The sequence below is a fragment of the Gadus morhua genome, chromosome 20 (genome assembly GCF_902167405.1).
Source record: "Gadus morhua chromosome 20, gadMor3.0, whole genome shotgun sequence".
NCBI classification, from domain to species: domain Eukaryota; kingdom Metazoa; phylum Chordata; class Actinopteri; order Gadiformes; family Gadidae; genus Gadus; species Gadus morhua.
The window spans coordinates 11,234,230-11,304,233 of record NC_044067.1 but is presented as its reverse complement, the minus strand read 5'-3'; the positions used below and the strand labels follow the sequence as shown (position 1 = coordinate 11,304,233).

General features: G+C 46.5%; 5 protein-coding genes across 7 annotated transcripts; 3 read left to right on the top strand and 2 right to left on the bottom strand.

Annotated features, from left to right (window-relative positions):
• Positions 1-13,456: 13,456 nt before the first annotated feature.
• On the bottom strand, positions 13,457-34,848 carry fhip1b (FHF complex subunit HOOK interacting protein 1B). Of its 2 annotated transcripts, XM_030343575.1 has the most exons (13): positions 34,470-34,848; positions 31,845-31,984; positions 27,602-28,328; positions 26,300-26,710; positions 25,127-25,357; positions 21,792-22,037; positions 20,868-21,035; positions 20,422-20,501; positions 19,857-20,026; positions 17,749-19,326; positions 16,334-16,512; positions 15,186-15,348; positions 13,457-13,989 (listed from the first exon to the last, which is right to left on the bottom strand). In XM_030343575.1, exons 3-13 carry the CDS (start codon positions 27,728-27,730, stop codon positions 13,646-13,648), a joined length of 3,699 nt encoding a protein of 1,232 aa, XP_030199435.1. In that variant the 5' UTR covers positions 27,731-28,328; positions 31,845-31,984; positions 34,470-34,848; the 3' UTR covers positions 13,457-13,645. The 2 variants fall into 2 exon arrangements, with proteins under 2 accessions (XP_030199435.1, XP_030199436.1); XM_030343576.1 differs by lacking the exon at positions 31,845-31,984.
• Positions 34,849-37,860: 3,012 nt separating this feature from the next.
• Positions 37,861-42,008, top strand: cnga4 (cyclic nucleotide gated channel subunit alpha 4). The gene is made up of 7 exons (XM_030343730.1): positions 37,861-38,387; positions 38,625-38,726; positions 38,830-38,936; positions 39,444-40,027; positions 40,185-40,430; positions 40,756-40,921; positions 41,245-42,008. The coding sequence occupies exons 1-7, from the start codon at positions 38,245-38,247 to the stop codon at positions 41,979-41,981; spliced, it is 2,085 nt and encodes a 694-aa protein (XP_030199590.1). The 5' UTR covers positions 37,861-38,244; the 3' UTR covers positions 41,982-42,008.
• A 401-nt stretch (positions 42,009-42,409) lies between these two features.
• Positions 42,410-61,979, top strand: trappc10 (trafficking protein particle complex subunit 10). The gene is made up of 23 exons (XM_030343716.1): positions 42,410-42,587; positions 43,881-43,962; positions 44,201-44,336; positions 46,927-47,126; positions 47,764-47,959; positions 48,503-48,614; positions 49,108-49,355; positions 49,800-49,946; positions 50,608-50,722; positions 51,645-51,721; positions 51,923-52,014; positions 52,236-52,376; positions 53,025-53,134; positions 53,298-53,833; positions 54,008-54,149; positions 54,472-54,630; positions 55,389-55,618; positions 57,042-57,142; positions 57,424-57,547; positions 58,046-58,210; positions 58,741-58,921; positions 59,466-59,660; positions 60,406-61,979. The coding sequence occupies exons 1-23, from the start codon at positions 42,527-42,529 to the stop codon at positions 60,651-60,653; spliced, it is 3,798 nt and encodes a 1,265-aa protein (XP_030199576.1). The 5' UTR covers positions 42,410-42,526; the 3' UTR covers positions 60,654-61,979.
• LOC115533293 (leucine-rich repeat neuronal protein 4) lies at positions 61,464-64,882 on the bottom strand. 2 transcript variants are annotated; one of them, XM_030343717.1, is made up of 3 exons: positions 64,593-64,882; positions 64,181-64,330; positions 61,464-63,998 (listed from the first exon to the last, which is right to left on the bottom strand). In XM_030343717.1, the coding sequence occupies exons 1-3, from the start codon at positions 64,616-64,618 to the stop codon at positions 62,897-62,899; spliced, it is 1,278 nt and encodes a 425-aa protein (XP_030199577.1). In that variant the 5' UTR covers positions 64,619-64,882; the 3' UTR covers positions 61,464-62,896. The 2 variants fall into 2 exon arrangements, with proteins under 2 accessions (XP_030199577.1, XP_030199578.1); XM_030343718.1 differs by having other exon boundaries at positions 64,181-64,327.
• A 787-nt stretch (positions 64,883-65,669) lies between these two features.
• On the top strand, positions 65,670-67,504 carry gdf3 (growth differentiation factor 3). Its single transcript, XM_030342597.1, has 2 exons — positions 65,670-66,066; positions 66,520-67,504. Exons 1-2 carry the CDS (start codon positions 65,799-65,801, stop codon positions 67,377-67,379), a joined length of 1,128 nt encoding a protein of 375 aa, XP_030198457.1. The 5' UTR covers positions 65,670-65,798; the 3' UTR covers positions 67,380-67,504.
• Positions 67,505-70,004: the final 2,500 nt, after the last annotated feature.

Below are 70,004 nucleotides of genomic sequence, written 5' to 3'. Positions count from 1 at the left end.
GTATACCTACCATATAAAAAATGTTATAAATAAATCAAGAACAATAAAGAAGAGAAATCTCAGAAAGAAACCGCCATAAACCTCTTGATGTCTCTCATCTCTGTCAGTTTATTCCAGGCAAACACTCATAACCACTATGTTGCACCTAATCACAAACCAATTTTCTGAACCATACGCCTGATAAAGACACACGTCAAACACCTTGTAGCCAAAATGAAGACAGGCAGTGGATTTGGACAGCAGTACAGGGTAATTGCAGAACATTCCTGCAGCAGAACAGCACTATTCAAGTGTTTTATACAGAACACATTCAAAAAAGGATTGAGGGTTTATTTGTCAGCCAAGCCAGATCTGGCAACGACAGGGAGGCTTGTATGAGGAGAGTGTGTTGACTTTATTGTCCTTAACTAACAGTGTTGAGTGGTGTAGAACGTTCATTACAGAAGTTTAACACAAGAATGTTGTGTGGGCACCAAATAATGTTTACAGTAAACAGGGATGCCTACAGAGTAGATAACATGAGATGGCAATGAAAACAATCAATAAACACCTTATTTAGAGATCGAACTCGGTACACCCTTGTTGTGCTAATTATGACAGTTTAGTACATAGAATAAGTTTTGGTATTCATTAAACTAAGGAAGAACAATTAGTATTTTGGAATGGCTTGTTGGTAATCAGACTCAACTAAAGTGAAAAAAACTACATCATTTGATCTGCATGATATAATATCCAACATTCAAGTTCTATAACTCCCCTCCCCAAATGTAATGCACAATATTGGTTTTGAAAGTTGTGGATCTATTGATAGGTTGAAAACATCTCAGTGCAATTGTTCTTGTCATGCTTCATTGGTGCGAATACATTCGTACATGAGGGTGTGCTACCGGCAGAAACCGGTTTGTTTAGCTTAGTAAGAATTTCAAAAGTAATCTTACCCACATGTCTGCCTACATCAGCAGGCCTTTCCCTTCATTCTGGTCTTCATTTGTACTGGTAGATCTTGATGCAATGGTGCATGCTGTCGGACACCACCAGGTGGCCCTCTGGCAGCAGAGCTAGGCCCCGGGGGCTGCTTAGCCCCTGGCTGATTATAGGCCAGCCAACCCCCTGTGCTGGGTACAAGACCACTTTGTGCTGCTCGCCCCAATCTGCAACCAGCACATTCCCATCCCCATCTATGCAGAGGCCCCAGGGACAAGCCAGGACAGGGCCCATTCCAGAGCAAACCCCCAGCACCCTCACTGTGTTCCACCCTGGCTCCAGGACCTTGACACAGGGCTCTCGACCGGTCTCGCTGCCCCGTTCGGAAACAGCTACCATGCCCGTCGTCAGACACGCCGCCACCAAGTAGGGCCGGTGGAATCCTGTGACCACCGTTCGCTCCAGACAGGAACCGGTCTTGGGGTCCAGCTTGAGAGCCACAAGGGTGCCTTTGCGGATATCGGCGATCAGAAACTCATCCTGCCTTGTTACCGTGACGCCCCTGGGAGCCTCCAGTTCTTCTCTGCTGGAACCAAGACCCGAGCCCCCAAAGGTGTTGAAAAGGCGGCCGTGGCGGCTGAACACCAGCAAGGCCCTTTCTGCGGCACAGCTGAGAGCAATAAGGCCCTTGGCATTGACAGCTATGTCAAAGTAGTTTCGACATCGTCTCACGGAGCCTTCAGAAGTCGGGGAGGTGATGTGCTGGAGGATGTTGCCTCGTGGGTCTGTCACCTGATTGAGGAATAGTTTTGAATTGAGATTTGTATTGATCATTATTGTGTCATTATGTACAGTTGAAAAAAAAACAGCTACTGTAATTACATATTATATCTTATACTTGGATATACTATATAGTCAAACATACTTTATACTAAATTATGCATGCCCTTAGATATTAGTACATATGAGTACTTATTTTATTGTTATTATATTACCTGCACACGTGCGTTTCCACAGTCCACTATGAAGATTTGACCCTGTGGTGTTGAGTGCACCCCACTAGGGAGGGTGAGATCTGATCGTCCAGAACCCTGCTTCCCAAACTGTCCAATCTGGTGGCCACTTTCACCATGCAGCATTGCGAGTGATGAGTCCCAATCCTCCTCTATCTCTGCCAGGGCTGGCTCTCCTCCTCTCCGCTCCCTGCCTCTGCATTGTTCCTGTGGGGCGCCGTCTATGACTGACATGGAGAGTGACCGGGCTACTCTGCTCGCCCTGCCCTGCATAGGTCTTCCCTCCATCTGGTGGCCACCGTCCATCCCTCCATGTCCAGGCAGCACCTCCCCAACATTGGCGATCCTTGACCTTTTCTTCCGGAGAGATGGAGAGGCAAGGGCAAAGCCAGAGTAGTGGGGACTGCAGCTGCTGCGATTTACCTTCCAGCCGCTGTTGGGATTGCTTTTGTCGCCGCTTATCAGGGGCAGTGTCTTGCACGTCAGGTCTGCTGCAGACCTGGACAGACGAGAGCTGTGATTCAGAGACCCTCTGTACTCTGGACGTGGTGAGGTGACGATGAAGGTGTCGCAGGAGTCAAGGCTGTCCACTGGGGATGGAGCACGCCCAGAGTCCCCTGGGGTGCTGTGGTCATCCGAGTACTGGCTCAGGCGAGAGTTACACTTTGCCCTGTAGGTGAGGTCCAAACAGCTTTGACTGGCCACAGGCTCCTTGGGAGCCATCTTGGAGAATGTGTGGGGTGGAGAAGAGTACATCTTTGAGTTTGATTTCACTCTGCCTCTGTCTCCTTTATCCTGACCGTCTAAGCTCCAATACTGATTCAATTTGTTCGGCTTCGAATGGCTGCATTCCACAGAAGAATCTCTGAAACGCAGACTGCCTTGTTTCCTCTGGTTTCTTGGGATGTGGTGTCTGCCACGACTGGACTGCTCGTTACCTTCAGAATCACCTGTGTTGTAAGCTGCAGGGCCAGACAGCAAGACTTCCACCCCCTTTTTTACAGCGGTAGGAGAGTCCATATCATCCTCCTGGGATGACTCTAAGTCAGACTGTTCACGTTTTGGAGGCCAGCAGCGCGTCTGCACCGAGGGTACTTTCGCTTCCATGACTGAATCGTTGTCACTCTGAGCAGAGAGGCGTATTTTTCTCACGACCCTACTTGTTGATACGGTCAATGACTGCCCTGCTCCTGTGCCGCCGTCTGGAGTGGTCCTCTCTTCCCTGGCGCCTCTGTGGCTCGCCTCCCCACATCCTATCTCGCCAGAATGCAAAGCACAAAGCTGGCCCTGGGGTCCACACTGGCCAACAGGCAGGCTGAGGCTGTGATCTTGCACACGAATGTCCCCAAAGTCGACAGCGTTGGTCTGGGAGCTGGGCTTGAAGGACACTTTCTTGAGGGAGAGGGATATTTCCCATGGCTGGAGAAGCTCTGCCACTCCCTGCTGCAGTAGCAGGTTGTGGTCCGACCCAGATTGGTTCTGACCTGGATGCTGGCTTCCCCTCTGGATCTGGTTGCGCAGATGGGCCAGTCTGCGGAGTCTCTGGTCCAACAGCGACTGGCTGACCTGCACGGCTGCTGCGTTGTCCCGCTGCACCTGTTCCAGACGCTGCTGCGCGTCTCGGTGGTCTTGCTCCACCCTCTCCACAAGGCGGCACTCTTCCCTACGAGCTCCCAGAATGGCACGCTCCAACCCTCGCTTCACCGCCTCCGTCTCGGCTGCCTGGTACTCCTGCAGGCGACGCAACTCGGTCTCGGCCCGGGCCAGATCACATAGGGCCTGGGTAGCCCAGCACGGTAGCGGAGACAGGGGCAAAGGAGCGGAGCCAGGCTCACCTGGAAATTCCCCATCGGGCTGAAACTGAGGGCTGAGGCTGAGGTTCGGAATAGGGGAGGTAGGATTGCTGCTCAGTGGAGATCCCAAATACATGATAGCAAAGATGGATGAGTTGATATATGGATGCCTTGCAGTATTGATGATTGGCCGGATGACGTTGAGGTGGGCCTGCAGTCACCCAATCTTGCCTTCTCAGTTCCTCACTTCCTGGGGACAGAAAAAGAAAATGAACAAACAATTCATGCCATGAAAGCTGCCCTGTAACATCCTATCAACCTGTGAAAATAGGATGGTTTACCGTTGAACCAGTATTAAGTTATCACAACTTATTGGTTATGCTCATTGGAAACTTTATAAAAAGATGGAAACTTTTATAGCTGCATTGGTATTAACCAATGCTGCTTTTATAGCTGCATTGGTTAATGCCACCATGAGAAGTCAAGGATACCTCTTTTATCTTCATTTGGATTCTACAAGTCAGACAGAAGCTATGACTTGACACATCCAAAATATCGACACTTGTTTGATGGTTCCCCTTGAAGATGATGATTTTCTTTTCTATGACCTGTACGGCATCTCACGACCAGGTCACCCGAGATGACTACCTCTGAGGGAACAGCTCAAACTGCACCCCACATAATCATTGCAGACGACGGATAATAACCAGCGGCACCGGTTGCTAAGCTGCCAGAGCAGGGCCAGATTTAAGTATAACCACTGTAAAGAGATGGGACACAGTGTGGCGAAGGGAAGAGTGTATTAGCATTTCACATGCAGGCAGACCGGCAGCAGCAGCCCCTATTGGGAAACAAGCAAAAAAACACACCACCCAAAATAACGACAGCAACAACATGAGAGTACCTCTCATGGAGCCTAGGTGTGGCAGGAGCACTACCCACCACCTTCCCATCACACCGGCTGTAAATGTGCCAGCAAGGATTAGTGTGTGTGTGTGTGTGTGTGTGTGTGTGTGTGTGTTTTTGTGTGTGTGTGTGTGTGTGTATGTGTATGTGTACGTATACGTGTGTGTGTGTGTGTGTGTGTGTGTGTGTGTGTGTGTGTGTGTGTGTGTGTGTGTGTGTGTGCGTGTGCGTGTGTGACGTTGTGCCATCAGAGAGACCATCCAGGGCAGCCTGTGGTGTTTTATTCATGAGGTAGAACAAAAAGCAGCAGAGAATGGCCACTGAGAGGCATCTGTCTAGCCTATCAGGGTGAAGTATGGTGTGTGACAGGCTGTCTGCCCCCCTAGGAATAGCAACACAGTACCATGAAGAAGTCATGTTCTCGGCAGGAACAATACATCACATCTCAACTAGACCTTTTTTTTAAACCCTCAGGACCGGCAGATAGTGCCTTGGTATACATACAACACAACAACTCTGACATTTACAAAAGGGCAGGTTCTGCTTCAGACTTTTTATTTAAGAGATATAAATTCCATGGCTGCCATCCTCTCTCCATTGTAATGACCAAAATAAAACGCTGAATTGAAGTCCGGACACTAGTCAACGTTCAGCCAGCCAGCCTTGAATGCGTCTGGACTACAATGGAAAACAGTGTTGTTTATGCAGTGAAGAGAAAAACATGGAAATGCTGACCTTGTGGCGAGTTTTACTTCCACAACAGCAATGCCAGCCCTGTGGTTTAAAAAGTGTTCCTTCGCATATTAATCCTGCTCCACATTTGTCCTTCACCTGCTCTTGATAAAAGATATGTCCTTCCTTCTCCCCAGCACCTCTCTGTCTATCATACATTCCTGAACCAGTTAAAATATTGCCTTTTGATTGCGGATTATACAGGAGAGAAAAATATTAAGCACTAAGATGGACGCCCTTGTGTATTCTGGTAACAGACACAGATACAAAAGGATTTGTCAACGAATGATTGAACGAAAGAAAGATCAACTTAATGTATACTGGGCCCACACTTGTTTGGAACAGGTACTGTTTTTTGAATATTAATCTGATGCAGTTTTGTATTCCTTAGACATGAATCGAAAAAAAAACATAAAAACAAACTATTAAAATATCAAGGAACGATTGTGTTTTCTTTCAGTCGCAGTTGACAGGCAATCACAGCAGCAGTGGAACCGTTAACTATACTATTTATTGTACAACAATTACATCACAATTAAATTATTAAGGTATCATAAAAAAAGGGTTAACACAGATATAATTTACCAGAAAACTTTGTTGGGTCTTATGAAGAAACAGGTTTACTAGCCGCTTCGCTGTCACTGCACGGCTTCCACTCACATTACCAGACAACTACATTATTGATGAGGTGTGTGCTGGGGGAGATCCAATTGCTTATCCAGTGGGTAAGTGATAGTCACTGTTCTGACATCTCTAGACCAAAGTAGAAGGCAAAAATGCAGACAAAAGAACACTTCATCATCACAAAGTATCACAGAATAACAAAGTATTGCAGAAACCGCTGGGATTCACAATGCTGAACTCATGAAACAAATCCAAAACATTCCAGACGAAATATAACCAGGCCAGAGACTTCAGTATAGAACATTCTACAAATAGAGAAAGACAAAACCACTGAAGTTATATATTTACCTGTAGATCAGCGTCCTGTGAAAGTATAGTACTTCATAAAACTGATGTAACTTTTCCTGACCTGTAATACTCCTGCACAAACACACACACACCTGTCTGTCACAACGGGGCACCGGAGTCCTTCATGTTCACCCACTGCCCCTCTATCTCTCTCTGCATGGTCTTCCCAGTGTCCCGGCTGTTGTTTGTTTTCTTCTCTTCTTCGTTGTTGCTAAGCGACCACCTCGCTAACTTGAGTTTCCATAAGAACCAGCCATTGTCTGTCAACTGAGTGAGTAGGGATATACTAAAAATGCCAACAATTTTATCCCATTGTGTTGTGTGGTTAATGTATAAATTATAAGGTTGTCAGCATACATTGGTTAAAAGGAGATAAGGAAACCTGGAACAAAAATTGAGGGGCCTACAACAGATGATAGGTCTCTAGGGGAACAATTGTTGCGGGAAAATATAATTTTTTAACCCATCAGAGAATGTAAAAACTAGAAGTAATAAAATCGCATAACATTTATTTAGTTTACGGATTGTGATTAATTGCTTTTTGCATTTAAACAAACAAAACTGTTGGCTGCAGTACAGCAGAGGCAAACGAGCTGCCTAATGGGTTGCTGTGTGCAACTGGACATGGCTGACAGTCTGACAGGTAATCGAAAATAAGGCAGGAGTAGGAAAGCTAGGACAATACCGCAGTGTAGCAATTCAAAAGCATTTTTTTGGAAGGCATCCAGAGAGGCCAGAGATTAGCTAGGAAATGTTGATTTCGTAGGTCTGGAGTTGGCCATTTATTTATATTTCAGCACTTATTTAGGTATATAGTACAATATCATATCTTCCTAACCAAAACATTCATTGTACCATTAGACATTTATCAATACAATTAATCTGTGATATAAGGGGACCTTTACATTGTCTGAAGCCCAGATGACATACTTGACAACTATGAGGAACGTTCAATCTTTTTCATTATATAGTCATATGTATTTTATCCAAATGTTGAATTTTGTGAAATTTCTTCACATTTTCTTCAGGATTTCTTCACTTCCACACTTATACATTTTTGTTTGGCTGCTGAGCTATTGACCTTAATAGCTTCAGTGAAAAATCCTAGGTGTCAAAAACAACTATGACTCAAAAGTGAGTAGCTACTCTCTTCATACACCTCAAATGTTGCAGTGGGTTTTGGTTTGCGAATGTGGAAAGTTGGAACGCCTTCTCTTGTGTGGCTACGGTCGGGGCTCAGGTGCAGGTTGTTTGGCAGGGTTGTAAGGACACTGTGAGTCCTCTGGCCCAGACACACACACCCTGGCTTGTGTGTGTGAGCGGTGAGATTTGGATGAGCCAAGGATGTTATTATTCACAGAACAAATGAAACGAACTGATTCATTACATGCCATCGATCAAATATCTTATTTTTGTCCCTTTTTTCCCCATGGTGAATACAGGTGGCAGGATCAATACAAACGCACACATGTTGGATGAAAGATGGCCACTCTGCCCTGGCGTGTGTGAGGCTGCTCTACCTGAGAGGAGATATGAGGGCAGGAAGACTGATTATGGCAGTAGTGGCTCGGGGCGCCGTTGGTACCCCATGAGGTTTGAATGAGCCAAGGAGGTCATTAGTGACAGAGCAAATCAAACCAACTGATTCATTATTTGCCGGCCTTAATTTAATTTATTTTTGTCCTTATACCAGACTGAAGAAAAGACGACCACTTAAGATGTTTTTTTCTTTTTCGATTTTAAAGTTAGGAAAACAGAAGTAAAACCACATCAATGGTTTGATGGAATCGTTTCACGTGATGACCCTATCCGTTATCTTGTATGCGGGAGACGCGATCGTAAAGCCGATGTATCCCTCCCATCTGCTCTGAGTGAGGCCGCTCTGCGGATCCTGGAGGGTGGAATATTGGGTATAATAAAACAGATATAGAGGCAAAATCCGATGGCGAAGATAGATTGTGCATGGGAAGAAGCGGAGTGGGCAGATAGAGCAGAGGTGCGTTAAGGACAGAGGGATGGAGAAGGGATGAGTGGGCCGCTTTATGGAACGATGCAGAGTTGCGGTCGGGGGAGTAGGGGAGAGAGGGGGGGTCGTGGGTGGAAGGGCCGAGAGGATTAGGATGAAGAGGATGGAGGCGAGCGCTCCACCGAACAACAGGAGAACGAGGAAATAATCCATAGCACACCTGTAGTCGGTACCTGCTGGGTGAAAGAAAAATGGCTTTCCGGTATCGAACACAATCTATCATTCTTAAGATCCCCTGTATCTTTCAAACTAGTAAAGCCTCTGCACCGCAGCAGGGCCCTCAGAACAATGTGTATGTGTGTGTGTGTTACCGCCATCCTCCCAGTGAAGGTAAGAAAGACGATAAAGAAAATAATATACATAAAAATCTTCATAAATACAGTTTTTTGCTCCAAAACACAGCTTTTAAGAGGATTATTTATGTGTTGATTTTGTATGTTCTTCCTGTGTTCGGTGGGGGTGGGGGTTTCCTCCAACACTACAAGAAACATGACATTAACACTGCCCATAAGCAAGTTATGGGCAGTACACCTGGACTTGGTGCACGAGCACTGGGTTATATGCGCAGAATGATTTCCCGTCAAGCGATTAAAATATTTAATCGTGATTAATCGCATTAATGTCATAGTTAACTCTAATTAATCGCGATTAATCACAAATTATTTTTCTATGCTAAATATCCCTTGATTTTTTTGTCCCATATCTTCTCATTTTAATTCTCTTATCAACATGGTGAAGTGCATCGGCTTGCCTTGTGCAAATGATTTTTTATTGATAACAACATTGGCATATACACTAATCAAAACAGGACGATACAAAAAAAGAGCCTATAGTGCAATTAAACGACTGCTTTGAACAAATGTCATTTGAACATAGCAGTCAGGCTACTGCTTCTTTGTTTTGAGCCAAAGAAATTTTTTTTTTTTTTTTTTTTTTTTATAAAATAATTACGTTAATCGCGCGATAAAAAATTTAACGCCGTTAAATTTGGTTTGCGTTAACGGCGTTAATAACGCGTTTAACTGACAGCTCTAGTATTAATATAAATTATTACAAATTAAATATACATATATATATATACACACCTATAGTGCGATCAGTTAAGGAATATATTCCCTCATCACAAAACCAAACTTTAACGTCTGCAGGAAAAATCTGAATTTTTGAAGGGGAAATAATTTCTTCAAAATTTGGCAATCTTAGCTCCGCAAAGTGCTCAAGTCATCTTTTGTTCATCTCCTTGTTACACGCAAAAAGAAATTTGCATGCAAAGAATAGAGTTTTGGGTAAACAAGTTGAGTTATTCATGAAGTTATTATTAGAACTAAGTTTTGAGGCAGCGTCTCTTTGCAACAGGCACACCGCTTCAACTTCAGAACAGACATCAGACAATGAAGACTCAGGGACAGAAGCAGTATTGCTGGGTAAAACATTTATAAATTAATAAAAACATTCCCTTTTAGTGTCTCTTTTACAGCATTTCGCCCACATTTTTATCAATGTCCATTTTCTAAAATGATTTTTTAAAATTATAGAAAAATATCGGACAACATTCATCATTTTGCATGACTCATTCAGTCCCTCATTGGTTAATTCATAGACGTTCTCTTCCTATGCCGCCCACCCAACTTGAATTCTTCTTAAGACCCATCGGTTTATACATTATTTACAGTGATCAGCCAGTCCATCTCCTCTTTCAGCTTCTGCCAAAGACACCAGGGCATGTTTTGCATAGATTCCAGGGGAGAAATCTGTTGGGGAATGAGGTGGGTGCGTGGAAGAAAGGGCGGGGGTGTGCAGAGCTTATTTGTAAGCAGGCAACAGGGAAGTGTGTGTGTACGTGTGCTCTCCAAACATAGAATATGGCACAACATGACGTTCAGAATGGGTACAGACCCAAAACAATTCTCTGGAGTGAATGTCCATGAATTGGAAATGCCAATTCTTCAGCACTTAGATGTACATGTCTTGGGTGACAAAAAAAAAAGCATAAACATAACCTTTGACAAGCAAACCCAGACAGGTGAACAAAAACCGAAAACAATGGATGAGACAGGGCTGGAGCAAGGTGTTCCATACATTACACTGATGCCTCGGAGGCATCGCAGTGGCAAGGCTTGGTGGAGTGTCTGATGGACACTGGAGTGGCTCCTGGTGGGATGGGCGGAGGTTGCACCATGAGAGGAGGCCGTGCCAGCGAGCGCTTCGCCTCACGGGCACAGAAATCAATCCATACGATAACTCTAATCATCTTCACTCAACATTGGCTTATCCCTCGCTGTGTTGAACAGTATGGCTCTTGTGCAAGGACTTAGTCTTGTATCAAGATGAAATCCTGCAGAATCGCTATTCTAAGAACAAACGCTCCCCCCCCCCTCCCCAGCACAGGCATTTATATTACGAGGGTAAGCAATCACATGTCTATACATCAAGGTAAATCTTTGGGCCAATATAGTTTCTTTGTCCATGTGTGTTAGTATTGTATCTCTTATTAATGCCATTTGAACAATTATTTTGGCAATGTCAATCAATCAGAGGTGATAAGCACAAGAACATGATTCCCTTGACTTGGTAAGTCACATTAAAAAACGTTTTTTAAATCAATGGATACAAACCAGCGCTGCCAGATCATTGAGGCCTTGCATTAGTGTGTCAGACACTTTAACCAAATCGAAAGCAAGTTGAAAGTTAGCCTTTATCCAGGTTTAACCTTGAACATTGTCATACAGATAAAATTGGAATAGGGCATGATTAATACATGGTAAGAAAATCAAATCTACCGTGATGCCTTGCTTTATGAACCCTTTGATGAAGGGTTTGGACTGAGACTTGCAGGCAAAATCATTGTTATTTGTCAACCACTTTTACCCGTTTGTAACACGAGTACAGACGGGGAGTTGGGTACTTCTATACTCTTTCCATGTTGGGGCCGTTGTAGTAAATTTTCTGATTTCTTATGGTAATTTTGCAACATAGGTTTACAGCGTGGGATTTCTCTGAAGAAAATAACATTGGTTTCTAAAACAAATAGTCTCAAACATGTCTCCTTCAAAAGGTAACTTCTTTGGTGCGTTGGAACAAAAAATAAGGGCATAAAAGACAAGCCTAAAAATCTTGGAAACAATAATAAAATAATTTTTTGAAAAAAATCAAATTATCATCCAAACAACAACATTTATCAAACAATTGACCCCAAAAAAAAGAAACGAAAGAGAAGAGAGGTTGAAAGAGCGAGAGAAAGAAGGAGATATAGAGGTTGAAAGACTAGTATGGACAGATGGATGGACGGAGGGCATAACTTCCCCTCCTCTCGGCCCCTGTGTGAAGCCTTTCAACAGACAAAGCCCACGGAGCTGGGGCTCCTGTGGAGAACAGAACTCTGCCACCATATAAACGCCCTGGTATGATTTCTAGAATTGGTATTCCTTAGAAAACGTCTGGAAAGAAATACTGAATGACAAACTTTTTTTTGTTCCCGTTTTTAAATTGGTACTGGAACATACCTAAACCTTTTTTGACACGGTAGATGGTAGATGTCTAGAGATAACACATAAGAGATGGCACAGACAGATAAGTCAGTTAGTATTATGCGCAAATAAAAATATTTTCTTCGTTAGAAAATGCAGCGCTAATAAAAAAGAAGGACTTTGACTTAGACTGGTGTAGTCACAAATGACATGTTTAACTTAAAACTTTTTTTTTTTCTCATTATAACAAAATAAAGTGATTATAGTGTCTTGGCAACAAATCGAACAAAGGTGAACGAAAAAAAAGGTATAACTGTCTACTGCAACACATGAAGTCTACTCTTAAAATAACTTGGTATCAGAACAGAACCGAAAAGCCATGACACTGATTATACTTGGTTATAGTGTTAACTTACTAGCAGCATGTTCAAATCCCAACTCGACAGTCAGACTGTCTAGTTGGGCCCTTTTTTGCAACCAAAAAACAAAAACATTTAACCAACAATACGCTTAATACTCCCTTTTCAATCCGCCACTGTTTGGAGACTTAATAAAACCACGTTTGAAAATGCCTCAGGAGAACCAGCTTAAATGAAAAGCAAAATCATTCAAGTCGGTAGTGTGAAATAAAAAACAACAACAGGTGCACCGCGCAATCACGGCCTCAAGAGATGGAGAATGGCATTTTAAATTGAAACGTGTGGATCCAAACACACACTCATGAAAAAAATAATACAAAAGACACTGCTCTCCCATTTCACTGATATGTTAATAACCCTACCCCCTCCCCCCTTTGAAAAGTACAATGTCTCCTAAACAAGATGATGAAGGCAGGCATTGAGATGGCGTCAAACAATATAAAAACTAGGAAACTGAGACTTAAAATTTCCAGTTCCAACCACACTCAATGAACCAAATCTGCACTGAGATTACATGATGCGTGTTGAAATGCTGAAAAATACCAATCATAAAACCCAAAGACTCAAAGCAATTTTATGCTCCCAGGTCATTGGTGAATTCATTTCATTATTTTTTTTTTCTTGCATCTTTCTCCGCTAAGAGTCCTTATCCATACTCTAACAAAGTATGACTGGCGTCTGACACAATATCAATTAACTTCAGTGACTGCTTAAGCCGAGCTGAGATTTGTAAACCAATGGAAGTGAATTGAAAGTCACCATTGTCCATGTTTTTCTCTTCTAAATAAAGATGAACTATCGGTTGCGTGTCGATGGTTTCCCACAAAAGCACACCCTACAGTCTTGAAATTGAGTGCAGGCATGTACTGAGTAGTACGGCAGCGATCTCCTTTAACCGTGGCCCTCGTGTGGCCAAACACAACTATGGCATGTAGTGTATATACAAACTCCGAAATCTAGAGAATCTACAAATACTTTCTATATATAGTATACATACATAAATATTATATACATGATATGCACAGTAGCCGGAGTTGAACGGTGTCACACTCCACTTTACATAGATATCCTACGCCGTCGTCTAAGAAAAATGTCACATTTATTTTTACTAGATCTATTTGTCGACTAAGCCAGCCGCCCCCCCCCCCCCCCCCCCCCCCGCCCTCTTTTTGTTGTGTTTCTATTCCTATGGCAACGTAGGGGTAACCTCCGCGTTCCAGCCAGACCTCGTGTGGTAGGAGAATGGCAGTGCACCTATGGCGAGCGACGGGCCCTAAAGCTGTGACCTCTGTGACCCTCGCCGGCTGCGAGCCTGCGGCCTCGGGTCGTACCAAGTAGAAGGGTAAACGCAGGGGTGGTGGTGGTCGTGGTGCCTCCACCTCCCCCGCCCCCTTCACTCCTCGGCGGCCTGGCTCTGGCCGAAGGGCACGGCGACGGCGTGCTCCTGGGCCAGGGCGGCCAGCTCCTTGAGGAACTCGCAGAACACCACGGCGCAGTAGACGGCGTTCTTCACCCGCAGCGCCTCCGCCTGCCGCTCCAGGCTCGAGGCCCCGCCCCCGCCGCCGCCGCCGCCGATGCTGGGCCCGCCTCCGGAGCCGCCGCGGAACAGGGCGCTGTGCAGTGACTGGCCGCCGTCGCGCACGTGCGCCAGGGCCAGCTGGGCGGCGTGGCGCGCCCGCGTGGGGCTGTTGGTGTGGCGCAGGATCAGGTCGCCCAGCGACGGCTTGCGGCTCTTCACTGCAGCGGGACAGGAAGAGACAAACCCAGAAGGGGTCAGAACAAACGACACGGCGAGTTGTTGCCTTTGTGGAGATTTTAACGACATGCAATTCAACGTGACAATTATCTTAGGAGAGTGACTCATTTATGATTCCCTGGACGTTGGACGTCTGGACTTAAGTGGTCCACTCAAGGCAAGGCAATTTTATTTATATAGCCCTTTTCATACACGAGGTAGACTCATAAGTGCTTCCCATACAATCAAATGAAATAATAAAATAGATTAAGGTCAACAAAGGCAAGGTAAAAAATTGCATACAATCAAATTAATAAATAAAATAAAATAGCAAAGTTAAGAAATTCATTGTAGAAAGTTCAATGTATTTTAGATTTAGCAGAAAGCTACAGCAAACACAAAAGTCTTCAGTCTTGTTTTAAAGGGGTCAGAGTTAGGGTAAGTCTTAAATACTCAGGGAGTTTATTCCAGGTATTTGTTGCATAGTATTTAAATCAAAATCATAATCATCATCCACTCATGATAGGATGATTGGCCATGCCGCTGTTTTCCCTTGGAGGCGAATGCAGAATCCTTATTTAGCGCTGACCCTGATTTTCCACCTTGACGCTGCGCTCAGAGCTCCCCCAGTTACAACTGTGACCCGCTGAATGATGGCCTCTGGAATGAATCCCGTCCAGTCAGATTACAGCTTTGTTAGCCAAATGATTTTCTTCATTTCTATACTTAAATACATGTTTATATGATTCGCCAGCCGCTTGGCTCGATGTGTTGACCGCTTTGGTCCATGGAATGTGATGAAACCGGCCAATGGGCTGCCTTTGTTTGAGAACCAGGGAGTGGTTGGGAGAGCTTCCGTTAGGGTCCGATCCAGGCCTCGAGTCACAATGAGCTGACTTTGGCAGTGTCCTGCGGTTGCTCTCACACTCATTAGTGGGTGCAGTATGGGCCCAGATGGTCCAACAACACCCCCTCCCCAACTCACCTGCATAGTAATTTTTCTCTGCCACCATCAAAGGCTGACAAGCTTCAGGGCCAAGAAGGTTTATATTTACATGCTTGATTTATAATCTGTTTTTTAAACATCCGTGTGTGTGTGTGTGTGTGTGTGTGTGTGTGTGTGTGTGTGTGTGTGTGTGTGTGTGTGTGTGTGTGTGTGTGTGTGTGTGTGTGTGTGTGTGTGTGTGGTTGCTCTCACCCAGTGAATCTGAGCGTCGCAGGGTGGGCACTGCCGTGGGCGACTCGGTCCAGTCCACCTTCCCCCGGGCGGCCAGGTACCGCTGGGCCTTCCTCAGCATGGCGGGGAAGTCCTCGTGGGACGCCGCAAACGCCTCGATCCGGTTCTTGACCGAACCAAGGACCTGGAGGAGTTATTTTTTTTTATGGGTTTGAAAGCGAAGTCTGTTTTTTGCACCTCAACCCAAACTTTGAGGTGCAAATGTGTCCCTGTCTCGTCAATGGACTGCCTCGGGATGCAACGAGGTTGGAATATGGCAGAGATAAAGCTATTACCTGTCTGTTCTGGGCTCAAGAGGGCAGCCCAGAGAGAACAGTGCACCAAGGACAAGGTGTTCTTTAAGTGGGTCAGATTCCCAATAGCTTATAATACAACACTACTGAAAGAGGAGCAGCATGCACCTCTAAACCAATCACACTGATCTGCAAAGTGAAACAGAATATGAACTCGCAAGATCGAGATAGCTTCACAAAGCTACTGTGACATTCTTCTACTGTACATTCAACTCCGGACCATAGGTTTGGTGCAAGCAGCAGATCACAATTAGTATCAAGTAGAAGAATGTCACAGTAGCTTTGTGAAACTATCTCGATCACGCGAGTTCATATTCCGTTTCTCTTTGCAGATCAGTCTGGTCTTGATACCAGTCAAATGTATTCCAAAAATGTAATTTGGCTAGAAACAATAGGTGGTCGGGGAGTGAGTTTAACTCCTGACTAACAAGCAGTGCCACATTTTTCCAAACAAGAACACAAAACTACGAAGGCAACAAAGGAAAGTGCATCTATCTACGGAGCAATCAAACAGTTTATTTTTCTCTTCTAAAGATGAATGCTTTACTCATGAAGATACAGGAAGGTATGGGAGAAAGGGAGAGCGAATGACCACGGGCAGGAATCGAACCCGGGTTTCGGCCGTAAGGACCGGGCCTTAATGGCTCGCGCCCTACCCGGTGAGCCACACTGTACAAAAAATACCCTGAAATACACTGAATAAAGACGTTAAAAGATGAACTGAAATCTGCACGGAAGGCATTTCTCAGATTAAAAAACGCCTCTTTTTTCAACTTTTAGTTGAAAAGAGAGGCCGGGGGGGGGGGGGGGGGATACCTGGAGGAGGGACTTGACGCTGGGCTGGAAGACCATGTTGGTGTTGAGCAGGAAGGAGCGGAGCAGCGGCTGCGGGTAGCAGGCCAACTGGGCCACGATGCCCGTCAGCAGGATGTTGACATACAGGGAGTTCTGGACCATGTTCTCCAGCTTGGCAAACAGGACCACCATGAACGGGCCTGGCAGACGGAAGCACAGTGTGGGCGAGATGACAGATTACGTTACAACAACAGGTGTGTTGGCGGGTGTAAAACTAGCTTTTTTTTTTGTTAACGCTGATGAACAGAGCCAACGTTGTAGGGCTGCAACGATTTCGGTTATTATTCGTAGAGTCCATCCGACAGAGAAATGTATTCGATCTAATTGTGATAATTGATTCATTGTTTAGGTTATTTATCCAGTACAAATACCCAAACATTTTTGATTGATGCTTCTTTGATTCAAGTATTTGGTCAGGATCATCGTTTTTTTGCATACTTACATTATATTGCCAAGGAAGCCATGTGCCCCCATAAGACAGATAATTTGTAGTCTGGGAATTTTTTAAATGGTATTCGCACTATCCCGGACTTTTTGATCTTAAATGATGAATGGATTAACAGACTGAGAATAATTGTCTGTTGTAGCCATATCATATCATAGCTTGTTGTGTAGGTAGTTATCCTATACATTACAAATACTGGGACTGAAATACAGTCTAATTAAAAGATAAAAGCAACAACGCTGGTCTCCTTCTTACACTTTCTCCATCTTGCAATTGGCAAACAGACAAATGTATTTTTGGAACAATGGAAGTAGATGTCCATTGTTGTCCAATACTAAGTATCAGATCCCAGAGGAGTCCTTTTAGTTTGGCCAGCAGAAGACACTCATTTCGGAAATGTTTCGTAAGCAATTGTGTTTAAGCCATCATGGTATTTTCAAACAGTAATGACTAATGGTTGAATTGGTCTTGAGAATACTGTTCTTTAGGTGGGATACTGTAAGACTAGACAGACATTTAAACATCAAAGTTCAGGACAGATATTTAACTGTAGCAACAGTTTATTTAATTAGGTCTTCCCTTAAAGTGATGATCCTAGGATATTTCTATTTAGTTGTCATAGCGACACCTTTGGGCTAAGCGACATTGTTCCCAGGGATACAAACTCTGTCACCATGCACCAACCAGCAGATCTTAACATTCATAATGCTACAAACCCGAGTTCTTTCATCAGTGGACCATAGGTTTAGTCACCAGTCACATGCATCGATTAACATGAAAATCTTCCAGATGAACATTTTAATGGTAGATTAAAAATTGCACATTTTAGTTATAATGGATCTCCTACAAAACGACATTCCATCACTGCCCCGCCAAGTTGAAAACTTCATAAGACAACATATCAGTGTTCCCGAGTTCACCACATTCTCACCTGTGTAGGGCTGGCTGGCAGGCTGACCCAGAGGTCTGGCAGGGCTGCTCACCACAGAGCCAAGCACCCTGACCTCGCCTCCACTCCCCAGGGTAGTCTGATCCGTCTCCGGGGGTCCGGACAGCAGAGGGCCTCCCTCCTCCTCCTCGTCCTCGTCCTCCACCTCCTCCTCGTCCACTTCCTGCTGTTGCCTTGAGGCCGGAGGGCGTCTGTCGTCGTCCGGCGCCGCGTCTCGGCTGCGCGCCCTCACCCGGGCCTCCAGCTCGCTGAGCTCCAGGTTGAAGGCCTCGATGCTGATGCCCTGGCCGTTGGAGTCCCCGGGCAGCAGCTGGTCCGCCGGCGCCTGCTGCAGCAGCTCCTCCATCAGGCTCTCCACCGACTGCGGCCTGGGGTCCTGGGGGGGCGGCTCGGGGAGGCGCGACGCGGCACCGGTTGGGTCGGCGCCGTCGACGTCCGCCGCCGCCGATGATGGTGGGGTGCGGGAGCTCTGGGCCGGGCGGGGCTTGGCCCGTGGCGCCGCCGCCGCCGCTTCGTCCTCGCTCAGGTGGCCGTTGTCCTGACGGTGTCGGGGTGGGGGCGTGGCCGCCGGGCAGCGGGCGAGGAGGGAGGCGGAGCTGTTCTGGGTGGAGCCCTCGTCCGAATGCTGCTGCTGCTGCTGCTGTAGAGGAGGCTCCCCAAAGTCCCGCTTGACCTTCTTGACCTCCATCCCCCTGTCCCGGCTGTCTGACGAGAAGCACCCTTCCTCCGCCGGCGCCAGGGTGCCATTGGACAGCGCCGCGGGGTGGGACGACGACGAGGATGTCGACGACGGCGGCGGGCGGCGAGGGGCCGAAGAGGAGGAGGAGGAGGAGGAGGAGGCGGGGCGGGGGATGGCGGCCTGAGAGTCACGGGCCGCGGCGGGCGCCTCGGCGGGCAGGAAGAGCGGCGGCACGGCGCTGGCGAGCGGCTCCTCCCGCTGCAGGCTGCGCTTCTTGGAGCGCGGCGTGAGGCTGATGCAGTGGTTCTTGCCGATGGTCACGTCCCACTCGCCGCTGTCCCGCTCCGAGCTGCTCCACTCCGAGCGCGCCGCCGCCACGACCGCCGCCCTCTGCTGGCCGGGGGGTTCGCCGCCGCCGCCAGCTCCGCCCCCCTGCTGGAACGAGAAGTGCTCGTGGGAAACGGCCATGGAGGGGTTGCAAGCCGTCAGCGGCGGCAGCAGCGGTGGGGGCGGGGCGGCGCCGGGCGCCGGGTTCTCGCCGTCGTAGGGCGCCGACCAGTCGCGGCAGGCCCAGGAGCAGAGCTCGATGCCCCGCCGGGCGTCGCGCAGGTAGTCCAGGTAGCCCGACTCCCAGTCCAGGCAGTCCACCGACACCTGCTGCTGCTGCTGCTGCTGCTGGTGCATGGGGCTGTCCGGGCTGTCGGGCGGGCCACCGCCGCCGCCGCCCCGCGGAGACGAGGGCACCACCTCCGCGTTGGTCGGGGTCGGCAAGGCCCCTCCCGACACCCCCCCGCTGCTCTGCTGGCGGATGAAGAGCGCGAGGCGGGACGGGGTGCTGGGCCGCGGCTGGACGGGGGACCCCGCGCTGGGGCTGCTGAGCGCTGAGGAGAACACGGAGGAACGAACTACATCATCAGGAAACCATTATCACAATTATTTTGGTCAATATTGAAACCACGATTATTCAAATGATTTTCTTTTTGTTTTTAAACACAATGCATATATTCAGCATTTCTCTCAAAAAAACACTTTGTACCTGGGTACTTTGAAAATAGGAAAAAATAAACCCAACTTTCAAACCGAAAATAATGTACAGATATCTACTTGTTCTGCAATTTCTAGGAAACAATTAATGAATAAAATAAATATACTAAGTAAAAAATGTATTATGTTAGTTTGGAGATCGTTTGACCCAAAAATCTAAATTACATTAATTGCACAACCCGACTTCAATGTGATTCACGTGTTCTGGCCCCGAGTCCGTTGTTATAGTAACAGTAACAGAGGACAAGGAACCAAGAGGTATGAACTAGGGTATCTGATCTCAGGCAGCACTGAGAGCCACCCCCGGATGTCTCTGTGTGTGTTCATTTCCTGAAACAGCATTTTCGGGCCTCTTCCACTGGCTTACTTTTCCCCCAGAACGCAACGTCGTCCTCCCGTTCACCAGGGGGCGCTGCACTCAGCCGGCAGCATTCGGGGATGAGGGACAGGAACTTGTCCGCACACTTGCCGTACACGTCGGCCTCTCGGACAGCCCGGCGCTGACTCAGCATGACGTGGGTGCAGGGCAGTAGATACCTGGGGGGGGGAGGATACAACAATGGGACACCTGGTATAACCTTCAGTCGGACATTGGTCTCTTTGAGGATCTGCTTCCAGTAGAGCATCGTTTTTACATTTTCAATACCGAGGTGCTTCCTCTTTTGGTACTTTACGTTGAGTGTTACATCTTTATTTAAAGCCGTTGTCGGTAAGACTCGAGATTTGCAAAGAGAGAAGCAGTAAAAAAGCAGAAGAGAGCTCGGTTCTAAAAAACGAAACAACCAAATCAACTTCTTGCTTGTCGAGGCACCTGTCAATCACCTGTGATGGCAGTGACAAGGCAAGGGTCAGCAATTCCTCAGAGTGGGAGCCCAGCCCTGCCACTAGTTTGTCTGCGGGGGTAACAGAATGCCAGGTGGGTCGGGGATTACCTGAGAACCAGCTGCAGCATGAGGTCTTCACAGTTGAGGGAGAGGAGGGTCCTGAAGAGGCTCAGGGACACCATGCAGAGCTGTGGGACACAACCACGTTACTATTGTTACCTTGCATGCAAATCGCAACACATAACAAGTAATAAAATGCAAAAGTAGTTTGGGCAACCCAAAATAGGATGGGACGCGTCTCGAGTCTTCTCAAATGTGTCATGAAATGTTTTTATGAACCTTCTTGTACAAGGTCCTGGAACAAAATATAAAGAAAGCCTTCGTGTATCAAATCTAGCCACTTAATATAGTAGTTGCACTGTGTGTTTTGTATTTGCTCTGCTGGTAGAAATTTGTGTGAACTGTCCACAGCCATCGGGCAACAACGTTGACGCCCGAGAAGACAAAACACACCCACCCATCCACACACAGGCCCTCAACACACTCCCACTCACCCTCGAATTGCTGCTGATGCGCGTGAGCAGGGTGTCCAAGATGGTGTCGTTGTCGTGGCGATGCATCAGGATGAAGCGCAGGAAGGTCTTCAGCAGGGCCTTCTCTGTGATGCTGCGCAGGAACAGCTCAAGGTAGGCCGTGCTGGCGATCATCTCATCCACAGACGACTGGACGCCGGGGAGGAGAAACGGAACCAACAGGAACGGTCAACGAAGGGTAGAGATGGATGTGAATGAATGCCGTGTCTAAACCAATGCTATGTGCGTGGAAAGGAAACCAGTATAATCGGTTTAGTATGACGTGATTACATGGATGAAGGATGTGTGTCGGCCATCAGAATTTGATCTGCCATGGTGTGGGTCATTCGAGGACGCTTCGATTGTGTCATCGATGCTATTTGCAGTTGGAATGTACTAGTCACCTGGCAGACTTAATCTTAATAAGTAATCATTTTAAACAGGAAATTAGATGCAAATGACTTGTTGGCCTCAAGTTGGCCTTAAATGGCATCCTCGGTATGTTGCGTTTTGCAAGAATTAAATGACTCATGCTGCACATACTTTGGCATCATATGGGTGGCAGGCTCAGCCTTAACCGTCGACCACTTCCTGCCCCAGGGCTTTCTCGAAGCACCCTAATGTTTAATAGAAAGTCGCCGCGATGCACCTTTGTTAAGGGGCGTGGCCTTCGTAGTCTCTGCTTTGCCTTAATAGGGCATAAACAGCAGGTCACGCACTCTGCGTGAGGAGGAGGAGAAATATGTACAGTGCATGAGGTCAATGAATACGTCGTCGTGTTCATGCTCAGATGCGGTGACAACCAAACCAGGCTTAAGTGATGACCTGACCCCACCTCCCACTCGGAGGTTGGGACAACCTCCAGAACCGCTAGTCCAGACCACCGCCCCCCCAACCTCTCCTCACCTTGTGCAACGCGGGGCCCACCACAGGCACCAGGAAGCCGTTGTGCAGGTAGTCCAGCAGCTGGGAGCTGACCAGTGGGTGGGACACCTGCACCACCGCGTTGCAGAACTCCAGGGAGTTCATGAAGAGCACTAGGGACGACACGCCCATCCAGTCCTCGCGGCGCAGCGCATGCCAGTCGTCGCCGCGCACCTCGATCTTCCTGGGGAGGGAGGAGTAGAGGGCGCTGAGGCCCGTGGCCAGCACCTGGGGGACGGATGGAAAACAAGGCCGGTCAATCGGGGCTGGGGGGGAGGTTATCCGGTCAACGGTTGGGGAGACGTGACGGTTTAGTCCTCATGAGCTTTTTGGGGCCGGTCGTTGTTGGCGACTGCAGAGGGGCCGTAGTCTTGTACAACCATACCTGTATGTACATAGTATGTAGATACTAGCTACTTTCAGACATTTGTGAAAGTCCTGATATTCTCCTGATATTCTCCTGATGGGCCGAATGTCTGAACAATGTATCCTGACATTTGCATTGAAATTCTCCTGAAAAAATTCTAATAGACATTCAGGTACATGGTGTTTTGATCGGGAACAGATCAAAACAAGGCCTTTGGCTTTTCAGCCTAAGGGGAATACATCCCAGCATGCGTTAATGGTGGTAATGGTGGAAAAATTGTCTTTAACAGGCCGGGCATCATCAATGAGCTGAAGAGATGAGCTGAATAACACACCAAGGCACACCCCCCGAATACACTGACAGGAGTGCTCCGACCTGGGGGAACTGAAAGGGAGGAGGGCGTGATAGATCAAAGCATCCTCTTGATGAGAAGCAACACCTCACTCACTAGAACCCCCCCCCCCACCCCTACCAACCGCATCACCACTCGACTCAGTATCCATCCCGGCAACACATTATGTAGAAAGGAGACAGATACCGCACACAGACACACACATAATAGATGGGTAGAAGGATACATCACAACTAATATTTTTCAGTGGTAGTGAGAATGTGCTGTGGGCTGAGTGGACAGGACGGGACAGGACGGGGGGAGGGGGGGTATGGAGGGAGGAGTAAATAGAGCGAGAAGGATGTTGCTAGCGAGAAGAGGAGCGATGCTCTCGCAATAGGAGGCAGCTGTGGCCCTAGTGTTTGGTGCTTTGGCACCTCCACTGGTCCTTCTGCCCGTTAAGTAGGTCAGACCGACACTCATACATTATTCAGCGTACGTGAGGGTGTGTGTGTTTGTGTGCGAATGTGTTGCGAGGGCGCATTGGCAACGAGCGAACGAGGAGATATACAGTACAGGTAGAGGGGGCAGGGTGGGAAGAAAGAAATTTCAGGCAAAAATCATACGCGTGATACACAAAGCCATGGCAGGCGGCCAGTATCTTAGCTTTTTGTCAGTTTGATATATACTATTGTTTCCTTGGTTGAAGTCGTGCAGCAGTCCAAAGAAGCCAGAGTATGTATTTTGGAGTAGGGCTAGCCTAGCGTTCGACAAACTACAGCACACATTGGTTTTGGTTGGTCCTTTGCAATCTTTACCCATGAACCACAACCTCCTCAGAATATGCACATCACAGAGGACCTCACATGGTTCAGAAGGTCGGCCTATTCAGCCACCACTGCCTGCACACTAGAAAATTCAGTCAATGTTCTTTAACAGTTTTCTATTGTATATTTAATGTTTGATATGTATTTAACTAATTATACAATATATTTTATTTACTTTGTAGTGTGACTGCGGCTACTTTTCTTTTTTTTTACACTTTGTGTGCATCTTTTAAATGAACCACCCAGTTCATTTAAAAGATGAACAATCCAAAACAGTTACCCAGTTTTGGATTGTGCATTTAACCGACTAAACGTTGGTTTAAATACACAATCCAAGCCTGGGTCAAGATGACATTTAAGGTTGTTTTAAAGATAAAATGAGATAAGAGTTTTTGAAATGTTATTAGAAAATGTGAGCAAAATATCTGCAAACATAAAGTCGAACATTAAGTACATCTGAGAGGAGATTCGTATCTAGCTGGATGCACACACACACACACACACACACACACACACACACACACACACACACACACACACACACACACACACACACACACACACACACACACACACACACACACACTTCCCTTTTGTTCATTATCAGCTGCGATCAGTGCTGCATCAGCCTGTGTAAGCAACATAAACATACACCACACTCGCATAAGAAAAGTCTCACGAAACCTGTTGTTGAAACCATGGCCTGATTAGATTAGCACTGCAAGTCATTTCATTGCTGTTGGACATTTGCACAATTTGTCGTTTCGCTGAGTTCCAGTGATGAGACTAACTAATGAATCCCATCTGTAGTGGATTTCGATCCAAGTTGAACTTGGATGAAATTTAAATGTGATGCCAACTGTCGCCCAGGGCCAGATCAAAGTTCCTAATGATGCCAAGTTGTCAATGAGGTAAACAAAGCCTCCATCGCCTATTGGTATTGTTAAGGCAACTCATTTTCAGTTATTTTCAACACAAGAGCTTTACTTACAATGTCAACACTTTACAATTAACTTGTCTGCGGTTGTTGTCATTAAATCACATGAATATACCTATGTATCCAGAACTGCTAATGTTTATATTATTTTTGTCTGTATTTATTTTGTCTGTTCGTAAGTTAATACCCTCAAAGTGACAAATCAAGAACTTGAACTATACCTACGCCACTCAAGAAAACAACAACTAACATGGAGAGAGACAAAGACAAAAAATGGGCAGGAAATGAATAAGTGGAGGGATCAAGCCTGAACTCCCCAGTTCAGGATTTCCTGGCATCACACAGGGTTGTAACGAGTCGTCAACACCAAAGACCAAGGACACCATTTCCGCTATGCTCACGTCGGATCCGGCAGTCCTACTAGGGATTAAGCTTTCAGAAGGGGATTTTAATACATGGATTTCTACAGTGGCCAGTCCACAAAGCTGTTGACTTGAAAGCTTTAGAGCTATTTTCCAAGAATGTGGGTGTTCCGATATGATGTTTTATAATGTTGTTTACTAGTGCTGTCCGAGTCCGAGTTTGCCATTAGCGCTCACAGAAAACACGCAAACATGAAGCGAAAGAACTTAAACCGGTCACCCAGATTCGAGCTGGTCTTCGGATGATTACAAGCCGTTGTGATGTCAGAAGAGGCCGATTTTCGAAACGGCTTGTAATGGCTAATCACACTCATACCTGGTGGTACAATATGTCACCTTTAAGTCAGATATGCGAGCGTACCGCTGAGGCAACACATCCGAACCTGCCCCAAAACCACCTCCCTGCCCTCCCTGCCCTCCCCCATCCACTGACCGGGCAGAAGTAGGAGTTCTCGGCGATGTAGCGCGCCACGGCCTGGTGGCTGGCCGAGGCCGCCATGACCAGCAGCAGGGCGTCACGCGCCTGCTGGCCCATGGCGCCGTCGCGGTGGATGAAGGGCACCAGCAGGGAGAAGATCAGCAGGTTGGCCGGGCCCTGCTGGATGGGCGCCGCCCGGAAGAGCATCTCCAGCACCACGGGCTGCCGGGCCATGGTCACACACACCTGGTTGGGGGGGGGGGGGGGGGGGGGGGGAGGACTTGGTTAGGGAAACGGCAGAGTTTAAACTCGCTAGTGTGCTAACCACGTAGGTTAACAGATTCTGCGACCCAGTTTCAATTTCCACCTCTGGTCCTCCTATTCTACTTTGCATTCCCTCCCTTCTTCAGCCCAATTTCATGTCTCTCTTCATTGTCCTGTCTCCCTTCACTGTACTGTCTGTCTCTCTTCACTGTCCTGCCCTCTTCACTGTCCTGTCTGTCTCTCTTCACTGTCCTGTCTGTCTCTCTTCACTGTTCTGTCCCTCTTCACTGTTCTGTCTGTCTCTCTTCACTGCTCTGTCCCTCTTCACTGTCCTGCCTCTCTTTACTGTTCTGTCTCTCTTCACTGTCCTGTCTCTCTTCACTGTCCTGTCTCTCTTTACTGTTCTGTCTCTCTTCACTGTCCTGTCTCTCTTTACTGTTCTGTCTCTCTTCACTGTCCTGTCTCTCTTTACTGTTCTGTCTTTCTTCACTGTCCTGTCACTCTTCACTGTCCTGTCTCTCTTTACTGTTCTGTCTCTCTTCACTGTCCTGTCACTCTTTACTGTTCTGTCTCTCTTCACTGTCCTGTCTCTCTTTACTGTTCTGTCTTTCTTCACTGTTCTGTCTCTCTTCACTGTCCTGTCTCTCTTTACTGTTCTGTCTCTCTTCACTGTCCTGTCACTCTTCACTGTGTGGGTAGCGTAGAGATTGTAGAGGGTCCTGAAGCTCTGTGGCCCTGATGGTTACAGGAGGACTTGATGTTACTTTATAGGCAATGCATAAATAATAAAAATAAATATATTTCACAATGCATTTGCATTCACTTTCATTTACTTTAAAGATTGGTATATTTTTAATGACTGCAGGCTACTGTCTGTACTGTCTGTGTGCGTGTGTGTCCGTCCTGTCCATCAGGGTCCCCTACCTGATTGAGCAGGAGCACGAGGCTGTTCTCCAGGGCGGGGGGGCAGCCCAGCTGGGGGTCGGCGCAGGCCCCCAGCAGGCCCAGCAGCGGCTGCAGCACGGCCATGTGCTGCAGCAGCGGCTGCTGGGACTGGCCGATCAGCATCTCAAACAGCTTCAGCAGCGCCCCCTGGCTGTCGGGGTCCAGGCCGCGCCGCAGGTGCCACTGCACCAGCCGCTCCAGGATGCCCTCCGTGACCACCAGCTCCAGGATGGGGCCCGGGGCCGGGGGGCCCCCCGCCCCGCCACTGTCGGGGCCGTCCCGGGGCCGCTCCTCGGCCAGCAGGCACAGCATTTGGTCGGTGTGGTTCCTCACCGCCGCCAGGTCGTCGCTGGACGACGAGGGCTCGCGCTGCTCCACCACCCAGGACACCTGAGGAGGAGAGGGGGGGGGGGGGGCAGAGGAAGAGAGCGCCGTGAGAAACCGCCCGCATGCCTGGAGAAGCTAGGCGTTTCAGTTTAGTGAGTCATTCTTTTTTTGGCTTCACAGAGGTGGAAGAAGAAGGCAGATAATCTGTTCCACGGCCTGCAAGTTTACACAGGATTGGTTGTGCAACTTAATACCATAAGCTACGCGGGGGGGAAATAAAAGAAGACTTGGAAAACGTTGGCAGGTTGGGTCGGTTGATGGAATAATTCTTCTGTGTAGCGGTATGCGGTGCCTCATGTCAAATACTACTAAGGTGAGAGCACGGCCTACGACAGAGCCAGGCCGCCTTCGGTTGGATAGCCACGCGGTACGCAGACACACCTACTCGTAACATAATGCCATCTTCTAATGCACTCACAATCGAGTGGAAAGTGCATCCCCTCCCACCTCCGTGTCTCTCTCTGACACACAAGAGTAGAAGTAATCGATAACATGGCAAACCCTGAAAGCATGCATCAGAGTAGCCCGCCGCTTCGGTCCAGTCCGGAGACTCTGAGCATTGATTTTCGACAGGCCGATAGCAGGGAATGTAGCCAGATGCCATTAGGGCAGTTTGAATCAGCTACATGCTCTGCAGTTATGAGACCGGCCCGAAACAGCCCTTTAGGGGAAGCAGTATACTTTTCAATCATTACTGAACAAACCCTGCTTCATAAGTGAAGAATAATGACCTTCAAATTCCTTTTTAATAGATGATGTTGATCCGTCCATTTATTTGTGTTTTTTATTAATGATTTTGTCAAATCAAAGAATCGATGAATGCGAATCCGAATCAATTCATTGCTTCGTCATCATAGCGTGCGTGTGCATGTGTGTGCGCGTGTCCATCTTCACCTGTCTCCAGTGGTTCTCAAACACCATGAGGCAGGTCTCGGGGTCGGCTGTGCAGGGGCCGGCGGGGGCCGCGCTCCGACCCGACCGACCGGCGGGCCCCCGGGGGTTCAGGCGGCTCAGCCAGCTCATGCTGGACGGAGCCTGCAGGGCTGGGGGTGGGGGATGGGGTGGGTGGGGCGGGTTGGTGGAGGAGTAGGTCGGAAGGCCTGTGAAGGCGTGTTGAAGGCCAAGTCCAAAATAGGGCGCTCACGTGTATGGAAGGGGCCCCCAAAGATAGAGGAACAGAGGGGGGTGGAAGGGGGTCCAGAGAAGGATATAAGGGAGAAGGAGGAAGGAAAGGAGACAGGAGGAAAAGGGAGGGAGAGAGAGGTAGGGGAGGAAGGAAGGAGGGAGGGGGGGGGGGAGGAGGAGGGACAGTTATCTATCAACCAGGAGAAGGTAAATACAGAGACCGGTAGAGAGAGGAGTAGGGGGAGGGGGAGGGATGGGGTGAGAGGTTAAGGATGGACCGATTCTTCCTTGTTGTTGGGAGAGGCCGGTGAACGACTGGCAGCAGGGAGGTTTTGGCTTAGGAGGTCTAAAGGTCAGCTTGGGAGGTGGTTGTGGTCCACTCCCCAGCAGGGGGGGGGGGGGGGGGGAGGGGGGGTCAGCTCAACTCTGCAGATCCTGTCATCCAGTCTGAAGGCGACACCACTCCATAGAGGCGGCCGGACGGAGCCACTCTACTCTGTGGGAGGGAAAGAGCAAAAGAAGGGTAATCATTAACAACTTAACATGAGTACGTGTCGTGTCGTGTCACCTGCACTGAGGTGTCCTTGTCCACAACGCCAATGAACATGCAAAGAAACAGATTAGAGCAGGGTTTCGGCTAGCCCTTATTTGGCTGGCAAATGTGTCTGATGCGATTATATTATGATATGCGTCATGAAATTTGAATTCAAGCATTCAGAAAACCTTCCAAGGATGGACTAACAAACCCTTATCGGTCAAAACGTTTTCTTTTTTTTTCCCCTAACATTTCCACACCTTCTCTCTGGAGTCCAGAAATATGACAACAACAACAGCAGCATCAATCCTCCATGACCATGACTATGACCAATAGCTTCCAATTTGTTTACACTGGCATGGTTTGACCGGCAATGTGTTGTTCACCTCAGAGCTCAAAAACCTTGACCAGGAAACCTTGTCCTGAAGGAGAAACAATGTCATATTACATAACAGGCTGCTGGTACCGCTATGATAGCTTCCAAGATATGCACAGTTCGTATCTATACTGTATACGGATGTGAAGAATGGGCAAAACAAGGGACTAAATATCAAAGCCCTTTGGCCTGAGCTGGGCCGCATAAGGTAAGCAATGGGGGCGGTGGTAGCACAGGAGGTAGAGCGGGTTGGCTAGTAACTGCAAGGTGGCTAGTTCACTCCCCGGCTCCTCCTACACCTCACTGTTGAGGAGTGCAAGGCACCTAGCCCTAACTGCTCCCGACAACTGGCTCTCGCCTTGCATGACTGACGCCGCCGTCAGAGTGTGAATGTATGGGTGAATGTTAGGCAATATTGTAAAGCGTTTGGAGTGGAGTGGCCACTGGTGAAAAAGATGCGATTTACCAATGGAGAATGAAGGGTAGCACGAGCAAAGGGAGAAATGACCACTGTGACTGAAGAAAAATGTCAACCATCAATTCAATTAACATCAGATGCTGGATGCAAGATACCATCAGAAACTGACTTTAATTAATGTGTTGGTTTTGCATGGAAAGCTGGTGCAATATGCATTTCGAAATGTATGGGCATTAATGGAAATGTTTTCCTTCATAGCCATTGTGTATGGGGAATATTAACATAAGAAAACAATAACACCGACAGAAAATACAAAGTTGGCACATGATGCCACTATGGAAAAGTTGGTTCAATCTAAAGATATGAAATAAAATGGACAACCAATGAACATAATATAATTGTAGAAAATGGTACGCATAGGCGGTATTATAACTTAATATTCTCCCTTCTATCCCTCCTTTCTTCCTTCCCCAAACACACACATCATACGTATGCTGTGATAAACTGAGGAAACAATGCTCCACAAGAAAACAGCACACCACTCAGCAGGGCAGGGCAACATTTGGACTTGATCAAGAGCCACTGGGAATTGAGTGTGCGTTGTACTGTTTTTGGACAAATGCTGCATCTTTGGCACCCTGTGTGATTATTTCAACATAAAGGTACTGTGGCCAAAATAAACTAAAGATTGTTTTCAGAAGGATTTTTGATTTTTTTGAGGAAGACCGCTGAAGATAGTTTTTTTGGTCAAGGGCAGTTGTCGGTGCCACATACCAGCAAGCCTAGTGCCAGGACTGAGGCTGAAGCAACCATGAGCAATGTTTTCTAACCATAGCCCTGAAAGAGCCCTGGTACAGGACACTAGAGGAAGATGACAGAGAAGCACTCTAATTCCCCAGTACGCCCCACCCTGAACTTCCAGGAAACAACTAGCTAGGAGAAAGAGGGAGGGACGGTTGGTCGGTTATTTTCCAGGAGTCATGTGGGGATCGCTTGGCCTCTCTGACATCAGTTCTGTGTCAATGGGCTGGGGCATTCTTTAAGAAAGCAAACAGCCGTCGGCCAAAACTGAGAACAGAAAATCATAATTGGAAAAATAAATTTAGAAATTAGCTTCACTTTACCCTTTTTTTGCCTCATTACGGAAAGAGAAAACAACAAACTCACTGCACTATGTCCTTGCTATTGTCCAGCTAACTTTCTAAGCTGACTGGAGTCAGGGCTTGAGGAAGAGGCAAACTAGCTCCGCCTTTCAAAGAGCACACTGTTTAACTGGAAAAGGTGCAAAGTCCACCTTCGTAAGACGCACAGAAGTTTTTCTCCCTGGGGCTACACCCATACCGACCGTAATGTAAATGTGTACCAACTATAGTAACGTCAGTCCCGCCAGAGCCAAATTAAACACACATTTCAGTTAAAACACATTTCAACATTTTATGTAGGCTAAATAAAATATATTTATTTACCTTTTTGAATAATTAAAATGCATGAAAGTATCAGCGTTTTCCCTTAAATATGCTGTGATCCTTTTGTCTTGCTCTATATATCCGACATCCGACATTGATCGACTGTTATTGAGTTTCTTTTGATGGCTTAAGTGGACGTAACAAGATGAGATCGGCGCTACTGCAGATATGGTCAACCTGATTAAAGCTGCTTTTTAAATGACTCCCAGTCCCATTCATTGTGTCCATTCTTCTAATATCCAAAATGACAGTCGAGCAACACAATATCGTCCCTTGTAGTCTTGTTTATTTCTATCAATTAGAGTTCGCCTGGTGCTAGCCAGACAGCTTCTTGCGCAAGGCCTAACATTCGATGGCACGGTAACTGTAATCATTCTGCATGGCCACGCACAGACCTGTGCCTAACCCATTCCAGGGGAGTGAGGGCACACTGTGCTAGTCACCTGTTGGGACACAAGGCTGAGTGGTTCACAGTTAAGGCCAGCTACGAAACCTGTGGTGTGGATGCAGGTTAAGTTAGGTCACATATTTGTTTGTTTGTGATAGGCTAGGCTAGGATAGTCGAGTTGAGCCGAGAGTGGAATAAGAACTGCACAATTATTTGCACAAGATAATTTGATAAGATATTAGAATATGTATGCGTCTGGTTTATCACAACTCATATATTTGCCAGTGATCAGTGATCAAATTCTAACGATTTAATGTTCGTTATCTTTGTCAGACAAGCTATGTAAAATCAAAGTGGATTAGTGTACACGAGGTCCGTACTTACTTGACCCGCCACACATAATTGCCATCAGAGCGCAGATCCCAGCTAACGAATGGACTGGAAATGACAAGCAGCGTTCGGAATGTTTGAGTCACGCAAACCAAAATGAAAAAGTCACGGTGGGTCGACTATTATAGGCATGTAGCAGGTCAGTTGCAGACCACCTTGTGCCGAGATAACCGCGGCGGCATATACACCACGTTTGTTTTGTACCACAAAATGGGAGGACAAATCAGAAAATAGGGGCCCGATTAAGTGATGGAGCACAGGATTCTGAAAACTCCCCACAATATGCAGTGTACCGATACTCCTGGCTATACTTAGCCCAGCAACGGATCGGGAGTCAAGAAAGTAGGTTACCCTCATAGGATGCCTTCACAATTTACATGGAAACCGTGGCTTGTAGAGGGAAAAGAAACGGGGCTATGAATTAAACAAGCGACCGTACCTGAACTATAGCTGGTCAGCAGCAGGGTGGACTATTTCTTCATGTTGGCCCTGATGGAGGGAAAGGGAGAGGCATGGCCTCAGTGGATCTTGGGATTTGAGGTAGCCTGGGACCGTTCAAACTAGGATCTGGACATGTACCTGCATGCAACAGATGTGGAAATTGACGCTGTGTAGAAGGGACGTGGTAACACAACATCTTTTACAGAGTTCATTCCAATGATCAGTTTATCTACTTTCTTATCCTTCCCCAAGTGGAGGATTGGTGCATATTAGTGGGGATTAAGGAGCATGTTCATTATTTCACTGCACAATTCTGAGTGGGGAGATTAGAAATACCAGCTCAAAGTGTTAGTAATGGGTTCTCCTGGCAGTGGGAGGACAATGATGGCCAGTTGCCTGGCTGATTTCATCCACACATTTGTTTGATTGCCTTTCGAAAAGAAAAAACCTGTGCACACAACTTTATTTTATAACCCTTGCATGTTTAGCAGTTTAAGTACTTGTGCCTTTGCCTGAGGAGGAATCTGTTTCGGGAGTGTAGTTAATTATTACCTTTAATAGACAACGTTCTTGCAAAGACAATGCAAGGGCTCTTATTTTATCTCTAATGCATTCTTCGGTCTCTAAAACCTATGTGAAGCAGGGTGCATCAATGGATCTCAAATGAGTGGGTATAGCTAGTAAATGCTACAGATATGTGTTGTTTTCACTCAGGCAAAGTTATTTTAGCAGTAATAAACCAAGAAAGCATGTGTAAATGACTGCAGACTGGAGTTTAACAGAGCATCCCTTGTACTGTGATCAGCTTTCAGTTAGCCATGTAAAACCAAACAAACAAAAGCTCTGAAGGAGTGGGAAGCATTGTGCCTTGATTCGGATCTTGAGATGCACTTCTACTCTCTTTAGTCAAACATGTCCTCCACTCTAATGTATGAGGCTCTGGCAAATTGTTCAAGTAAGGCCAAGGTAGCAAGTTAATTGAAGCTAGTATAATCTGCATCCTTGACGCAATCCAAGTGGTTTCCGCTAGGCTTTCTTGTGTGTTCAGCACTACATTTTAAACTCCATTAGTTCCTATAGTTTGTAGGTTGCAGGAATGGTTTCGAGATGCACTGAGCAAATCCAAAGTGAGTGTGATGATTTGGCTTCAAAGCTCAATCTGGTTGAACTTTAGTGGTTGTTGGTCAGGGAAGGTTGAGGTTACAGAAGAGCTTCACATCCCAAGACCAAAACCCCTGGCGCTTACCCAGCCTGTGTACTTCATTAAGAGAACACTACAGAAGAACAGAAGCAGCCAGAAATCCAATAACTGCCCATATGTTTTAATGGAGGGGCAAATTCCTATGATTATGCTTAGATTTAAACCCAGACTCCCCTTATAGATTGAAATGCTTCATTTAATGTAGAGAGAAAGTAGAGTTTCATCTCATTGGATGCTGTTGTAAAAAGTCACAAAACAGGATTGTTATGTATCTGACATAACCTTTGCTCCATAATGTGCCTTCGGAAAAAAAATAAAACTGGTAAATGATTTCCACCCTAGGGGAAAACTTCAGAACCATAAAATGCAGAACAGGTTCCAAGTTCACTTGCAGGTTCCAGCGCCGGCAGCTAACCTGCTTAACCAGGGTATCGTTATGTTTGCAAATAAGTTGGATGAGTGAACTGCAAGTTACATGTCCACACATGTCAATCATCAGATCTAGCATAACTCCATTAGGGGCCATCTGAGAAGCATATGCCCTTTCAATATAAACGGGTCCTTGTTATGACAAAACATTGGCATGCTCTAGTTTGGCACAGCTCTACTTTCTTTCAGCTACGGGAGAAGACCGTTATTCCATTCTCCAGTAAATAAAAGGAAAGCAGAGTGAAAGGACTACAAGCTAATGGAAATTCTCTTTGTAAGGCTTTGATAGTATGCCCTCAGAAAAACAAAGACAATATTGTGTATTTACAGAAGTAGAACCAAGCCCGTATAATGCATTTTCGAAAGTGATGCTATAGTGTATGCATGTACGTACAATATGTATGTAGGCATACATATTGTTGCATGGATGTATGCATATATGGTGTGTATGTACGTATGCTGTGTATGTGTGTTTGTATGTATGTTCTCAGTAATTTAGAATGAGTTGGTGTGAGTACACACATTTGTTACATTAAAAAAGATGATAGAAATTACAAATAATCAGCGGATTTCATTTAGAAAAACCACAACATATTAATGTGTAATACCCAACAATCGTTTACGTGTCACATGATGATGAAAGTCATCAATCCCCGCACTGCATGTACAGTTCAGATGCAACATTCAGATGCATGGCAGCACACATTGCCCCTTACACAGAGCTGTTACAGTAACCATCCAATCCACGATACAGATTTGATGGACGATTTGTTTTGTGATATTGCTTCCAAATACTTCAACTGAAAGCCTTAACGTTATGTCAACTAAGCAAAAACCCGTAGATGTCAACAGTGTGCCCGTTATTCAAACCAGCTCGGCGCTGCTAAAGCCCAAGCTACCAGAGGACTCCCTCACAGGTACAGCTGACCTGGGAACAGCTGCAGTACTTTTCTGCTGTAACGTTGACACAGATCACATGCAGGAGTGTCTTACCTTGAATGCCCACGGGTTCTCAAGTGTCGGGGGTCCTGTCCTGAAGAGGGGTGGAGGGTGTAAATTCCCAAAACCACGGCTTCTAGTTAGCTTCACGCTAATGCGGCTAGTAGCTGGCTGCTTGATAAATCCACCACATCAGCCCAGCGGTCGGACGTTTAACGCGGAGATAAACGGTCGTAGGCAGGCTCGCTATCCGCAGCCGATGCGCTGACAGCAACGACGTAAACAACCACTTCTTCATGAGACATGCCACGCAGTCTTGCGCAAGAGATACACATCTCCTTCAGTGGTTTCCCAGTCACTCTCCCTTTTCCGCAGCCATCTTACTTGGATTCCGCTGTCACACAAACACCCACACGTAGGGGACGCTATGACGCGCTATGTGCACGGATGTGCGAGCCACGGTCGGGCTGCTATGGTGAGTCCGTTGCATAGAGGTGAGGTCCGTAGGAAGAGGCCAATTTGATCATAAGTGAAGGGAAGATGCGTCAATGTGTCATTCATACACAATGAAAGTGTAATCCGAACCATTGAAATCACATCAATAGGTCCACAGAGGAATTACTCTAATCTAGTGAATGATTCCACGTTTGGGACTGGGACAGTAGCTATCAGGCCAGAGTTTAGGCCTAACGTAAAGATACATTTCATCTTCTGGCCGTTTTCCATTTAATCAAATGTTTGAACATTAAAATGTTGAATTGTATGTATTTTATTATGATTTGCCAGTAACAGTTTGAAATAAAAAGGCAAGGCATTAACATCAGAATGAGAATCAGAATTTACTTTATTTACAGAACGTTTAACACATACAAGGACTTGCCTCTGTGTTTGGTGCATAGTATATCACACAGTGTTGTAGGTTACTTATTGCAACTTCAATGTATCGTAACATTGTGCTGTGACCTTGAAGTAGGATGCTTCATAGTTTGTACATCCTCGGCAATGGCCTGCACAAAACAAACACAAAAATACACTCGCCTTTGGTTCTAAAAAAACTCAAAGTGCCCTCACGGTGCCTCTAGAGAAAAGGACCCTTTGTCATTGTCCTCTGGAAGGCCCTATAGAGAGAACATTATGTGTTCCAGTGTGCTCCAGAGAGCCCCTATGTCAGAGAAAATATTGAAAGGTTCCCTCTGGCTTTCCCTCTGACAGATAGATGCCCTATATAGGAAGCCTCTGGTAGAGAATGAATGAAGTTCCCCCTAGACTGGGGTGCCCTAAGGTTTTAGGTGTTCAAGACATTTCTCCCGCTCCAAGTGGTCTCCTCCCCCTGTAGAACAAGTGAGCTGTAGCATTATAGGATGTGTTTTAATAATAAGTATGTATATATGAATACTAGAATGCAATAAGTATATTACAGGGTAATAGTATCGCAAATAAACAAAATCCCATTATATCCAAAATTCAATTATGTGCAGACCGGACGCTCGGGTATCGCCTGCTAGATGGCAGCAGAGCGAGAAGTTTATGTGCTGGCGGGTGAGAGTCCTTAATAATCCTGAGAGCTTTCCTGGGGCAGCATGCGTGGTAGTTTTCCTGTAGGGCAGTGAGCTTCCTGCCAATGATGTGTACTATCCTGACAACACTGTGTAAGACCTTACCGTACCACACTGTGATGCAGCCAGTCAAAATACTCGATAATGCACCTGTAAGAAAATGTTTTGACAACTGGATCCATACCAAACTTTTCAGTCTGAGGTAGCGGAGAAGTTTCAATGCTGATTTGACAACCTTGCCTGTGTTAGCAAATCAGGTAAGGTCATCGTTGTTGCTGCACCCAAAGGAGCAGCACCCTTTCCAACACAGTTCCATTGATGTGTATGAGTGCACGTTCCCCCTCCCGTAGCCTCCTCTGGTCCACAATCATCTCATTTGCCTTGCTGACGTTGAGAGAGAGGCTGTTGTCTTGGCTTGTCTTGACACCATGCTACCAGGGTTCCGCAGGCCCGCGATGGTTGTTTTGCAATCAATGTGTTTCATGTGTGAACAGGGAGAACAGGGGGGGACTGAGCACACATCCCTTGGGGATGCGTGTGTTGATGATGACCAGGGAGCAGGGTTCGGTCACTGTTTCTCCCCACCCAGGGAGACTCCCTGTCAGGAAGTTGTAGATCCATCTACATAGGGAGGGGTTAAGTCCCTGGTTGTTTCCCCTAGAAGACCACTCTGGAGGGGATGATGGTATCGAAAGCCGTCTTTTTATACATGTTCTCTTTGTACTGGTGTGCTGCAGGGCTATGGCGTTGTCCATGCATTGGTTGACCCGAAAATTCAAACTGCATAGTTTAAGGTGGTAGGCAGCCACTCATAATGACTGAGGTCAACACTAGAGGACAGTAGTCATTCATGCAGGTTAAATTAGTGCTTAGAATACATGGGCAAAGTGACAATGGTGTAACTTTGAAAGCAGGTGTTGAGAACAGACTAAGGCAGGGGTTAAAGATGTCCCTAATGACCTCTTCTAGCTGACCAGCCCCTGAGGGCCCTACCTGGAATGCTATCTTCGCCTGGCGACTTGAGAAGTTAACCTCACCTTGGAGGTGAGCTTAGCACTCCATGAAGGCAATTCATTGGGGGGGGGTGTCTCTGTCCCTCTCGAAGCGAGTGTAGAAGGTGTTCAGCTCACAAAAAGCAAGGAAGCTGGAAGGAGCTCTCATCAGTGCTGCCATGTTGCTGGCACGACAGAATCAGGGTACTAGTTTAGTTCCAACTAAGACATATGTCTAATTTAGCATCACAATGATGTGTTTGGTCTTTTATTACAATCTCACAAATCTCTCAAGCATAAAGTTGGTCAGGTTATAAACCAACATATGATTAATTACAGAAAAATAAATTACAGTTACACAGACACATAGTTGCAAAAATAACATCCATTTTCCGGCAAGTAACCAATGATGATGACACACACTGGGTTTCTAGTTTGCCCCGTATTTTGTACCTCATCACAAACCAAAAATGCAATTTAAAAGTTATTCTTCTTTCATGGCACCATTCCTGGTAGTATGATATGTGACAGGTGATAGAATATGGGAATCTATTTCCGCTTACCCGACTGCTGTCAAATCGGCTCTCAAGAGCCATTCACACAGGAGTCATCATAATAGCCTTAGAACGCTGAGTAAGGCAACAGCAAACGATAGTAATTATGATTATTAGCAAACGATAATCATAATTTCCAGGCTAACTTTCTTTTGGTATTTTTACCCTTTGATCAATTCAAGATAAACTAGATTATGGATTTTACAGCAAGACAAGGGAGACATCTACAGGACGAAACCAAAAATACACACAGTAAATTTATATTAACGCCATTCATTTAAGAAGAAAAATATGAGATTATTACATTCTGAGTAATATATGAATTATGAATTAATCCAAATTCTACTTGGTGATCGGTCTGTATGTTTTTAGGTGGGCTTCTCCTACAAACTCTTCAATGTAAAAAGCATAAATCCAAGAATGAGAGACTACAGTAGTTTTTGTAGAATCTTCAGAAATTACACAATATGAACAAACTAACTAACTAACCATTTGACAGAGACTTAAAGATTTAAGACTGAAGACAAACTCCCCAGAGACCCCATGGCCTCTGTTGTGGCTCCACTCCCATGGAGACCAGCATCATCTCCAGGTGACACTTAGGTACTCTCAGTGCCGTTGCTATGTGTTATACTCATAGTCACGTCAACACACAAGGAGCAAAGGTCATTTCGGACACGAGAGAGAACATGTATTAATGTGAACGACCAGTGTACCGTGAGTGAGGATGGAGAAGGAAGGGGACACGAAGATCACAAGGAACCACTGGCAGAGGCTAATCGGATGGCGGCAGACACAGAAGGTGACCGGGGAGGGAGAGGACAAGAAGGAAGTGGGGAAGAAAGACATATTTCTGAAGTTTAAAAAGAAGTGAGTATCCTCATACCCAATATAACCAGCCACCATTTCTTATATGTTATTTATAACAATTGAACATTATTGTTGCTGCTTTAATAGTTTTAGATACCTGCACATTAAGAATGTATTACAAACATTTGAAATGTTCAAATGTAATCAAAGCTTGTACACAAGTTTACATATGTTATTCTTGATTGAGCACTTCAATCATTATTGTAATCTGTTTTTATATTTTGTTACAATGGAAAGTTTGACAGAGGGGATCATTGATCCATCGGAGGAATTCTATTATGTATGGCTACAAGTTATGACCATCCCCATCTTCTACAATGCCGTGATCATTATCTGCAGGTAGGTGAACTGCATAGTCCTGCATGATTCCAGCAATCTCCTTTGGTTCTTCTTCAATTCAACAGTTTACTACTTTGTTCTGTTTTTGACTTTGCATTCATAGGACATGCTTTGAACAAATTCAGATGAACTTTCTTGGTGTTTGGCTAACATTGGACTACCTCGCTGACCTGATGTTTGCAGCTGACATGGTCATAAAATTTCGCACTGGTAATTACATATGGATCTATTTATTGTTGAAACTCCAAATTTCTGATATAGGCCTATGTTTTTGCTTGATGTGATGACACATCAACATTATATTGTTTTTTAACATTGCATTGCATTGTTAGCTTGTGTGTTAGAGAGCAGGATTGTCTTTCAAGTTCAAATACACCCTACATTCCCCTCACACCTTTACCTTTGCTATTAAATATTTCAATTCCAGTCCATAAAATGTCAAAAGAAAATGTCCCCAAAAATCAGATGAGAGTCCAATCAGGGAAGGTCTGTAATCTGAGAGTCAAAGACATGTGCTATTCATTTCACATCATCCATTCATTTAATTAAAACTGAGAATATTTGCAGCTTAAGGAGTGATGAGACACTGACAGTGTATTTATAGTTTCAAGCATTCGGATTTAGGTTTGTCTGGATAGTTTTCCTGAAATCTTAACAAGTATCTCCATCCCGTTCCTAATGGGTACCATTCACTTTGACTTGTGCTGCTCTCTACAGGATACCTGGAGCAGGGCATCCTGATCCAGGACAAAGCTCAGCTCAAGAAGCGCTACCTGCGCTCTTTTATTTTTAAATTGGACCTGTGTTCCCTGCTGCCCACGGACCTCCTCTACCTCTGCTTTGACATCAACACGCCGCTGGTCAGGGTCAACCGCTTTCTGCATATGACCCGCCTGGGTGAGGCCCTGGACCGCATGGAGACACGCACCTCTTACCCAAACACCTTCCGCATCTCCAAGCTCATGCTCTACATCTTTGTCCTGATCCACTGGAATGCCTGCCTGTACTTTGCACTATCCAAATACATTGGCCTGGGGGCCGACCGCTGGGTGTACCCCAACGCCAGCCGGCCCGTGTTCAACTCCATGAGGCGGCAGTACTTCTACTGCTTCTGGTTCTCCGCTCAGATCTTCACCACGGTGGGAGACACGCCCCTGCCAGACAGAGAAGAGGAGTACCTGTTCATGATTGCCGACCTGCTCATCGCCGTGCTGGTGTTTGCGTCGATCGTGGGGAACGTGGGGAACGTTATCACAAATTTAAGGGATCGTGATAATGTCTTTTTCCCAAACCACGAGCTGGTGAGCTAGATCTTGAATGGTAAAATTAATGAAGTAACATGAGCAAAGTCTAAAACTTTGCCCTGTGCCTGTTTATTTAAATTACTGAAATTGTATAGGCCTTTTCTTAAACTAATCAACGTGATTCTTCTTCTCATTCTTCTCTTTGCTGTTCTAGGTGAAGGTTTACCTGCGCAGCCGGCACATCAGTAAGGACCTGCGTAAGAGAGTCAGCGACTGGTACCAGCACCTCTACATCAACAAGAAGATCACGCGGGAGAACGAGATCCTCAAGCAGCTGCCTGTTCAGCTGCAGACGGAGATCGCGGTCAGCGTTCACCTGCCCACCCTCTCCAAGGTCACCATCTTCCAGAACTGTGAGAAGAGCCTGCTAGAGGAGCTCGTGCTGAAACTCACACCCCAGGTCAGAGGTCAAACGATGAGTGAAGTATCCATCCATGCTAGTTGTGGTCTAGCCTGGCGTATAAAACCAGGTGATTGTATTATCTAATAAATTCAATCAGATGACCAGTAAACTGCGACGGTTACTCATGGTCGTATGTGTTGTTCTGTCTACTCTATTATATTATAATAAATATATATATTATATTATAATAAGTATACTATTACTATAATAAATAGGGGATGTGTTGTTTTCACCATACAGTATCAGATGGATGGGTAACATTATTAATGATAAAGGCTTAATCAATACTCTTTATCTCCATCTCCATGACTGTGTCCTGCAGGTGTACAGTCCCGGGGAGTATGTTTGCAAGAAAGGAGATGTGGGCCACGAAATGTATATCATTAAAGAGGGCAAACTGGCAGTGGTGGCAGACGATGGAGTCACACAGTATGCTGTGCTCAGTGATGGGAACTTTTTTGGGGAAATTAGCATTCTTAACATTAAAGGTAAGAATTCTAATGAAAATCGTACTTAGAATACATATTTGGGTTAAGGTAATGAAGTGACGAACTTGGATGGACAAATGCACGTGCACACACACACACACACGTGCACACAAACACACAAACACAAACACACAGATACACGCACACACACACACACACACACACACACACACACACACACACACACACACACACACACACACACACACACACACACACACACACACACACACACACTACAACACACGACCATCCAACCAACCCACAAACATCATGAGTGGCATATCGCTCAGGAGTCTCCATTTGTCTGTCTGCTATAACAGGAAACAAATCAGGCAATCGCCGCACGGCCAACATCCGCAGCATCGGCCACTCTGACCTGTTCAGTCTGTCCAAGGAGGACCTGAGTGTGGTGCTCTCCGAGTTCCCGGTCGCCAAGCAACACCTCGAGGAGAAGGGCCGGCAGATCCTCACCAAGATGGGCATCCTGGACGAGTCGGCGGAGGGCCAGCAGACGGAGACGGAGAAGGTGGAGATCAAGCTGGACCGGCTGGAGAGCAACCTGGACACTCTGCAGACCAAGCTGGCACGGCTCATGTCAGAGCTGGAGTCCAGCAACCGCAAGATGCAGGGCAGGGTGGAGTTGCTGGAGCTGGAGGTGGATGAGATGGACCAACTACCCCTGGTGGAGCTGGGGGGAGAAGGGGAAGGAGATGGGGAGCTGGATGGGAACGCAGGAGAGGAAAGGAGAGGGGAGGGGGTGGGAAGGGAGGGGGACCGGGAGCGAGAAGAGGCAGAGGGAGAGGAGGAGGTAGGCGAGGGGAGCGCGAAGGGGCAGGGGAATGGTGACAATGAGGGCAAAGAGGGAAATGGAGTGTGTAGGGAAAGCACAAAGGAAGAGACAGAGAAGCAAGGTTTTGAGAGAATTGTAGATGACATGGATAAAGGGGAAAAATATGAAAAGGGCAGCCGGGAGAAAAGAGAAGAAAATACAAATGATGATGAAGCCGCTAAAGCAGACGGAGATCCTGGTGGTCACAGCGAGACAGAACCAACATGAGAAGAAGTTGAACCACAATAATGATGATAAAGGTGAAAACAAAAAATAAAAGTATATTAATCAAATTCATGATCGTTGTGTTTTGATATGCATCTCATTTAATAAAAAAAATACTGAGAATGGTCAGCTGGAATTTTATAACGGCATTATAGGCCTATTGGTGTTATATCGTCTTCTGTGAATTGTTAGCCAACAGGATACTGAGAGGCTGTTTGTGATACATCCTTTCAATCTTTGCAAAAAAGGATAGACGAATAGACTGCCCTGCCCGCTATGTATTTTAAGTAATCATCACTCAAGTCTACCACGTGTATGAGACGATTACTTGCTGCACCAAAACCCAACACAAACACTTGTGGTCCTTTCAATGCATGGTCCTGTCCCTTTAATGACGCAGGGCTGACGTGCTCTGTGTTTGAGGTGTTCCAGGAAGTGCAAGGTGGACACGGGCCCCACCGATTCAACACAACTGCATACATAAGCACTTATTAACAACAAGGCTGCTGTTTGGGTGTCATGTTCATGGGGGGCTATCGCTAAGACACATGGAGCCCCAAGAAGAAAAGCCGATCATTTATACAATGGAAAACAAGCCGATCGTGACATGTGAGTGTTTCTTCGCGAGGATCTGTTGAACTCTTCTGCTGCGAGCCCTGACAGCTAACCCGGGCTAGGCTAGCGGAGGATAGCAAGCCTGCACACATTAGGTTGGACTAGGGTGGCGTTTTGACTGCATTTGAGCTAACGTTCGGCTGCCTACAACAGTTTGTTTCGTGGCATACGCCAAAGCCGAGTGTACACATTTCATGAAATGTGTAATTTCAGTTAAGAGCTTTCCGAAGTGACCATTAGGCCTAGCCGTCCCTGGTACGTCACTAGCCGCTGCTGCAGTCTCGGTTACCTGCTGTCACCGAGCAGGAATCCACCTTGCAGCTCCCAGTCAACGACCCACTGACAGCTGGAGCCCAGTGGTCTCGCCAGTACATATGGTCGCATTATATCAGAATACAATCCTAAATCCCTTGTTGGCGGTACTTGCAAGCGACTATGGTTATTTTAAGAATTGACCCCACTAGAGGGGCCATGGGCGACTTTACATTACAGGCTGGTCCATTTTAAGGATTCAGACGTTCGGGTTGTGAGCGGCCCTTTATGTGTGTATGTATGTCAACGTTCCCAAAAGCTAAATGTTGATAGAAAATAATTTTACTTAAGCATGTGACTTGTATGACGAATAAACAGAAGCAAAAGCCCTAGGCAGAGGAGCCGTTGTCAATTTAGTCCTGCTGTCATTAAAAGGACGCGATTTTGGCGTTCTTTACGGCAGTGGTGCAACGCTGGTTCTGACGCCTATCAGAACATTTTTGATCTTCCACCTCCAGCGATATTTCATTAAGACATTTTGGAAGTCCTTTTTTATTTTATGAGATAGACCTAGATCAACTAGGTTAAAGTCACCTTACTGCTGGTAATCGATACCATCACCGTCAGAGTGATTTATGAGTCTGGTTAGAACGCTGAGACGAATGCATCTTCCAGTAACTATGGTTGGCGTGCCAATATGGAGTCTAATCGGATGTTTACTTTGGCTGTAGTTTAATTTGGAAGTTGGCTAACATGTCTGTGACTTAAACATAATAATAAGATGGCTGTAAATTATAATTAGCTGCATGTGATGATATGTCGCCAGACCGTTGCCATTTGAGTTTTACAGAACATAGTGTGCAGCTGAGCCTAATGTGGTTGTCATGATGTGTGGTTGCACAACGTTTGCTATTTTAAAACTAATGTGCAGTTGACTGTTGATGATTTGATATTTATTGGATATCAGCCGTTCGTGCACTGCTTATGGAAAGTGACTTTCTACCGGTGCCTCTTCTTCGGGGTCAATCCTTACAGGTGGTGGAGACCAGGCCTTGTTTACATCCCTCTACACCCCATTGGCCCAACAGCTTCCTCGGGAGCCAATGGAATGGAGGAGGTGAGTTGCCCTGCTGTTTAATTTATGGCGTTGGTGAGGGATACATGGATAAATAGATAGATAAAAAGATAACTGATAATGGGAAGTTTCAAGTATATATCATGGACCTATTAATAGTCTATCAAATTATTACCAGTGGAAACAGTTAAGGATAAAGGTTCTATAATTTAATAGGTAATAGGTACTATTGTGTTGGGGATAGAGGCTAAACACCCTACTTGTTTCATTTTGTGTCCAGGACCTATGGCCGAGCACCCAAGATGATCCATCTGGAGGCTAACTTTGTGCAATTTAAAGAGGAGCTCCTTCCCAAGGAAGGCAACAAAGCTCTCCTCACCTTCCCCTTTCTCCATATCTACTGGACAGACTGCTGTGTGAGTAGCCTTAGAGATTTATACAGTATGTACGTGCCTGCCTACAGTATATAAACCCCCAGAAACCGCTTTTTCATATTTATTAAAATGCCTGTATGTATGCCTGTAAATGTTAGATATGTAGGCTATGCTTAAATTGTACCAATGGTTTGTTGAAAGGTGCTTCTGTCTTGACCTCATATCATGTAAACCTAAGATGATTTGCTTGAGAATGTGAACATCCAGGGACTACAAAAAAAACAAATAACCAGTTGGATTGACCAGTTTATCACGTATCTTTGGGATATCAGAGGGCAACAAAGAGTGGGTTCTTTTTTGAATTGTCTGCAGGCATTGTCTGCGGTCAATGGGTAATGCCACCGAGGCAAACATAAGGGGCATGCTTGTTTTATTCCACTCAATTTGCCTAAGGTGAACAATGTCATATTTTTATGCAAATCCTTGCTGTATTGGAATTTGCTTGTCTAGATAGGCCTATTCATCCAGATCCTGGTCTTTTCATTGGCAATCGGGCTAACCATTCACAGATTTGTTTGATCTGCTTGATCAGCTATCCAGAAATTTGGTTGTGAAGCAATGTTTTTTCAGGAAGCGGTGTCATCGAAACCCAGGAAACACACATAATGCACACTCGCATTACATTACCCACTACTGGAATAGTTTTGGTTGGCATTTCTTCTGGGTGTGCGAGAAGTAGAGACCTATACCCCTGCCACAATCAATCGCGTTTCATTTGGACTTTCCATTAGCTTGTTATTCTGGCAAGCAAATCAAGGGAGTGTTTAAAATGAAGAAGGACCTGCGTAATGTACATTTTCTGAGGGGCAATCATAGACTGTAATAAATATGGATGGTAAACTATTTTGAGGGTGTAGATTGGCCTTCTTAGGACTTTGCCCTTCTATGCAATCACCATCGGATACCATCCATATTTGGCACATTGCATTGCACTCAATGGCTAAAACTCATGAATATTAAATCCTTCATAACTTTGGAATGAAGTATAAAATGTCAAACAGCGAATCACTGAACACATAATATGGAGATGAATTACCACTGAGATCCTTACTGAACAAAGTGTATTGACTTTACATTACGTGAATGAAATCCATTTTCTATACATTCACTTAGAATGGTGGCATGTCACTGCATCCACCTACCGTGAACCACCCAAAGGCTGTTGGAGGAACTAGATGTTAGTCTCTTGCATGAGGCTTGAGAAACAGGTGGTCAGGACTGAGGCTTGAGAAACAGGTGGTCAGGACTGCCGCGTGTGAGCAATCGATCATAGTATCAGCTGCAGGCCATGTCTGTTTCTTATCAAGCAAACGTTTTGAAGAACTTCTCATGCATCAGCTTGTTTACTGCAATAAATAATCTTTTTGAGCGGTAGGTTTGTTTATACTCCAGAGAGATTGTGTAACCCAAGGTCAACCGTTCTGCTGATGTTTACAATATGTTGTGTTCATCGTTTATGTATTGTTGATCTTCAAGCAACCAACATTGTAGAATTAAAACCACTTCAAATATCAAGGGACACTGTAAGAGCTCCCTTGTTCTACTCGAGTTGAATGCTATGAATTTATAGTAATGGACAATGATCAATTCATGTCACTGCAAAGCTGTTGGTTAAGTACTATGGAAGTTTCTGATTCCAATCAGAGGATGATAATAATGGCCAATGTTGTCTCTTTAAATGTTCAACCTGGGAACTTTGCCAGGGTGCCTCTCCCCACACCAGAGGCAATTGTGTAAGATTGAAGCACTTTCCCTCTGTTATAATTCATCTCATCTCAAAGCACTTAACAGGCCTAGACAAATCATGACTGCCAAAGCCCTCATATTAGGGATTATAGCTGATAGAGTTCCACAAACAAAAGTAGATGGGGAAACAAAGAAACTAGATAGGCAAACCGCTTATTCTATATTGACCTAGTAGGTGAAATAAAGGTGTTGTTGTAGTACACAAGTGCTGATATTCTGCTCTTTTATCATACATCTTACCTGCTTTGTATGGGCTCAATGCTGCCCCACATTTTCTGAACTAGGCTTTATTCCTTTATAGTGAATGACAATGATATAACCTGGCTCATTCTAGCATTTGTTCTGAAGCACTTCTGAGTCAAGTACACAAATGAGATGTGTACTTTGATCGACTGTGGATGTAGCCATTTAAACATGTGTCTGAATAACTATGGACTCTTATCATTGTCTATCACAAACGATTCTTTGAGCAATGCACATAGAGGCATTCTGTCAATATTTGGTTTAAGCCTGTTTGATTTGATGCATTAGCCTTGAATATGTATTAACCCTTGTGACAATATAAGGGCCTATACTCCTATTTCAAAGTTTGGCCTGTGCATGTTTTCTACCCTTACTACTGACACCAAGCTAATGAGATCACCTTAAACCAAAAGTCCAGTCGAACAGATTTCTCCCCAGCAACAGTGTTGTTAGTGTGTGAATAACGAATAGTCCTTTTTTCCTCCAACCTTTCATAACTAGGCCGGGAATCGTACGGGCCTGCGATTGTACGCACGTGCTATGAATAACTGACATTTTATTTCTATCTTCTCTTCTTTTCTAGGACACGGAGGCATACAAGGGGTCGGTGAAGGAGGACATGACACGCTGGCAGAACAGCCTCCGCGGCCACGGCTCGGTCGACTGGGTCATCGTCGTCGTGGAAACCAACGATGCCAAGAAGAAGAACAAGACCAACATCCTGCCTCGCTCCTCCATCGTGGACAAGATCCGCAATGATTTCTGCAACAAGCAGAGCGACAGGTAATGGGGGGGGTGGACTTGATCCTACCCGGACAGCAGGATCAAGTCCAATCAGTGATTTCAAAATTCACGTTTCTCTTGAAAACTTTTTATAAATACACACTATTATACCTCCAGGTGTGAGTGTGATTAGCCGTTACAAGCCGTTTTCGAAAAAAAAACATGAATCAGTCTACCAGCCTACCCAGTGGACTATTATAAATGGTTCTCATCTATCTGTCATACATCTAGGTGGACACGCCCACTTGTGATGTCAGAAGAGGCAGATTTTCATGACGGCTTTTAGCAGCTAATCGCACTCACACCTAGTGGTATAATATGTCACCTTTAAATACCCATGTCCAAGGGGCAGCTTTTCGCAAATGCATTAGGTTTTATTCAATTAAATTAAATGTTATCGGTATAGCCCTTATTCACAGACACAGTCACAACGGGCTTAACAGGCCATATATTTATTGATGTCATTCACTCATAAACGATAAGCACTTGAGATAATGCCAGGCTGATGTGACGCGATGCAGCATTTTCAGTGGAGCCCCCGGGGGAGAGGGGGAGGGGGGGTAGGCCTTACAAATGGCTTCGCTCAGAGGCACGGTAAACATCCAAGCCCTAACCCGTCCTTCCTCCCGTCCTCCAGGTGCGTGGTGCTGTCGGACCCCCTGAAGGACTCGTCCCGGTCCCAGGAGTCGTGGAGCTCCTTCCTGCTGAAGCTGCGCACCCTGCTGCTCATGTCCTTCACCAAGAACCTGGGCCGCTTTGAGGACGACATGCGCACGCTGCGGGAGAAGCGCACGCAGCCCGGCTGGAGCTTCTGCGAGTACTTCATGGTGCAGGTGTGTGGGATGCAGCTGGCGCATTTGACCCCAGCATTTATTTTGTTTCCCTTTTTGAAATCGGGATGACTCAAAGCCTCAGTCAAAAAAGAGTTAACGGCTGTGTTTCACTCTGTGTCTGCAAAAGATCTGCATCTAATTCATCTAATTCATCAAATTAATATTTTCAAAGTAGATTAATCAGACCATTATTTTGACTTGAAAATATTGGCCTTCCATGTAAAAAGAAAGGCATTTCCAATAGTTTGATGAAATTGGCCTTGGAATTATCAAAGTACCTCTAAAAGATATAACACGTGGGCAAATAAAAAACCCTTGTTTTAAAAAAATATAAAAAAGGTACAATTCCTACCCTGGCTTATACACGAATGTGATGACTTGATGTGCTGGCTGTTAAGTTAACGTTGCTATAAGCTGTAAGTAAACCATGAAGGCAATCCAAAGGATGGGCAATGCGGGGAGCGTGTCTATCTGAATGATGAAACAAGACCGCTTTCATGGTTCTACCCAAATGGTAATGACCATATGTTTTGTGTTATGTAGGAGGAGCTGGCCTTTGTGTTTGAGATGCTGCAGCAGTTCGAGGATGCCTTGGTTCAATACGATGAACTGGATGCCCTTTTCACCCAGTACGTCCTCAACTTTGGAGCGGGAGGTACAGTAAACAATTCCTGATAATTAACACATTTGTTTGCTGGATGTGTTCCGATCTCAATATCTTAGTGTTGTCATATCAGTGAGAATACGAAAGTCTTTTGGGCTTACATTCTACAAAGTCGGCACAACTGCATTGTACATAATTTAGAATGTAGTGTGTACATTGTCGTAACTAAGTAGTACTGATACAAACAGAGAATAACTGCCATTGTAATCTATCAGTTTTTTTACTTTGATTTGGTAAAACCCGCTAGCCAGATGTGTGTTGTGGGCTTCATTTCAAGAAGAAAAACATGGTTCAAATGTAATGCCTGCCAGCATGGACAAGTTGTCCTCAGACACCAAAAAGCATTCAGCTGTAGAGGATGTTTTTAAGTTTAGTTCTCTAAAATCGATCTAAACCTTTTTGTCTTACTTACTTTGTTGAGCAAAAAAAAAAAAATGAGCCATTTGCATCTCCTTCCTTTCGTCCCTGTCCCCGGCCCAAACAGACGGCGCCAACTGGCTGGGCTCGTTCTGCGCGCCGGTCCAGAACTGGAGCGGGCTGATGCTGCGGCGGCCCATCGACATGGAGAAGCGGGACAGCATCCAGCGGGGCGAGGCCAGCCTGCTGGACCTCAGGAGCTACCTGTTCTCCCGCCAGTGCACCCTGCTCATCTTCCTGCAGAGGCCCTGGGAGGTCACGCAGCGGGCCCTGGAGCTGCTGCACAACTGTGTGCAGGAGCTCCACCTGCTGGAGGTGTGTTTTTAAGCATAGCCTCAGCCTCTTTCCGTTCCTGTGCACCGCGTCACTGACCCATGGGACAAACTCAAATGTATACAAATGGTCAGGGTATAGTCTCGATTTTCTGTCGCGATTAAATGGATTAAGAGAGAACTCCGTACGGTTTCCCGCTGTTTCTGTTAACGAGTAGAGTTGGCTGACTTGCGTGATTCTATTCAAGTAGCATAAGTGCCTAAGTCATATTTTGGCCAAATTGTGATATCTAACCTAACTGCTCTCCTAACGCTGCTGATTCACGTTGCCTCATTGGCTATATCCTAAGCCAATCAGAGTGCTTTTTACTTTCAATGATCACTATCTGCCTAAGACATCAAGTCCACTTGTTTTTGACAATTTTCATATGAGGCTAACGATATGCTTTATTGGGATGTTGATGATGCTGATGACGATGTTGTTTAGGTGTCAGTCCTGGAGGGCGCTCTGGACTGCTGGGTGTTCCTCAGCTGCCTGGAGGTTCTGCACCGGATCGAGGGCTGCTGTGACCCAGCCCAGCTGGCCGCCAACTGCTCGCACACGGTAGGCCTCTGGGCCTACGCTACAGACAAGGTACCGGAGGGGCTGCACACGCCATGCTGCTAACGTTTCACCCAAGAGTGTTAATCACACCGCACTCCGTCAGAAGTCACCTTTTCATGGATTTGTTTTAGTGTTTGTTAACTTTCCCTACCTCAGAGCTCCTATTTTTTTTTTTTATTGAAGATGGTTTGCTTCAACTAGCCCATACAATATGTTTGTATATTATTTTAAGCTTTCTGTAGCCATTTGCTAGGAATCTGTGAAATCTAAAAATTGTTGTTTCATACCTGTAAGATATCTAGATGTTGCGCTGTGTCTCCACACGTGTAAGCATTGATTTTCATGTAAAGTTCTGATTCAGAAGTTGGTGATTTCGATTCAAGTTCAACAAGGGATATTTCAGTTACAATACCCATTGCTTTAAATGATTAACTTGACAGGGATCCCTATCATTTGGTGTAGACCATTGCTAAAAGGTTAATGTTTAACATGTATGCCAAAAATAACTTTATTCAATGACACATAAACAAATGCTCTTGAGTGTTTGTTCTTCGAATGAGTAAACTTAAAGCTCATAAAAATGTATGAACGTTTAAAAAATAATGTAAGCCTTTTTAAGAATATATATCAAATCGTTCAATTGAATTTTTTTATACTTTTCTAACTCAGCCCTCATTGTGTCCCTCTAAAGCTCAAGTGCCTGGGCGAGCTGTGCGGCCTGGTGTCAGAGAAGGGTCCGACCTCGGAAGATCTGAACCGGACTGTGGACCTGCTGGCAGGCCTGGGCGATGAGAGACCCGAGACCAGTAAGAGGCTGCTCCCTTCATGTGCACGTCACACTTTGACCCTGTCAACGAGACTGTACCACTTAACCCTTGCAGCTCATCCTTACAACTCAACCAGAAGATCAACAAAATAATTAAATTGTTGTCTTATCGCCCTTTTCCAGCGATAGTACCACCTCGACTTGACTCGACTTGGCCCGCCTTTTCTTGCGTTTCGATCACCAAAATGAGGTACCTGGTACCTGGTACTTTTTTAGTCTCACCTCCGTCGAGGTTCCAAGAGGGCTGATCTGATTCTTTGGTGTAACGTAAACAGGCTGCTGGCCACTGATTGGTCAGAGAGTGACGCCACTGGACGAATAATGATGAGCGAGACGTCCGAGACACCCGACACCCGACATCTTTAAATACTAGCATCAGCGTTCAGTCAACAATAGTGATTGATTATTGAACATGGCGGGATCAGCGCGCAAGAACACGCCGTGGGCCATGAAAGTGGTGGAGACGCTCCTGTGTGTAGCCCTGTCTATACTGTATATGTGTCACGTGGATAATGTAATTGCAGTTTCGCGCACGCGTGCTATGACGACCTGCCCAGGATGAAGAGGTAATTCATTCTATATGGAAACACGACGTGCCTGGAACCAAACCAAGTCGTGCCACGCTTAGTCATGGCAAGTTTTGCTGGTACTGTCGGTGGAAAAGAGGAATTTTTATTTATATGGATTTTATAGTTGTTCTTTTAAACACTGTAGCTGCTTCCCTAGCTGTTGGTCTCCGTCCAATATCCCTATTCAACAAAAACCTTTAAAAAGTTTGTGAGTGTGTGTGAGGAACTAATATTAAGAACACGCTTTGTGTAACTTGGTTTACATTATATTATATATATTATCGTCCGCTACAATAAATGGTTAAACAATATCTTGTTTTTCCCTCGCCACAGTCAACAGCTTGCTGAGCCCTTACAAGAAGCTCAAAGAGGCCTTATCGTCCGTGGTGGCCTTCGAGAGGCACTACCTCGTGAGTGGTATTATGGTTTGCTTCAGCAAAAAACGATTTCAAATATGTTTACACAAAGTCACAAGACACGCTGCCACACATGAACATTTGTCCTTGAAGTCATTTTCCTATCTAAAAAAATGTCCTCCTTCCCTTTTTACCACACAATTTCTTCCCCTTTTCCTTTCCTTCTGCTTTTCCTTTTCCTTCTCTATCTTCCAGGAGCTCTCTCACGCTGCCATGGAGATGTACAAGGAAATCAACAGGCTGAGGTCAGCCAGGCTGGTGGGGAAAAGCCTCGCTGAGTTCTACATGTAAGGAAGAGAGACATTCCCGTTGTGTGTTGCAGCAACATCAACATCCCTGTCCACTTCCTATTTATTCAGCCGTCGTGTGTGTGTGTGTGTGTGTGTGTGTGTGTGTGTGTGTGTGTGTGTGTGTGTGTGTGTGTGTGTGTGTGTGTGTGTGTGTGTGTGTGTGTGTGTGTGTGTGTGTGTGTGTGTGTGTGTGTGTGTGTGTGTGTGTGTGTGATCAGGAGGAAAGGGGAACCCGAACGGGCTGAGGTCTTCCTCCAGGAAGCCCTGAAGTCCTACGTGTCGGAGGGATGGAGCTTGCCTGTCACGCACACCAGGAAAAACATTGCAGCGTGCCAGAAGCTGCTGGGGAGGACTGAGGAGTATCCTTTTCAAAGCCTCGGCCGTCACATTAAATACGTGTGGAGGATTCCAGGATCGCAGAGTAAATGTCCTCCCAGGTGTACACGACAACCTGCGCTCAATTTACTCATCAGCTCAGGAGGCAGAGCAGTTGTCTTGTAACCGCTAGTTCGATCCCCAGCTCCTCCTAGCTGAGTGTTGATGTGTCCCTGAGCAAGACACTCAACCCTGACTGCTCCTGACGAGCTGGCTGTCGCCTTGCATGGTTGACTCTGCCGTCGGTGTGTCAATGTGTGTATTAACTGATTTAAGTCGCTTTGGATAAAAGGGCCTGCTAAATGCTCTAATAGTAATTGTAATGTCAAAGTCCCTCCCAGTTTTCCAAGACCCATCTTTTCTCTACTGCCTTCTCTTAGCCCCCCCCATCCACACGTGTTTCAGTGCTGTATTTCTGTTGTTTGATATACCACTTTCCCTCAGTGTAAAGCAACTTTGAGTCCTAGAAAGACACTATATCAATCCAATTTATTATTATTATTATTATAAGGAAAGAGGAAATGTTTGTATAACAACACAAATTTAATGAGAAACAATTGCTTTCCCACCGGTTCACTTTGAGCATTGAATCAAGATAGCGTCTGAACAGTTTTCCTTGACAAACTATGTAGCTATCTGCAGACGTGCGCCTTGTTGGCGGGTGATGCAAATCTAACCGACGAGGAGAGGAAAAACTTCTGTCAGGAAATCCTGTCCTTTGCAAGCAAATCAACAGACAAGTGTAAGTGTGCACGTCTGCTACAAAGCAGACGTGCCTTTGCAGCACGCTCATGAGCTCACATATTGTTCATGAGCTCACATATTGTTCATGAGCTCACACATGCTCGTGAGCTCACACATTGCATCGAAGTGAATCATCGTCTTTTGTTCCCTTCCTCCATCAGCCGCTCAGAAAGTCACCCTCAGCATGACCGCCTTCGCCCAGCTCACGCGGCTGGAGTTCCGTCCGTCCACGGCCTCCGTGCACTCGGGCGCCGTCCTTCAGGTGGAGCTGAGCCTGCGCTGCCTGATGCCCGTGGCCGTGCGCATCCAGCAGCTCTCGGCCAGCATCCACTTCAGCCTGGAGCAGGCGGGCACCCACGGCCGGTCCAAGGGCCCGCCGAGGCAGACCAACCCGGGCACGGTGCACTTCGCCCAGCCCCACTCCTCGGGGAACGCCGTGCCGGCCTCGGCCACCACGCCCTCGCTGGAGCTGGACGAGATCCAGGACCGCAGCCCCTCGGACAACTCGCTCAACTCCACGGGCATCGTGTGCAAGAACACCCACCTGGTCATGCGGCGCCACGACAGCGGCCTGTCGCCCGACACGGCCAACAGCGTTAGCCCGCCCTCCGTCGCCGTGGACGACGGGGCGCAAATGCTGAAGGTGCAGGACGTGACGCTGGAGCCCGGGAACAACGCCGTCGTGTTCACGGCGCCGGTAAGAGCAGTGTCTGTGTGGCTCCCACGGCGAACTGAACGCTGTTGATGTCCTCCACGTTGCTCTGTTTCCCTTTGGCTCCGTCCTCCTTCTGATTTTATTATTCAGCTCTTCCCTTTATTCCCTTACAATGCGTTCTCATAAATATGCCATTCTCTTGCGTGTGTGTTTCAGAGCGGTGACCCGGGCACGTACACCCTGAGGCAGCTGTGTGCCACGGTGGGCCAGGTCCAGTTTGTGCTGCCCCACATCTACCCACTGATCCAGTACGAGGTGTACTCCCAGGAGCCCCAGCTCACCGTGGAGCCTCTCTCTGGTCAGTGTCCCCGGCTTCAGCCTTTTGATCGGTTTAGATCCAAAGCCTTAAGTGCCAGACCTCCAAATGCAAAATAGACACTGAAACAAAGATGCTGAAGATGCACTCGCACGACATAAGAGATAGATCAAGAAGCACTGCATGACATTTGCTCTGACAGGATGACAAAAGGTGATTACCGTTCATTGTGTTGAACCTTTGCCACACCCTCTGACTCATTCATGTCTCCGAAACCAATGACAAAGTCAGTGTAGGAATGCATGCGGTTCCTTTCTTAACTGCGATTCCTGAACAACGCTGCCTGACTGTTGTGTCCGTGCAGAGCCGCTGCTGGCCGGCCTGCCTCAGAGCGTGAGGTTCACCCTGCTCACGGGCCACTACGCCGTGAAGAAGGGCGACGCGCTGCAGCTCAGCAACAGCGACGCCATGCCCCTGCTGCCCTCCGCCGCCTGCAAGGCCTCCATCCTCAGCCCCACCAACGGTGAGGCACCCCCGCACGCACACATGGATACAGTCAGTAAGGAACCACGTAGACAGACAGACACATGGATACAGACAGCAAGGAACCACATAGACAGACAGACCCACGGATACAGTCAGTAAGGAACCACGTAGACAGACTGACCCACGGATACAGTCAGTAAGGAACCGCGTAGACAGACAGACAGACCCGCCAACCTATACAGACAGACAGACAGAACCACCCATGTATACAGACAGACATACAGACCCACCGACGTATACAGACAGACCCACCCATGTATACAGACAGACAGACAGACTGACCCGCCCACGGATACAGACAGACAGACAGAACCACCCATGTATACAGACAGACATACAGACAGACAGACAGACAGACAGAACCACCCATGTATACAGACAGACAGACAGACCCACAGGAAAGGAAATATCTTTGCAAAAACAATTTATACAAAGGCCTATTTAATTCACTAGTAACGTAAAGGAAGGTTATATAATTTGATATTATGATCAGGGTTGATTTTCCCAAGAACCTGAGCACTGAGATAGACGATTTAAGGGACAACACTTTTGAATGATTAATTAGATTTTCAACCCTACTTGGATTGAAACCTTCTTCTTTTACTTATTTAATCTGTGTGTGTGTGTGTGTGTGTGTGTGTGTGTGTGTGTGTGTGTGTGTGTGTGTGTGTGTGTGTGTGTGTGTGTGTGTGTGTGTGTGTGTGTGTGTGTGTGTGTGTGTGTGTGTGTGTGTAGAATGTGTGGGCGAGAGCTCCCTGTCCATCCAGTCCTCGGAGAAGGTGACCAGCATCAGCCTGCCCCCCACCCCTCCCTACCACACGCTGGAGTTCCACCTGGAGGTGCTCTGCGTCATCCCCCCGGGGCCCGACCGCCCCCCAAACGAGAGGCTCACCAACGGGGAGGTGCGCCACCGGCCCCGCAGCTACAGCCATCCCGACACCCCGATGACGGCCATCGACCAGCGGGTGAGTTCCACACTCCCACCCCGTCTTTTCGCTCCCACAGAGCTTCTATGCACAGTGCAATATACATAATCGCAGGGTTTCCCACAGCAACGTACAGCTGAGGGCCTAAGCGACACACGCCTACCGTCAGAACTATGATGTCCCCAAAAAATAATTAAAATAAGGGTTAGACTAACCCTAATATTACACACAGTGTCAAATAATCAAAACTTCATTCACTCTCTATGTACATATCAGGCTGCAGGGCAACAGTCTGACGGCCTGCATGAAGCATAAATGTAAAAGTCTGCACCTGCTGATAGAGAAAGAGAACAAAATATGAGCAACTCAAGATGCAATTTATAAACCAAGTCAACATAGTCTTGGTAGCCAACACCCACACTTGCAATTGTCTGGTCTGTTAATTAGCTGGGAATGGACAGGGTTTTATGACTAAAGTGTGTCCTCTCCTCATAGGTCTGCTAATGTTATGCAGTTTAAGCAGAACTGCAATAAGTTAGGCTTTAACTGTTTAAGTTTGTGTTTATTATCAATCAAATACTTTGTATACTCTGCTTCTGGTGGAAACTGGAAACTGTTTGTGTGTTTGAACAATGGCTGGTTTAAGGCAAGGCAATTTTATTTGTATAGCGCATTTCTTACATCAAGCAGTTCAATGTGCTTTACAGAGAAAAAAAACACAGTATCATTTATAGTGAAGAAGTACATGCAAACAATATAATGAAAGTCCTTCAATGAAATGACACATGTACTATAAAAAATAAAGGGAGGAAAAGATGAAAGGGAATAAGGAATAAAAGAAAGGGATGGCTGGTTTAAGAAGCCTCACCTGGTCCAAGTCGGACTCTGGGGCTGGGTGACGCGGCGCACCTGTATGCGCAATCCGAAGACTGGATGGACAGGGAGCTCTCGCCCACACATTCTACACACACACACACACACACACACACACACACACACACACACACACACACACACACACACACACACACACACACACACACACACACACACACACACACACACACACACACACACACACACACACACACACACACACACACACGACCATGAATCACCTATACAGTCTCAAAGAGGTCTACGGCATGCAGCATGCTACACCTGCTGTGTCATTACACTCAACCTTGGCAATAAACCGGTTCCAACATCTTTGTTATGGAGGAGCCCAGTTAAAGTCGCCTAGGTGGAATGTGTAGCATCACAATTGCTACACTGGTATTTGATTAAAAGCCTCAAATTGACATGCACTTGCATAACTTGAGCTCATTTCCCATTCCTCAAAACCAGTCCTGGCAGTTTCCTTTCCCAGAATCCTCCACAAAACATTAAAGCCTCATTGAAAAATGATTGAGTGTAGTGCCCGCGGACATCGACCAATCACAGTGTCTCTTGTCATCCCTAGATGTCTATAGACTGCCCCTGGTCCATCTACTCCACGCTGCTACCCCTCACCTTCTACATCCCCTTCAAGACCAAACACTCCCTCCTCTCCGCCGGAAACAGGTGAGCAGCCCATTGCTTAGAGAATACATATTAAAATGTTACCATTGTATGCTTGTGCCGCCAATATTGGAAAAGCCCCCATAAACCTCTTGAGGCAATAGTGGGGATTGGCACTTGCAGTAAAACTGAAGTGCTGCCCTGTATAAACAATGACTTTTCTTTTTTATGACTTTTATCGATCTCTCGTGTGATTTCCCGCACCTTTTGCGCCCTATTTGAATGCACATAATTTGCTCTGCTGAAACCCTCCATCTTGATGCATCACCTTTTGACCCTCTCAGGAAGTACATCCAGGTGTGCGTGCAGAACGTGTCGGACGCCAGCTTCCAGCTGGCTGAGCTGAGTCTGTCAGAGAAGCAGGAGGCGTCGCTGGAGCTGCAGTCCCTCAACACTAAAGCCCAGCAGGTGGCCATCACAAACTCACTCCTCCGGTCTTACTTAGTTTGTGGCTATTTCATTTCTTATTTATGTCTCCTTTACTTTGAAAATGACTCTGCCGAAATAGTTTGTAATAACATCATCCGTTTCATCCTTTGACCGTTAGTTCAAAGGCCATTGTAAGGACACTGTAGACTAGAGGTCATGTGGATAAAGGTATTTGTATTTAAAAAAAAGCTTTCTTGACTGGGTCACTCAAATTGCTACACCCCTTTTAAAGGTGTATTTATAAAAAATCAAGTCATTTCTGTGCCCCTTTTTGTCTTGACCTTTTTAAAATATGACGACAAAAATGATGTTGATCTCGCATAACAAAAGCATCACTGTTTGGTCCTCGTTAACTGTGTGTGTGTGTGTGTGTGTGTGTGTGTGTGTGTGTGTGTGTGTGTGTGTGTGTGTGTGTGTGTGTGTGTGTGTGTGTGTGTGTGTGTGTGTGTGTGTGTGTGTGTGTGTGTGTGGGTCCAGCTGGTGTGCAGTAAGCAGAGCGTGTTCTGCCTGTGGGAGGTGCGGTGGAAGACGGACCTTCCCTCGTGTCTCCAGTGCGTGTTCTCCGCCAGCTTCTCCCCGCTGGGCCAGCCCGCCTCCTCCTTCAAGCCCTTCCTCTACCAGTTCCAGCTGGAGAGAGTCACCGTAAGCACCGGCCACCTTCCACGCTCCCTCTTTTAATTAGGGGTGCACACAGACACATACCCGGTGGTGATGTAATCAGATCAGGGTACGCTTCCCCGTGAGAATAATGCAAAGAAGCAATCCTAGTCGGACAAACCGGCCTTGATTTTTGGTTTAGTTATGCCACAGGGAGACACGTTAGATGGTTAAATGAATTTAACACTTGACATTCTATTGACCCAAATCTGATGGTCCAATTTAGTCTCACAAATCGGACTTTGGCTTCATATCTAAAGTATTATGTACACGTGTGGTTGAACTGGGCGGTTCACTTTCCTTCGCTTCATATTTGTTTGGATCAATCATGTTCCTAGAGCTTGGGATCTGCAAGCATGTGATTGGCCAACACAAACTTGGCCACAAGAATGATTTTTTCCCCCCTTCCCTCAACGAAACGGTTCAGGCTCTGTGCCATCTCAGTACAACTGTACCGTTATGGAAATGGAAATTAAGTCGGAGTTTCCATTAAGGCGTTGTTTGTCCCTCACCAGACCCTGTACAGCGTGCGGGCTGAGATCCTCCCTGCGACCGGGGAGCAGCAGTGTCGCTCTGGCACCCTCTGTGGGCTGGAGGTGTGCATCACGAGGCTGACGGAGCCCGCCGAGGGAGAGCTGGCAGAGGAGGGCAAGACCGACTCAGACGGCCTCCGGACCACAAAGCTCATGTATGAAGGTAAGGAAGCCTACATCTAATGTTTTATAACGGTGAGGATTGTATCCCCGCCCCACGTTGTATTTGTTGCAGTATCACGACCACAAGCCTAATAATATATCTTTTAAATCCATCAAATATTTTTTGTTGGCATATATTATGTGAAATTGTTCATTTCTTCAATAATTAGCTGTTTAATAAGTGGGGGAATGTACAGCGAACTGTAATTAATAAACAGAACTTCAATTTTGGGGCTTATGTAGCGATATTGTCTCCCTGTAGATCATCCATTTCATTATGACCCATGGGCTGGTATTGTATGGTATTTTAATGACCGAGGTGTTGGAGGATGACCTGCTGGTTTCAACTGATTTTAAAAGCTGTGGCCCAGCTACAAGCTAATTTAAGTCATCCCCCTTTCAGCTCTGTGTTCTTGTGACAATTCAGACAGTAAATGGCAAAGCAATCAATCAACAATAACAATACATAAAACAAAAGTGGCTCCGCGTTTGCGAACAGAGGGATGTGTAGCTAAAGTGACGAATCGCATCGTTACATCATACAGTGGCCGACAGCAGTAGCAACTGGGCGGTGTGTGGCAAGAGCTCCGGCATGGTGTCCATGCCCGTGGCGGCCAACGCCACGCACAGGGCGCACATCGAGGTCATGCCCCTGTTCGCCGGCCACCTGCCCTTCCCAAAGATCAAGGTGTTCAAGTACCTGCCGCACACGGCCACGCAGGCCATCCAGCCGGACCCTGGTGAGTCCCCCCCCCCCCCCACCACTGATGTGTGTACTAACATGTCTACTACGTGACATTACATGTGTTGAGCTGAAGCTTTCGTCCAAAGCGACCCGCAGTAAGTGCATTGAGCCATGGCGATGCGTTGGCTAAAAAGTGTGAGAATCATTCATGGGAATAAAATTCATTATATAAGCAATGTCAATTGCTTTGAGTGCTACGATATCGCAATATAACATCATTTTCTATATGCAATTTATTTTGGGCTGAAACCTTTATCACAATACAAATAATTTACTATCTCAATAACATATCATAATTGTTGAATGTTCTTGTGAATATCCTTAAATTATTGTTATTTATATGATATACAAGGCTTTGGTCTGTGTTCGGCCACAAAAGCAGTCCTGCTACATTGCCCAGCACTACCTTGACCACGATGACACTGTAGCCAGTTTGATTGGGTCGGATCGGACGAGACCATTAGAGGTCTTGCGTTTAGACTTGGCTTGACAAATGTCATGTACTGTACGAGGGTAGGCAAACCGTCCTCATTCTCACCCTCAGGGTGGTTACGGGGGATATTAATGAGGCACGTTAGCGCTTCTTTTTGCATTTCTTCCCCTTTTCTTTTTTACATTACGTCTAGTATGTTCCTTTTGAAGTAAAATACTTAATAGCAGCACTGATGACCCATTCTTACCCGTGTTTGAACCCTGTTGACCGCCTGTCCTGTTGCCTCCCCCCCCCCCCCCCCCCACAGACAGCTGCGTGGAGAACGACACCCTCTCCCTCCTGGACAAGAACCTGGACGACCCCCAGGGCGACACGGCCAGCCTCCGCAGCCGCGGCAGCGTGCACTCGCTGGGCAGCGGCGAGCAGCAGCGGGGCCTGCCCATGCCCCGCCTGGAGCCCTTCGGCCCGGGGCAGGTGTTCAACCACAGCCACGCCCAGCAGGTGCTGGTGCTGCCCGCCACCGACGACCACATCATGGAGGTCAACGCCACGTGACAGCCCCCCTCGCCGGCCCCCACCCACCCGGTGGCTGGACTTATTATTACTACTACTACTACTACTACTACTACTACCACCCCGACCCCCCTCCTACCAGCTCCGTCCTGATGTCCTCACCGCCCGACGCCACCTCACCTCACCTCGCGTCCCCGTCCCCCCCCCGCCCTCCTCCCACCTTTACACGGCACTGAGCTGGCCTTGAGCACTTGGCGGGGGGGGGAGGGGTTGGAAGTCTGGTTCGCTGGACCCCCTCCACCCCACCCGCTCCAGCCCCCTTTTGAAGCCCCCAACCCCTGCAAGAAGGACACTTTATCGTCAACGGAGACGTCCCCCAAGAACACTCAGCGACGGACGAAGGACATCTGCTGCTACTGCTGACCCCCCCCCCCCCCGTCACCCCACCCTCATCCCTCCATCACTCCCCCCCCCCCCCCACCCACGCACTTCCCCACCTAGCACATTAAAACAATCTAGAGATCTATATATTTGGCCGCTCATCTCATACGCGACAAACAAAGTCCCACCCCTTCCCGCTCTGTGGAACTATGAATGTTCGCTGTCCCATGATGCTTTGCGGCCACCTGTTGCCAAACCCTGTGCCAGACATTTGTGGCCAGGGCTAATGCAGGAACAGTGTCCGCCTCCCTTGAAGAAAATGCTAGAATTCAGATGCACCAAAGCCCCACATAGCCTGTCTGTAACGCAAGACTACTGGGAGTTGCTCGACTACTGAAGTACTGTATTTTGAGTGTGAGTGTGTGTGTGTGTGTGTGTGTGTGTGTGTGTGTGTGTGTGTGTGTGTGTGTGTGTGTGTGTGTGTGTGTGTGTGTGTGTGTGTGTGTGTGTGTGTGTGTGTGTGTGTGTGTGTGTGTGTTTGTGTGTGGGTGTGTCTCTATGTCCTCATAGGAGTATGTGTGATCTAGTGAGTGATTCTTAAAACTAAGGATGAGCCAGTGGACAATATCTATCTATATTGTCTTTGTCCATTTTATAGTTTGTGTATATCTAGTGCGTGTGTCTCAAGGGGTGCGTAAGCGTTGCTGAATCTGTGTCTGAGCTATGCACACGTATTGTAGGACCTGGTAGAAATGAATGAAAGGATTACTCATGGAACAGAGTGTCACCTCGAAGCTGACCGTAAAAGCCCTTCCTCACCACATTGTAATTATACTCCATTTCTCTGGGCACTGTACATACTGGTCTGTAAATAAATGTGATTTCAATCTTCAACAAAATCTATGATTTCCAAGTATATATTAAAAAAAAGCATTGGAGTTGACTTTGTGCAGTGGGGTTTTGTAAATAAAAAATAAAATAAAAATATAACTTTATAACTTACCTTTTTTTACTCTTTCAAAATGACAAGCAAGTTGTCAAACTTGTGCAAATATATTTTAATTGGAATATAAAGAAATCAGAAAGTGAGGTACTCAATATCTCATCATAGTAAGTATGTAGAATTCCTGAAAACTGTTGTTTAACTTATTCACTTATTATTCAGTAAGATGTATCACCATCCTGACCTTTACCAAGACCTAGCATAACATCAATTTTTCACGCTATATGAAACAATAAACATCTGTAGTCAATTTCCATAGCCCAACTTCTACACCTGGCCTAACCTTACAGCAGTGAGGTCTAAACAGTAAGAGTACATGTATTCAACCCGACACAAACAATATCCCTAAACTTTCCAAACCAAGAACTTGTTAGTTAACCTTTAGCTTTGGTTCGCTGCCCTCCCGAAGCTGTTTTTGGGATGGTGATATTTTTGGGCGAAAACGGGCAGTTCAGATATAATTTTACTTCATTCATTTATCATATTTTAATAAAAGAAATGCTATTGTTAGTATTTGACTCAAAGGTAGTTCTGTATGGTAGTTTTTACCTGCAAAATATGCAGATAATATATCAACTACTGACTCAAATAAGAAAAAATAATTGTGAAAAACAAATCTCCATCTAGTAGATTTATAAACCATGGATATAAACCAGCACGATGTTTGTCAATTAGCAGCCTCTGGCGGCTTGGATTGTAGCTGCAGGTATAGTTGAAATAATAATAATAATAATATAATACAGATGGATTGACTCGTGGATGGGTGCGTTTTATTTATGACAAACCCTCCAGTTCGGGTATTTGATGCAGTAAATAGCTGCGGTATAAAGTTACATAGTGCAGGCGTGAATATAACAAGAAAGAAAAAAGACCCAACTGCAATAACCACAATCCCAAGAACCTATCTCGCGTTGGCTGATTTCTTGGCAGGCGCTCTGTGGGCGCCCTGGTCAGCCGCGGGCGCTCTCTGCTCACTAGCGGGCGTGTAGGCGGGGTTGGCGATGGACACCATGCTGCATAACGGGCGCTGGTCCTGGAAGGCGTGCGCCGCGGGGAGGAGGTGCGTGGTGGGTTCAGCACGCGACGCCTCGCCCCTCCTCCTCTGGCACTGGCGGTACAGACACAGGCTCAGCACCACGGCCGCCAGCAGCAGGACGCCGCAGGCCCCCGACAGAACGTGCGCGGCGACGGCCCCCGCGTCCACGGGGGTGGCGACGCTCACGCAGCGCGCGTGCGACAGCGCGCCCGCCGCGCTCTGCGCGCTCACGCACACGCGGTACGCGCGTCCGCCCGCCGACAGGCCGAAGACGTCCGTCTGCCGGGTCCGCGGGCCCACGCTGCCGTTGCTCACCGCGCTCCCGTCGCCGCGCAGCACCCACACCCGGAACGCGCTCAGCGGCGAGTCCGGGGCGCACCAGCGCACGCTGGCGGACGTCGGCCACGCCCTCGTCACCTCCAGGGCCACCACCGGGCCTGGGGTCCCTGCGGGGGCGGCGTTGCTCTGGGCCGGGCACCTGCAGGGCCAGCCCCGGAGCTGCTGGAGCTCGGGGCAGGGCCTCTGCAGATGGACACACTGGTCGTAGTCACACAGAGGAGCCGGCGCCGTCTGGGGCCCTGTACTCGGCTCCACAGCGGGTTCCTGTTGGCTCCTCTCTCCTGCCGGCGGGGGGGAGCTGCTGCTGTTTCTTGGTGTGAGTAGAGTGGAGCTCCTGGATGGGGTGGCTGGAGGTCCGTAAGCAGATGGAGTAATCTCCTCTCTGCTGGTGGGGCCCTGTGTGGGGCTGGGGCTCGCAGGTTGCTGGATCATGGTTGTACCCATGGGTCGGGGGGACAGCGTGTAAGGTGGTGTTGACAGAGCCAGAGGGGCTTCTGACGGAACCACTCGCCCGGGGGGTGCAGTCGGCCCCTTTGCGCTAACGGTAGATGCTACGCTCGCGCCGGCAGGTATTGATGCAGACTCTGTGGTGTAGAACGCAGGCGCTCCAGGGGCACTTTCAAACACTCTAGACATAAACAAACAGGCAAAGAAGCAGGCGTCTAATCAGTCAAATCTTCAAGTTAACTTAAAGTCAGAAATGGATGAATCAAGTGCAACTACTTTTTCTTTTTTTGGAGAACTAGCACATAACACAAAAACAATCATTCGGCATATATTTACAAAATGAGCAAAGAACTATGAACTCACCTGGAGCCTACAACAGTGTGGGCAGTGCTGTGAGGTTCTGGGGTGAAAGTGAGGCGGTCAGCCATGCCTGTGAAGACCTTTGCTATGGGGACGGATAATGGCCGATCTGCTGCTGCAATCCACAGAATACAGAGAGCCCAGGCCCAACTACAGCACAGGGAATGATTGAGTTTGTGTGTGTGTGTGTCCATGTAACTCATACACAGACACCAAAACAAAGCACTGCAAAAAAAACACACAACTATACATAATATCTCTTTAGATCTCCCCCCCACACACACACAAACACACACACACACACACACACACACACACACACACACACACACACACACACACACACACACACACACACACACACACACACACACACACACACACACACACACAAAAACACCAAAACTTATCTCACCAGCATGTCACTCTTCTGGAATCCATGAGACTCCAGAATGGTTATTTGGGATCGACCAAAAGGTAGAATCCTGCTCTACATTGACTCTACTCTGCTGCTCTACTCTGTGTCGTGGTCAAGCAGTGCTTGAGGCTCCTAAACCCCACACGGACGACAGGGCTGTCCTGCACTTTTACTCCACTGCTGCCAGATAACTGCTACCACAGCTACGATGTGCCACCTTCTGTTTTTCCCTTGGTCTCCCTCTCTTTCTGTGTCTGTCTCTCTACTGCTCTCAAAGTCTATCTCTCCCTCTCTCTCTCTCTGTGTATTACCCCAACACCCCCCCCCCCCCCCACTCCCCCACTCCCCCAAACACACACACACACACACACACACATTGAGTATATTGTATGTGTTGGCAGTGTTTTAAACCCCCACAACTCTGACCATATTTGAGGGGTGGTTGGGGTGGTCCTTATAGCGGCCCAGAGGCACCATGGGGGATGGAGCGGTCCCCCGTACCAGTCTCCCACGGCTGCAGATACAGAGAACCCTCCGGAATGCCTCCGCATATCTGAGAGTTGAGCTCATACTGATAAGAGTTGTCAAGTGAGCCAACACACAGGCGCATACACAAACACACACACACACACACACTGACCCAAACTCTCTCTCTCTCTCTCTAACGAACACACACATGCTAACCCCCTCTCCCCCCCCCCCCCCCCCCCCCCCCCCACACACACACACACACACACGGGTCGGTACCAGGCATGGACCTATCACTCTCTCTTATATCGAATAACTTTGTAAAAGGTTCCACCTTTCTCCCAACACTAATCCTAACCCTAACTGATACTCATGTCATTTATTGAATAACTAATATGTGTAATTGATTCAAACATATCCAGTTTAACTAGGATGAATGCTATGAATGAAGACATTTTAGATAATTTTATTTTTACACATTATATATTTTTCGCAAAGGGCCACCAGTGAAACCCCAACCCTCTCTGTCCCCCCATGTGCTGGCTGACACTAATTAGCATAAGATATCTCTCTCGCCATGGTGCCAATAGATAGCTGGCCCTGTCGGCCAATCACGCCACTACTCAGTCACCTGCGTCTCGGTGCAGGAGTTAAAATGGCAATAAAAACAAAGGCATCTCTGCCCCGCGAGACGCGATTGTGCGTATAAGTCAAATCTATGCCCCTCTTGAAAAGATGACTTGTTTCGTGTTTTTAAGCGTTTTATTTACGGGCACATTTGCCCTAACTAACGTGGAGGAGGTGGATTCTCGAGAGCGTTTGTTTTTAGATTCCCTCGGGCTCTCCACCAGGCCGACTGCCGCAGGAGCCTCCAGACGGGTTCCGTCCATGTTGTGGCGGATGTTTCAAAGGAGTAAGGGCGACGAGGTCCAGGAAAGCGAGTCGTGCATGGTGTCCGAGTACGGCGTGCGCGGAAACATCATTCGATACGTGCAGGACCAGGGTAAAACATTTTGGCCTATTAATCAGACTTTCAATAAAAATTCAAACAAGCGAGTTTACTTTTGTGGTTACTTTAATATTTGTTTTGAGTCTCAAGGTGCTTACTTTTTTGTCTTGCTTATGCGTCTAACGCATCATAATGGGCCATTAAACCATTTGGCATGTAGTTGCAAATATTATACTACAGTGGGCATTCTACATACCATTAAAATAATCGGAAATTCATTTTTTTTGAAGTTTCCGACATGGCAGCTATTTTTACATATTTGACACCAAACGACCGAAGTCAGTTTTTCAATTTGGAGGCCGAAATGGGTGAACGGATAATATCAGATATTTAGTTGACATATGGACCACCAAAGTACAAATGCCTGGTTTTTCACTTCAGAAATCTTGTCACCCTAATTTGGAGGCCCTCATGTTGTGTCTATTTTGTCTAATTCCTGTATTGCAGGCAGATCGGTGTCTTGCTGGGGCGGCCAGGACTGCGTGGAGAAGCAACTGTTCTTCAACATGTCGGTCCTGCAGCCCGTGGAGCAGCTCTCTCTGGCCCGTCTGGAGGTCAAGTTTCAGTGGGGTGTGTTCAGGGCCCCGGAGTTTTTCCTGGGGCCCCGGACCCTCGACGTGTCCCTGTATAAAGTAGTTAGAACCACTCTGAGGGGCGCGAGCCACGAGGCTAACCGAAGGCTCCTTTTATCCCAGTCGGTGGCACTTGGACCCGAGCCCGCCTCACTCACACTGGACCTTACCTCCCTGGCCGAGACCTGGCGAAAGGCGGGCCGCAACTACGGCCTGGTGCTGGCGCTGCAGCCGCCGAGAAATGACCCGGAGGAGGAGCTACTCCCCTTCCGCCCCGGGAACACTCTCCCGCTGCAGCCGGCGGCCGTGTCTGCGCCGCCGCCAGAGGTCCACGCCGCCCTGGTGGCGGTGTCCCTCAACCCCCAGCAGTGTCGCTCCAGACGGCGGCGGAGCGCCGTCCACCTCCCCGTGACGCCCAGCAACGTGTGCAAACCTCGGCGCCTCTACATCGACTTCAAGGACGTGGGGTGGCAGGACTGGATCATCGCGCCGCAGGGCTACCTGGCAAACTACTGCCACGGCGAGTGCCCCTTCCCGCTTAGCGAGAGCCTGAACGGCACCAACCACGCCATCTTGCAGACCCTAGTGCACTCGCTGGACCCACGCGGGACCCCGCAGCCATGCTGCGTGCCCATCCGTCTCTCGCCCATCTCCATGCTGTACTACGACAACAACGACAACGTGGTCCTGCGGCACTACCAGGACATGGTGGTGGACGAGTGCGGCTGTCGATGAGCGTGCGAAGGGACGTGTCTGGTCCACATTCGTGCTCAAAACACCTGGTGGTGGAACAGGGGTTCAGAACTTTAACATTGTGTATAGGTTACTTTTTTTAAATAAAGGATTGTTGTGGAAAGGACTGACATTTTTTTTTTTTTTTACGTTTAATATATCGGTTTTGACATGCGGCAAACGCGAAGAGATTTTCTTCTGGATGAATACTTTTTCATAGCCTAAACGGCTGCAGTGCGCTGCACTAGGCTGCCCTCTGCAGAAGGAGGCATGCGATGAGCAAACTAAAGTTGGGGAGGTTTAATTATAGCTTGCTCTAAATGCCAAAGTATTAAACGAGGGATTACAACTGGAAAAATGTTCGGTAGCAGAGATGAAAAAGTGGCACTGATCCAGCCATGTTTAGAATGTTATGGAGAGTATGTGCTGAGATTTGGAAGTTGCCATCTGTGAAGTGCATGCTGGCCCCAAGAATATAAATGTTGGTCTTATTATAGGCCTATACAGATTTAAGGACAATCTTTTAGTAGACCGAAGGGGTGTCCCTCAACCAACCTAAAGGCAAAGCCGGGCTTATTTATCTTAGCCTCCCTACTTTAATTGCGTTCCATTAACGTGACTTGGGGAATCTCCACTAAGTAGCCATGGCAATTTAGCAGACCAAACTGACCTGTTCGACCTGACCTGATAAAGAACCAGGCTAACTGTCAGGCTTACTTGATCGGTGTTTCAGAGAAGTCCATCTGTCGGAAACTGTAGGCCTACCATCAGAAGGTTCCGCCAAGCCCTCATGATTGTCATAAATTTACATAGACTAAATGAATTACAAACAGCCTATATTTTCACTACGGGGAGAAAAACTTTTGTGTATTACATGATGCAAATAAAATAATTAAATGAATTGCTTCTATTAACCAGGATGTTTTCTCCACGCATTTTTAGACAAATATATGTATTCTATCAAAATCAGGAACCAGCAGTTGGTTTGGTGGTCAGCATTAGACCTGTAATACGGGAGACCCGAGTTTGCTGGATGGGATATATAATCTATGTAATTTGATACTCATGAATGTTCTCCACTCATTTTAAGGCATATAAAACATTTCAGTACCAAGATTCGGCTTCAGATCATTTTCTGGCAGGAGGGAAACGACTGAAATGTCTTATATTTGCCCATGTGAAGGTGTTTCAGCTGGTAATAGACACTGGATGGGCTATAATCTATGTAATTTGATACTCATGAATGTTATCCACTCATTTTAAGGCATATAAAACATTTCAGTACCAAGATTCGGCTTCAGATCATTTTCTGGCAGGAGGGAAACGACTGAAATGTCTTATATTTACCAATGTCAATGTGTTTCAGCTGGTAATAGACACTGGATGGGATATAATTCATGTAATTTGATACTCATGAATGTTCTCAACTCATTTTAAGGCATATAAAACATTTCAGTAGGCCTACCAAGATTCGGCTTGAGATCATTTTCTGGCAGGAGGGAAACGACTGAAATGTCTTATATTTACCCATGTCAATGTGTTTCAGCTGGTAATAGAGACTGGATGGGATATAATCTGTTCTCAACCCATTTTAAGACAAATAAAACATTTCAGTACCAAGAGAGGGCTTGAGATCATTTTCTGGCAGGAGGAAAATGACTCCAATACGTCATGTTTTCGCTTTATAACAGCTGATAAAAAAAACTGGATTTGTTCTTGTCTGCCCAACATAGCCCACATGAATGTTATAGTGTCAGTTTGAATCCTAATCTATTTAATGTGATAGGACCCACTCATGAATGTTTTCAATTCATTTTGAGAAGAAAAAAAATTCTTCTTCAAAAATCTATAATCTGGGAATGCAATGCATAGTAAGAAAATACATGTTTTATTGTATAAAATAGACACAGAAATAATTTCGATTACAGTGGTTTAAAAACATAAAGAAGGATGATTGACTCACGAACAATTAGTCCTTTAGTACTATTGACTAGTAGCCTATGACTGATCAGACGTCGATCCCCGTACAACGTCGATGTCTTGTCACCTTAAAGTGGAAAGGAAGCAATCAAATAAAACATGTCTATAGCACTAGTTAAATATTTAAATATACCATAAATACAAATAAAGTCGGAAATATGTCCCGTTATTCAGAATGAAGCACAAACACGTTGCATTAATTACAATGTTTTCAGCCTGTGCGCCGCCATCTCTGTTTTCAGAATACGATGACGTCACGAGAATGGTTGGTATTAACATTCTATGTTGTTTACATAGCGGCTCATAGCCTCACAGGTAGCTTACTGCCTCAACAAAATGGATATGGACGAATTGGATAGACCCACCAATGAGGGCAGGCATCCAATTGCCTATGCTTTTGAGCCAGTAAGAGAAGTCGGAGTTTTAGTGCCCCCAACAGAGCCTGACTATGGAGGAGAAATAGATGAAGGAGAGAGAGATGTATCTGAGCGCACAGGAAACAATCGGTGGTGCTTGTGTGGGGTTTGTGTCCCTATGTCCACTGACATGGAGAGTGTCTGCTGCCATGAAATGAACCTGTAGTAATGCAGTGTAAGATATGTATATATATTGCACATTATATATTATTACATTATTATATTTTTTTTA

What these genes read in the sequence shown, in the direction of transcription:
- fhip1b (XM_030343575.1), bottom strand. Translation starts at nt 27,730, where the DNA reads ATGAGCTGGCTGAGCCGCCTGAACCCCCGGGGGCCCGCCGGTCGGTCG. An exon ending in GCATCAGCAGCAATTCGAGG is followed by an intron (nt 20,502 to 20,867) that starts GTGAGTGGGAGT and finishes TGTGTCCCACAG; the next exon opens with CTCTGCATGGTGTCCCTGAG. An exon ending in CGTTGCGTTCTGGGGGAAAA is followed by an intron (nt 19,327 to 19,856) that starts GTAAGCCAGTGG and finishes TGTTCTCCTCAG; the next exon opens with CGCTCAGCAGCCCCAGCGCG.
- cnga4 (XM_030343730.1), top strand. Translation starts at nt 38,245, where the DNA reads ATGGAGAAGGAAGGGGACACGAAGATCACAAGGAACCACTGGCAGAGG. An exon ending in GGTCATAAAATTTCGCACTG is followed by an intron (nt 38,937 to 39,443) that starts GTAATTACATAT and finishes TGCTCTCTACAG; the next exon opens with GATACCTGGAGCAGGGCATC. An exon ending in TTTTCCCAAACCACGAGCTG is followed by an intron (nt 40,028 to 40,184) that starts GTGAGCTAGATC and finishes TTGCTGTTCTAG; the next exon opens with GTGAAGGTTTACCTGCGCAG.
- trappc10 (XM_030343716.1), top strand. Translation starts at nt 42,527, where the DNA reads ATGGAGCCCCAAGAAGAAAAGCCGATCATTTATACAATGGAAAACAAG. An exon ending in CGATGAGAGACCCGAGACCA is followed by an intron (nt 50,723 to 51,644) that starts GTAAGAGGCTGC and finishes CCCTCGCCACAG; the next exon opens with TCAACAGCTTGCTGAGCCCT. An exon ending in TGACGGCCATCGACCAGCGG is followed by an intron (nt 55,619 to 57,041) that starts GTGAGTTCCACA and finishes TGTCATCCCTAG; the next exon opens with ATGTCTATAGACTGCCCCTG.
- LOC115533293 (XM_030343717.1), bottom strand. Translation starts at nt 64,618, where the DNA reads ATGGATTCCAGAAGAGTGACATGCTG. An exon ending in TCCAGAAGAGTGACATGCTG is followed by an intron (nt 64,331 to 64,592) that starts GTGAGATAAGTT and finishes TTCCCTGTGCTG; the next exon opens with TAGTTGGGCCTGGGCTCTCT. An exon ending in CACACTGTTGTAGGCTCCAG is followed by an intron (nt 63,999 to 64,180) that starts GTGAGTTCATAG and finishes GTTTATGTCTAG; the next exon opens with AGTGTTTGAAAGTGCCCCTG.
- gdf3 (XM_030342597.1), top strand. Translation starts at nt 65,799, where the DNA reads ATGACTTGTTTCGTGTTTTTAAGCGTTTTATTTACGGGCACATTTGCC. An exon ending in TCGATACGTGCAGGACCAGG is followed by an intron (nt 66,067 to 66,519) that starts GTAAAACATTTT and finishes CCTGTATTGCAG; the next exon opens with GCAGATCGGTGTCTTGCTGG.